This window comes from Nicotiana tomentosiformis, chromosome 6 (assembly GCF_000390325.3).
Source record: "Nicotiana tomentosiformis chromosome 6, ASM39032v3, whole genome shotgun sequence".
Lineage (NCBI taxonomy): Eukaryota > Viridiplantae > Streptophyta > Magnoliopsida > Solanales > Solanaceae > Nicotiana > Nicotiana tomentosiformis.
Window position 1 is genome coordinate 60,450,733 of NC_090817.1, and position 72,089 is coordinate 60,522,821.

The window sequence follows — 72,089 nt, forward strand, 5'->3', positions numbered from 1 at the left end:
CAATCTCGTTTGGATTTGGAGATGACTTTTTTTAACAAGTTGCATAGAGTCTTGTTGAATACCTCGGCTAGACCATTGGCGGCAGCATTGTACATAGAAGAGTTATGTTGCTTGAAGCCAAAGAGATCACAAATCTTGTTCATCAATCTATTGTCAAATGTCTTTCCATTATCTGTTATTATGCAACTAGGAACACCAAAGCGATAGATTATGTTTACTCAGATGAAACTTGTAATATTTTCCTTCTTTACTTCCTTAAGAGCCACAGCTTCAGCCCATTTTGAGAAGTAGTCAGTTGCAGCCATGATGTATAGGTGCCCACTAGAGGACTTTGGCAGTAGTCCAACAACATCCAATCTCCAAGCGTCAAACGTCCAGGATGCAACAGTTAAGTGCAACACTTCAGGAGGCTGATGAATAAAATTCGCATAGAATTGGCAAGACTTGCATCTTCGAGCGTAGTCCAAGCAATATTTTACCATCATTGGCGAATAATATCCCATCCTTTTTATATGAAAGTGGAGCTTTGGTCCAGACTGGTGTGACTCACATACACTAGAATGTGCTTCTTGCAAAGCTTAGAGTGCTTCATCTTCCCCTAAGCATCGCAAGAGTACTCCCTCGAATGACCTTCTATATAGAGTATCTTTGTAGTAAAGGAAGCGAGGTGCACGACGATGGATTTTAGTCCTTCTCCTCAGATTTTCTGAAAGTATCCCATAGCTTAAGTAGTCGATGATGGGCTGTCTCCATTCTTCCTTCTCAGCTTCAGAAATGACCACAAGATGCTCGAGTTCATTTTCTTCACTTTCACCCTCATTTGGTGGCGGCACTACCCATTTTTGGCAGATAGTAACTTGCGCTTGATTAGGTAGGGTTAGCGATGAAGCTAGGGCACTAAAGCATCATCCTTCTTGTTTTCTTTTCTAAGCACATGTTGAATAATCACATCACCAATCCATCCCATCAATTTCTTAGCATAATTATGATAAGGGCGTAGTTCAGGTTTCTTGACCTCGTAACTACCTAAAAGTTGATTGACCACTAACTGGGAGTCACTATAGACTTGCAATTGCAATTGCTTCATATCAACAGCCATTTCAAGCCCAAGTATTAATGCTTGATACTCAGCAACATTGTTGGAACAAATTTGTGTCAACGTAAAAGAGTAGGGCTGAACTTCGCCTTGAGAGGTGACAAATACTACGCCAGCACCAGCTCCTTCGCGATGTGCGGAACCATCAAAGTACATCTTCCATGGAGGTTGAACTTTAACGACCATTGCGTCCTTATCGGGTAGTTCGTCAATTAGCTCCCAGTCATCGGGTATCGGATGATCTGCCAAGAAGTCTGCCAATGCTTGTCCTTTTATAGCCTTTTGAGGGATGTACAAAATCTCAAATTGTTGAAATTGGAGGTACCATCTCGCTTGTCGATCACTAAGAACAGGTTTTGACATCACGAACTTGATGGAATTTGCTTTAGAAACAAGACGAACAACATAAGCTTGGAAGTAGTGCTTCAACATTTGAATTGAGAAGACTAGCGCCAAACACAACTTTTCAATTGGCGAATAATTCAGCTCGTTTGGTGTCATCATCCTGCTCAAGTAGTAAAGAGAGTTTTCTTTTCCCCCTCACTATTTTCTTGGGCCAAAAGTTCTCCAACAGACCTTTCTTGTGCTGAAATATATAGTATCAATGGCTTTCCAGGTATAGGGGCTGCCAAAACTGGTGTAACACCCCGGAATTTTTTTTTGAAGTACTTAAGTATAAAGCCCGGGAAAAGTTTTGCAAAGAAAATAATGTTTCATGGTGCCGGACTAAGCTTACGTGTTTGAGGATTGTAGAAATTCTTCGCGGCGAGCTTGCTCGCCGCAGCTCGGATTTTTTGGGTTGAACAATGCACAGAAAAGTAAAGGAAACTTTTTGGCAGAAAAGTGCGTTTATGCGGTCCATTATGCGACCGCATAATGGCCGCAGAAGTGAGAATGAGAGGGCCATTCTGGAAGCAGCTATGCGGTCGACTATGCGACCGCATAACTGTTATGCGGTGCATTATGCGACCGCATAACTGTTATGCGGACCGCATAGTGACCGCATACACACACAAATTTTTGATCATTTTTGTCAGCAATTATGCGACCGATATGCGGTCTGCATATCCATTATACGGTCGCATATGCGACCGTAGAACCGTTCCGGAGCTCCATTTTTGGTTTATTAAAACCCGACCCTACTTCATTAAATACACGCAAAGGGTCATTTTTGAGCAAATATTCTGATGTTTTAGAGAGAAGGGGGAGTGTTTTAGAGAGAGAGAGAGAGAGAGAAAACCCTAGGCTAATTATTCATCAAGTCTTGCTCAAATCTTGGAAGATTAACAAGGAAAACCCACAAGTTCTTCATCTAAGAGGTAAGGTTCCATACCCTAGTTTTCAATTTCGAATTTGGGTAGAAGATGATTGATTAGGAGTATGATTCTTGGGTATGAGAATATTATCTATACATGCATGTACCAAAAAGATTTGTGGGAAGATTGTTGAGCTTAAATAAGTAAGGATTGGGTTGTGTAGTGAAGGAAATCTTGTAAAAGAACCTTGTGGTTAAATTTGCATACCTAGTGTTTGATAAAATGCTCAAAAGAGCTTAGAGCATGAATATCTTCCTAATTGTTGTTAAATTTTGTTATGTCTCAAAATAGATTGGGATTGCTAGAATTTCTGAAATATTATAATAATTTAAGGAAAGCTCAATTGAGGTATGTTGGCTAAACTTTCTCTCTTAGAATAGATATCCATAATGTTTCTGTAAGATCAAGTATGATTGGCTCAAGATCCCTAACTTTTATATTCCGGGTTATTCCTTATAAACTTGTTTATTCCGAATGAGCCTTATGTCGAAAGATAGATGTTCAAAGTATGGTTTGCATATTGAAATGTTGTGGCTTTGAGTCATGTTTTAGATGAGAACTAGTACGCTAATTGTGTGAAAAAATCTCAATATTCTTAAGATTCGAAATTGCTCATATGTGTACCTAAAGTCTGGATTGAAAATGTATTATTGTTGATAACCTATAAAGGTGGTTGAAAATAAAATAAGTGAATTGGGATATAAAGTGTGGCCAATGTGCAAGAGTGAAAGTTATACTTGTGGCCAATGGTGCCAATAAAATGAAATAATGTGAGAAAGGTTATGAAATGAGCCTCGACTCAAATGTTTTAAAATGACTTCGAAAATAGAATTGCCTAAAATCTTTCGTACTCAAGTCATGCCATAAGTGGCTATTTTAACAAATACTATGCTTTGTGAGTATTTCCAATGTGTTTTGCGTTCTTACATATTCGTGAGTGGAAATTGTGTATTATCCTTTTGGGGGGAAAGTATTTGAAGAATAAATGATATGTTACTTGTTGATGATTTTAACTTGCGCATCAATTACCAATTATATTACTCCATTTCTCGGAAAGAAATCTATTGTGCTTAAATTGTTCATTTCTAATGAACTTAAAATTGTGATTTCTGGAATATTATATGTATGTTGATATTTATGATAATGATACATGAGAGGGAAAAAATAAAAGTGTGAAATATCAAATATGGCCATCGTGCCTTGAATAAAGAATCTTGTGAATGGCCAAAAGAGCCAAGAAAATATTGTCGTTGTGAATGACTAAAAATACTAGTGGAGATTTATACAATGTGAAAGACGATGAGGTAAATATATTTACACCTATGTTATTTTTGTGAATTAGGATGAGATTGATGTGATAAAATTATTCCTCTTAATTGAAATTGAGATTTTGGTTGATGTCTTCAAATAAGACAGCCTAGCCGATCGGGTCGTGATCGGACTCCGTGCTAAACTTACGGTGGTATTGGTAATGATAGTAATTATGGCTGATGTCTCTAATGATATGGCCTAGCCGGTCGGGTCGTGATCGGATTCCGTACTAAATTTACGGTGGTATTGATATTGACAATAATTATGGTCGATTCTCTAATGAGATAGCCTAGCCGATCGGGTCGTGATCGGACTCCGTACTAAATTTACGGTGGTATTGATATTGACAGTAATTGTGATTGATTCTCTAATGAGATAGCCTAGCCGATCGGGTCGTGATCGGACTCCGTGCTAAAAGTACGGTGGCATTGGTATTGTGAACACTGGTATTGTGAACATTGGTATTGTGAACACTGGTATTGTGAACATTGGTATTGTGAACACTGGTATTGTGAACATTGGTATTGTGAACACCGGTATTGTGAACATTGGTATTGTGAAAAATGGTATATCGGTGCTAATGTATCTCCCAACCAAAAATTATATATGAAGTCCGTATTTTGAAAATTATTATGTTTTAACTGAACATTTGGATATTGTTTATTGTGACTTGTTGTTTCTATGTGTTGCCTTTTCTTATATGGGCATTCTATTTTGAAAAAGGATTTTTAGCTATACATACTAGTGCTATTCGACAGTACTAACGTCTCTTTGGCCGGGGGCGCTGCATCTTTAATGGATGCAAGTGGTTCTACAGCAAGTGTCATTGATCAGTGATAGCAGTACACTCTTTTCAGTTGATTTGGTGAGCCCCACTTTATTTCGAGGTCAGGTATTTGTTTCTCATGTACTGTGTTTTGAGGTATAGCCGGGGCCTTGTTGCCGGTATTTCCATATTACTCTTCTATTATACTTAGAGGCTCCGTAGACAGGTTGTGGGTTGTGGTTGATAGTAGGAACTGAACTAGATATGTTGCTGTTTGGAAATCATATTTTTCATTAATTCTATAAGCTCGTAATATTTTTGAAATTATGAAGGAAGCTGCTAATGGGAATGAAAAAGGAAGTTGTTAATGAAATCTTTTCAGTGTTTGATTAATGGAGTACATCTCCTATTATTTCATGAATGAGTTTGGGTAGAATAAAATCTAACAGGCTTGCTCAGTCGGGTTTACTCGGTTGAGTACCGGTCGCGCTCCCCGAGTTTGGGGCGTGACAACTGGAGGCTTCATCAAGTAAGTTTTGATGTTTTCAAAGGCATTACTACAAGCTTGGTCCCACTTAAAAGGAATGCCTTTCTTCATGAGGCGACTAAATGGTTGGCACCTCCCAGCTAGATTTGAGATGAATCTCCTAAGGTATGCTAGCTTTCCTTGCAGACTTTTCAATTCATGAATATCGCGAGGCTCGGGCATCTTCAAAATGGCATCCACTTTGGCTCGATCAATCTCGATCCCTCGATGTTGGACAATGAAACCAAGGAACTTTCCATAAGTAATTCCAAAGGCACATTTCAATGGATTCATCCTAAGTTGGTACCTCTGGAGCAACTCAAACACCATTCTCAAGTCTTTCAAGTGGTCGCTCTTCTCCCTTGATTTTACCACCAAATCGTCAACATAGCATTCGACATTCTTGTGGAGAAGATCATCAAAAATACTCTACATAGCCCTTTGGCTAGTAGCATCGGCATTCTTCAAGCCAAAAGGCATTACCTTATAGCAATAAATACCCTTGGGGGTACGGAATGTAGTAAGCTTTTCATCTTTTGGTGCCATTCGAATTTGGTTATATCCCGATGAACCATCCATAAATGACATTGCCTCGTACCCAATAGTAGCATCGATCATCAGCTCTGGAATAGGAAGCGGGAATTCATCTTTGGGGCATGCATTGTTGAGATCTCTGAAGTCAACGCACACCCGAATCTGGCCATTCTTCTTACGTACAGGGACAATACTTGAGACCCATGTTGGGTATTTAACTTCGCGAATAAAGCCAGCTTCAATGAGTTTGTTAACCTCACTTTCGATCAAGGTTACCAAGTCCGTCCTAAAGCGCCTTTGGGCTTGCTTAACAGGACGAGCGCCATTCTTGGCTGCAAGGTGATGAACTGCTACTTTAGAGTCCAAGCCAGGCATCTCTTTGTAACTCCAAGCAAATACATCCTTCAACTCCTTGAGTAACTCGATATAAGTGCTTTCTTCAGTAATTGCTAGTAAAGCACGTAGGTATGTGGGCCTAGGTTCTTCATCTGTGCCAAGGTTCACTTCTTTTAAGGCATCAATCGTTTCCTTCACCCCTTCTTCAAGTTCCAGGGGAGCATCTTTCACATCTTCATCTTCTTGAGGGTCCCCATCATTGAAGGATATGTGATAACACGGTGAAACATTCTCCAATTTCTCGTCATTCTCCATTAGAGATGAAACACCATGCTCGCCTTGTGCAGTGACATGATATGAAGAACCCACACTTTCTTTGTCTTCATCACGTTCTTTAGTGTAGACCACAGTGTATGGCTTCACCTTTAGTACCTCATCACACTAAACCAAGACTTTTGTTTGTCGCCTCATTCAAGAAGGAACCAGACTTTGGAAATCCTTAAATATCTTCTGAATTTTAGGCAAAGCGGGTGTTCTTGTATTTCGATAATTTCTCCGGAACTTATTCCCTTTCTTTAATGAACCCAATCTCTCAAACAAAAGTCTTCGCAGTTGATTCTCCAAGTCGATCAAAGACAGAAGGCTTGTTAGAAACGGCAGACTCATCTTCTACAGTGATATAATTGCTGCTCGCCCTTCTTATGGAGATGCGCACTGGTGACAGTTGCTTATATCCCAAACCTTCACCTGGTTGCCTCGTTGCAGCTTCTGATTGGAGCTTCCCTAACTTTGATGGCTCATTGGGATTGTATCCAGCTTTTTCAAATAGCATGTAGGCGTTAGGATCAAAACCTTCATTTGTTCGCTTTGTACGGAGTGCCCCATTCTGCAAACGATTTTGGGCCACAAACCCTGCAAGTGGCTTTGAGGACAACTTTACTGCCTCAATTCGTTTTACCGGAAGGGTTAACTCCTTCAGCATATTAGTTTGGAGATTAGATGATTCACCTTCATCTTTCTTCCTTTTAGGGACATATTAGAGCGCAAGAGTTACTTTCCTGCCATAAGACACAATATCCCCTTTATAAAGTTTATTCGAGTTAGGTTGTACCTCCTCAGTAACAGCTTTCGCTTTATCAGCAGTCACCTCAGCTCTTTTAGTTGTGGGCTCGTCATTCTTGCTTTTCATGACATCATCAGCTTTTAGATCCTTCACAATGCGGTTCTTCAAGTAGAACTTTGCATCGGCGAAGTATGACTCAGCCTCGGTGAATGGCTCATCATCAGCAACTATCTTTTTCTCGACTTCACCCTCATAGTATTTTAAACATTGATGGTAGGTAGATAGATAGAACTACTTTATTCTCATGTATCCAAGGCCTTCCAAGCAATACGTTGTATGAAGTCTTTGCATCGATCACATGCAGCCATGCACTTGATTGCATATCTTCGATGGTGATTCCCAACCTGATTGCACCTATGGCTCTTTTCCCCCTTAGTTGAATCATTGGATCATCACACGACTTTCCAAGAGTTCGTTTATGGGGATACCAAGTTCTTTCATAGTGCGAATTGGCAAGATGTTCACTGAGGATCCTCTATCAACCAAAATTTAGTTTACCCTTTCATCACGCATATAGCCAACCAGGTACAACGGGCAGTTATGAAGAGTGTCACCTAGTAGAAGATCGTCATTTGTGAATGTAACTTTTTCTTCACACGTGTTAACTTCTTGAGAAATAGACTCGATGAGCTTTTTGAAGATGGTGCCAACGGTAGTTCATCACTCCTTTCTTCCCCTTTATTAGCATTGCAACAAGAGGCCTCAATATCGTCACGGGAAATCTTCATGTGAAACCAACATGGCAAGAAATCCTCCAAGGTCACTGGATGTCGTGGCTTTTGAGGGTGGCGCACCTACACTTTTTCTTTCTTCAAACGCCTAACTGAATTCTGTTTCACTGGTATTTTTACCATCATCTTCCTTGTTGGTTGTTCTATTGATTCTTTTCGTGGGCTCCTTTTGTGGCGCCTACGACGAGTCACCAACGTCCAACCTTCATCATCATCAGGTTGATCAACTTCAACTTTGTTGTTCTCCAGTAATCCTTAATTTTTACTTTCTTTAAAACCACATAATTCATCCGGATTGAATGAGCCAAAGGTGATAGAGACTTGGTTTCTTGCTTTCTCATCTTCAATCACAATATTCTTTTCACGAGCCAAGTCCATAACTTTGTCCTTGAAGACAAAGCACTTCTCTAGAGGGTGGCTCACAAGTCGATGGTATTTGCAGTAATTTGGGTCATTCGTTTTACCAGCTTCATTTGGCCGCTTCATCTCCAGAAGCTCAATGAGATTTAACTCGAGGAGTTCTTCAAAAATTGCTGGCACATCAGAATCCATAAATGGGTACTCCTTCTCTTACATTTCTTTTAGAGTCAACTTTCCACTTGGTTTATCTTGAAAAGAAGTGGATTTCGTACTCTGCTTCTTGCTCGCCTTCGTTGTGAACTTCACAGGTGGTGTGTTGACATTCATAGCTTCTTTATTTTCAGATTTGGGTGCAAACTTGCTCCATTTCCCGACTTCTTGCTTGTCGTTCCCTTTGCGAGGCTCATAGATAGGCAGCCTTTCATTTCTAGCGGAGGCCATACTTAACTCCATGTCATGGACATAAGTCGCAAGTTCTTCAATTGTGCTAGGCTTGATACCTTGCAAGATATAGCGGAGTCCCCAATTTATGCCTTTGATGCACATCTCAATGCCAGAAGCTTCACTAAGCCTGTCTTTGCAATTGAGGCTTGCATTCCTCAAATGATTGATAAAGTTGATAACTGGTTCACCCTTCCGTTGACGAGTATTTGTAAGTTCCACCATGCTCACAATGCGCCTTGTGCTATAAAAGCGATTGAGGAACTCTTGCTCTAGTTGATCCCAGCTATTAATAGATCCCGCCTCGAGTCTGTATACCAGTCAAAAATATTTCCTTTTAGTGAGCGGACGAACTGCTTGACGAGGTAATCTCCATAAGTCCTAGCATTCTTGCATGTCTCAACGAAGTGTGCCACATGTTGCTTTGGGTTACCTTTTCCATCAAACTGTTGAAACTTTGGAGGTTGATAGCCAGCAGGCATCTTCAACATATTGATCCTTGCAGTATATGGCTTTGCGTATGTGAGAGAGGACTTGGTAACAACTTCGTACTTGCTTTTAATAGTTCCTTCAATGAACTCATTCAGTTGATCGATTGGAATCATCCCTTCAGATGAGACAGGGATAGCCTTAGCGGATGCAACTTGTCTCGGGGGAGAATTACTCTCTGGAACCTCTGGAGCTTACCAGGTGCATGGGTGGATTCTTCTTCCATCAAGATTCCCGCCCTATCTGTTAACTTGTCAATTCTAGCATCTTGATTTTGCATGCACTTGGTCAAGCATGCGATTGCTTCCGTCAAGTTTGCCAACTGCTCCTCCACAGATGAAGTGTTTGTCACCATGGCTGGCATGATTGTCGTGGACGATGGAGAATAGCATGGATTGTCACACAGATTAATCTTCGATTGGTTCACGCTATGTGGTGTAAGTGGGGAGGATCCATCATTTGAAGTATCAGCATTTTCCTTCACAACAGAGTACTTGGATCCGAAGAGGTCAAGCAGAGCAAGAGTTTTCTTGATCTTTTCAGCAACATCGCTTCCTCCTTCGGGTGCGTTTGTGGAATACCTTGCTCCTTTTGAGGATGAAGATCCGAAAACAGGGGTTGATGCGAATGGCACTTAGGGTGCTTGTTGTCCTAACGAGCTTGCTTTGCTCCTCGTAACTGGTCCAAAGCTTCCAAAGGTAACAGCGAGAATGCTTTCCACATCAACATAGAACCTGGAATTAGCAGCCTTGGTGGAAATTAAACTGGAGTTGATTTTCTTTGAAGCCATTTCAATGTTCTTGAATTTTGGTGATTGAAAAGTTGAGATGAGAGGTAGAGATTGTCCCACTGGGCATGCCAGAATTTATAGACAACAAATTTGCGTCGAGAAAATAATCGAGATCGAAAGATATTGCAACAATCGTAGTATTTGATTTCAAATTATATGAGTGTACAATCTCTATGAATCCTCTGATTCTTCTTTCCAATAGTAAATAAATCTAAGGGCCTTTGAGCTTGATCTTGAATATGTAGGTGTTGCCACGAATGATGATTTTGAATTCAACTAGCACGAACTTTGATTTGAACTCGTATTCCTTGAATCTTGATTTGTTTTTCGTTCTTGAGCTTGAACTTGATTTGTTCTTCGTTCTTGAGCTTGAACTTGAACTTGTGGAGGAATTTGCAGCGTTTGATCCACGAGTTCTTTCTTGCTTCTTGTTATAACTTCTGGTTATTTTTTTTGGGTATGAAGACCCCTATTTATAGTTGTGGGAGGGAAGAATTATAATAAGAACAAACTCTTTCTGACCAATCAAATTGAAGTGTGACAAGGCCGCATTTGATTGGCCAGAACATGTCACTTGCACACGTGGCGCAGTTTCATTGACCTTTTAATGTGATTGGCATGCCTTGTCATTTTGACATGTAGCATGATCATATTGGCTCTTCCGTTTGACTTGGCGTGCCACGTCATTTGACACGTGGCACCAAATTGGGCCTCTAGGAAGATGGCATCTTGGGCCTAATGAATTGGGCTCATTACTTGTAGCCCAATTAAATGGGTTAGCCCAATGGATTAAGACTTATTTATTTAACTCATATAAATTGGACATATAGAATTGATCCAATTATATTAGCCCATAATATTTATTTGGATCAAAATATATTTAATTTGTAGGATATGGCCATGGCACGACGCAGGACATGACGGGACATGGCAGGACGCAGGACATGGCAGGGCGTGGCTATGGCCCGACGCAGGACGTGTCGGACGTGGCAGGACATGGCCATGGCACGACGCAGGACATGACAGGACATGGCCACGGCAGGACGCAGGACATGGCAGGACGCAGGACATGGCAGGGCGTGGCCATGGCTCGGCGTCGGACATGGCCATGGCTCGGCATCGGACGTGGAAGGACATGGCCATGGCACGACGCAGGGCGTGGCCATGGCACGGCATCGGACGTCTCATGGCACGGCGTCGGACGTCGCAGGACATGGACATGGCAGGACGCAGGACATGGCAGGACGTGGCCACGGCAGGACGCAGGACATGGCAGGACGCAGGACATGGCAGGGCGTGGCCATGGCTCGGCGTCGGACGTGGCCATGGCTCGGCGTCGGACGTGGAAGGACATGGCCATGGCACGACGCAGGGCGTGTCCATGGCACGGCATCGGACGTCTCATGGCACGGCGTCGGATGTGGCAGGACATGGCCATGGCACAACGCAGGACATGACAGGACATGGCCACGGCAGGACGCAGGACATGGCAGGGCGTGGCCATGGCACGACGTCGCACCACGTCGCACCATATCTAGTGCTAGCCAATGTTTAACAAGATGTCAAGCACAATGATGTTGGTGGTTGGTGGTCGTGGCTGGCGGTGGTGGAAAATTGCGGTGGTTCGAGCGGTAGTGATCGGCGATGGTTGGTGGTTTGCAGCGGTGGTTTGATATCGGAATCACTTATGGTGGTTGTCACAATGGAGGTGCGTCATGGTTATTGGTGGTTGGTCATCTATATATTTTTATAATAATATTATGTATTTTACTTCCAGGAAGGATCAGATAAAATATCTAAGTAATTATAGTCTTAGGGCTTAATTAATACTCTTGTGGTCCCAAATAGTCGTAATTAACGACACAAAAACAGCCGGAAGAAGCCTATATAAGTGTCAATCATTCATTTACCATTTAACTGATTCATTGTATTTACAGATTTATTTATTTACCTTTTTGTACACCAATGTTGTTGGGATAGTTTTTGATTGAAAGGGCAAAAGGGTAAATTTGTAAATTAACTTTCAACTTGAAGTATTCCCACTTTTAGTATAGTATGATGATGTGGTTATTGGCTTACCTAGCAGGTTGGGTTAGGTGTCATCACGACTAGTGAATTTTGGATCGTGACAGTTGAAAACTACAGTGTTCCAATCATCTACTATCATCTTGTTCATGGTAGTATAGGTCTTATATTTCTATTTATGTAACTTTCAAACAGATGATGTATTTTTTTCTTGCCAACGTTGTAATTCAAAATCTTATTTGCTCATTCTTGTACCACCAGTTATTGAGATTAGTTGAGTTAGTTTTCACATACTTATTTATTTTATTGACGTTATCCAGTTTATATGATAATTTGTGTTAATCGGCTTACCTATCGATTTTGATTAGGTGTCATCACAACTTGATCGGATTGAGTCATGACATATTTATATTGGCAGTATTATTTTGTCCTTTCGTTTTTCTAGTGTCTTTCTTTCTTATTTTCTTTTTATGTTGGCAAAATTCCTTTTTTTCTCGAATTTAATTACACATGATTTTAACATGTTACAAATTTGTTGGTGGTGCTTATGCATTTTTTATTTCAATGGTAGATGTGATAAACCATATATTAGCGGTACTCAGTAAAAAAAAAAAATATACTGCTCATATATGAACAATATGCGTAATATATTTTGTTTAGTTACATGTACTATATTGTATATATAAATTCATAGATTTGGTATGTAATATGTATAAATAGTATATATCATATATAAAAAAATATTGACATTATATAAAATTGTCACAATATAATATACTAGAATATATTAAAGGCATAGTTACTAAAAAAAATAGAATTGTCCAGAATAAAAATAAATATTTAAAAGATATTTATTAGAATTCCTTGGTGGCAGCCTCATTAAAGAGGGGAGAATTTGTGAGATATTTTTCTTTTTATAATCTTTGAGATATTTCGGCAAGTAAAAGTAACAAGAAATGAGGTAAATCTAAAATGTCATGAAACTAAGCCTGAACTAATGACCCAACCTTACAAGTATTACGTTAGAAAATGCTAAATTAGCACACCATTGCTCTCAATGTCGAATTTATGTTCTCTTTAGAGTCTCAGAGACTTTTAGAAATGATCACTTTCAACGTAGATAGAAAATAGCACAAATAAAAGATTAAATTAGGGAAGATTGTTTGAGGTCAACATGCATTATGATGACTGATTGAGTTAAAAGTAACAAGAAATGAGGTAAATCTAAAATGACATGATACTAAGCCTGAACGGAAGACTCAACCTTACAAGTATTCCGTTAGAAAAGAGAAAATGTAGTAAAAAGTATATAGATTTAATGGATCCCTTAATTAATGGGGTGGGTTACTAATACTAAAATTGGGTTAGCTATTGTATTTTATTTTTTTCTTTTTAAAATGCATAACTCTTACTAATAGATATAGTGGCTAAAAATTCTTTTTTTTTAATTATGGTATCAGAGCCTCGTTTGTTTCTATTGGTTCTTGAAAGCTACCAATTTCCGCTTCTCCCTCTTGCATCGATTGATCTACATCAGATGATGAGCCCATGCGAAAACTAAGACCCATCAGTCCTTGTTGATGTGTTTTTTAATGTTGGACCTCTTATTATGTGATCCATGCTCTAGTTGCCCAGTCTTATGTGAGGGAATATCAAATTTCATATTAGTTAAGGAAGTGAAGTATAATTTCCTTATATTACTTGGTAATCTTCCCCTCACGACATAAACAATGGTATGTCGGAATAGATGTTATGCCTTTATGGCCCAACATATCCCAAAATTAGTTGTATTAGAAATATAAATATTAAGATGAATATATGATCATATAGATTAGACAAGATTAGAAATGATCACTTTCGACATAGATAGAAAATAGCACAAATAAAAGATTAAATTAGGGAAGATTTTCTGAGGTCAACATGCATTATGATGACCGATTGAGTTAAAAGTAATATGAATTGAGGTAAATCTAAAATGACATGAAACTAAGCCTGAACTAAAGACCCAACCTTACGATAAAAGTATTACGCTAGAAAAGGCTAAATTAGCCGGCCATTGCCCTCAATGTCGAATTTATGTGCTCTTAAGAGTCTCATAGACGAATTAAGGCTTTCAACTCCCAAATAAGAAATCTTTTGATGCTATACAAAAGAACACCAAATAATTCATAAATGACCACTTCTGAATGCAGAGTTCAAAGCTAATTACCATAAGAAAAACTTCCTACTTTTTTTCTTTTTCTTTTTGCAGCATAACTTTACACAGCAAGCTAAAAGATATTAGCTTGAGAAGAAGGAACTATAGTCCTCTTTGCATTCCTACACTGTTGATGACATAGGTGAGAATGGGGGAAAAAAGATGGATCTTCATTAGAATACTTGGTTTTTCATGAATGAGAATTTGGAGCTCACCCATTTGTTGCTAATGATAAAGTGTGAAATCAAGAATAAGTGCAGTCCAGTTTTATAAGTTCAATGATTCAGTGCTTTTATAGTTTGAAAGCAACAAAGAAATTGAATAAACACGTGGCGCCAAATACCAGAACCGACCATTCCAATAATTTGGTCATTTTTCAACGTTGTAGCTCACCAACCAACCACCATTGTACACTTGTTCTGAATTTAATCTCCACTTTACTTCCCAATACGCAACTACGAACTTTTGAAATCCTCTTAAAAACTTTTCTTCATCTACCAATTCCTTCTCTTTTAATAAGGACTCAAAAGACTATTACAATGTCAAGTTGATTTTCCTGAAATAGAATTCCACTTCCAAATTTTCACATATGGCTCCCTGTTTCCTCTACTATGCTTTGGCTTTGCTCTTGTTCTTTCTAATAGAGCTTTCTGGCTCTATAGTGTCTGGTCGGGTTCGCTTGGGTTCAAGATTGTTAGCTAAAGAGAACCAAGCATGGTTTTCTGACAATGGAACCTTTGCTTTTGGCTTCACACCAACAGCAGACTCTAATGATCACTATCAATTGGCAATTTGGTTTGCACAACTTCCAGGAGACAGAACCATAGTTTGGTCTCCTAATATGTAAGTGTAAACCAATGTTCAAATGTGATTAGCTTATCCATTACGAGTTGATAGTGTAAGATACTTTACACCGTATACAACTTAAATTCTTTACTTATTAGTAGGAATGTAGGATGAAAAATTTGCATGATTTAAATTGTAGCTTCTCTTTTCTCTTCATTAAGTGTTAGATTTGAAATTTTATGGTAAATAACAAGTTCTTGAAATGGCTCAAGTGGACATAAGTATGGAGTTGTAGATTAGAAATGTTATTCTGTTTCAAGACTAAGAAAAGCAGAAAATATTCCTCCACCTCTAGTTTTTAATCAAGCTTTTGCAGGTAATATAACTTTTTGGCCATTTTGTCTCAATCATCTAAATAGAAATTCCCCAGTCAGCAAAGATGCAATCTTGGAGTTTGACACCACAGGAAATCTCATGTTGATGGATGGAGACACCACAGTGTGGGCATCAAACACCTTGGAAGCAGGCGTCGAGTTGGCTGTCATGTCTGAAAATGGCAACTTCATTCTCTACAGCACCAACCTAAGCGTCGCATGGCAAAGCTTTGCATATCCATCTGATACTCTCCTACCTGGTCAACCCTTAACAGTTTCACTAGAATTAACATCAACAAAATCATCTTCTCATGGTGGTTACTATACTTTAAAAATGTTGCAGCAGCCTACTTCACTAAGCCTTGCATTGACCTATAATGTGCCTAAGTCATACACCTGGTCGCCTGAATCTTACAGCAACTTTTCTTATTGGTCAGGACCTGAAATATCAAATGTGACTGGAGATGTTATTGCAGTATTGAATAAAGCAGGAAGCTTTGGTATGGTTTATGGCTCATCTTTACATGGAGCAGTTTATGTATATAAAAATGATGGAGATTATGGAGGCCTATCGTCGGATGTTTATCAAAGGAATTCCAATGTGCTATCTGTTCTTCGTCGATTAACCCTCGAGGTTAATGGAAATATACGTTTGTATCGATGGGATAATGATGTGAATGGATCAAGGCAATGGGTTCCAGAGTGGGCAGCTGTGTCCAATCCATGTGATATTTCTGGAATTTGTGGCAATGGGATATGTAATTTAGACAGAAGCAAGACGAATGCTTCTTGCACATGTTTGCCAGGGACTGCTAAGGTGGGAAATGATGTCTCATGTTCAGGAAATTCTTCAGTGACAGGGAAATGCGGACCTCAGCATGAAAACTTGATGTCTCAGTTCAAGATTTCTACTGTTCAGAAAACAAATTATTATTTCTCAGAATCATCTGTCATAGGAAATTATAGTGATAAAGGGACTGTGTCCAAATGTGGTGATGCTTGCTTATCAAACTGTGATTGTGTTGCTTCTGTTTACGGCCTTAGTGAGGAGAAGGCTTATTGTTGGTTACTCAGGAGCTTGGAATTTGGTGGATTTGAGGATCCTGTTTCAACTTTATTTGTGAAGGTTGAGGCCAATGCCTCAGCATCTGGAGCAAGCGGTAGCAGAACACCTGGGGATTCATCAGACGAGTCAGAGAGTATGCACGAGAAGGTTTTGGTACTTCCTATAGTCCTGAGCATGGCAGTTCTTATTGGCCTGCTCGGTTGTTTGTTATATATTAATATCCATAGAAAAAGATCCTTAAAGAGGACACTTGAGGGTTCTTTGCTTTTGTCAGGAGCTCCAGTTAGTTTCAGCTACCGCGACCTGCTAGGTTGGACTACCAATTTTTCCCAGTTACTTGGAACAGGTAAAGATATGAACATTTTATTACTTCTGTGCTACTAAGCACTCAAACTATGTGAACCCAAACACAGATCACTGGTTTCTTTAAGGACATAATTAGTAACAGTACTGTGTTGACAGGTGGATTTGGCAGTGTATACAAGGGATGCCTAAAAGATGGAACATTAATTGCAGTAAAGAAACTTGATAAAGTTTCACCTCATGGGGAGAAGGAATTCATAACAGAGGTTAAAACCATTGGCTCTATGCATCATTTGAACTTGGTTCGTCTATGTGGATACTGTTCTGAGGGAACTCAAAGGTAAGTAACTTCTTCCATTGTAATTTGTGAAGTATAGCATGGGAAGTATGTATAGGTGTTGCATCGTAGTCAGGATTAGCTCAACTTTCACTAAACAATTTCATTCTTTGGCAGGCTGCTAGTTTATGAATTCATGAAAAATGGTTCATTGGACAAGTGGATATTTCATTCACTTAGTACAAGAGATAGACTACTAGATTGGTCATCACGTTTCCGCATAGCAGTTGGTACTGCACAAGGGATAGCCTATTTTCATGAGCAGTGTAGGGACAGAATAATACACTGTGACATCAAGCCAGAGAACATACTTCTGGATGAGAATTTCTGCCCTAAAGTATCTGATTTTGGACTAGCTAAGTTAATGGTGAGAGAGCACTCCCACGTTGTCACTATGGTCCGAGGAACCAGAGGTTATTTAGCTCCCGAATGGATCAGCAATCGGCCTATTACTGTAAAAGCTGATGTTTACAGCTATGGTATGCTTCTTCTAGAGATCATTGGTGGCCGGAGAAATCTTGATATGACTTGTGATGCAGACGACTTCTTTTATCCCGGATGGGCTTACAAGGTATGCACTTCACTTGACACAATCTTTAATTTGACTCATATTGTTGCCTCGTTTCTGGCACATGTAGTCTTCACTGTTTTTCTCTTTCTTCTTTCCAGGAGATGACTAGTGGAACACCCGTAAAAGTTGTAGACAGGCGACTTAAAGGAGCAGTAGAAGAAAAAGAGGTAATGAGAGCATTGATAGTTGCTTTCTGGTGTATTCAGGATGAGGTTTCAAACAGGCCTTCCATGGGAGAAGTGGTGAAGATGTTGGAAGGATCGGTTGACATTATTATGCCACCAATGCCACAGACAGTTTTGGAGTTAATAGAGGAAGGCTTAGATCATGTATACAAGTCAATGAAGAGGGAGCTGAATCAGTATAGTTCCTTCTCCGTCGCTACTCATCCATCATCTTATGCTACATGCAGTCACTCCACTATCTCACCTAGATAGCTCAAGGTGAAATGGAGCTCATCTCAAAGTGTTGTTATGATTATGCAATTGCATATTCTTTGATTGTTCATTCCCCTTCTCCCCCATTCCTGGCTCAACCCCTCCCAAAAAAAAATCCCAAGGAAAAAAAGAGAGGGACAAAACCACTTTTGTATCATGTGTTTCAACAGCATCATGCACTTTGCAGGAACTCACTGATTGCTTCTCTTTATTCTTTAGTTTCACTCCATTCCTCTGCTCTCTTATTATTTCTTCTGTATAAATCCTTTTGTATGTGGAAAAACAGTGGAATGAAGGAATTAGAGGGAGATTTTTGTGTCAAAACACCTATAGTGATGTTCGAAAAGGTGGAAAGAATTTTCATTCATAGAACTGGAAGATGGTACATTCATGATCCTGTACCAGCATGCCTAGTTAAAAGTTTACAAAATGAATAAAACTGGTAAGCTAAGCTAGTAAGTTGCAGTTGCTTAGATCACTACCTACCAAACTTCCCCAGTTGCAACTGCCTACAGCAAGCTATATACTAACATTTAGAGAAAATTCCGAGCTCTTTCACTGTTGAATAGTCGAGGTGCGCGAGCTGACCTGGGCACCACCATTGTCAAAAAGAAAAAGTGTCCCGCTCAGTTTTTAGTCCTGATTCCTAATCTTGTTCTACATCAATTCCCATGCCAAAACTAGATAAACGTTGAGTTTAGTGATTCTCTCAATGGGCTAATTTGGGTTGCAATTAGGCAACATATGTGAAGTTTGATGCGCCACAAAACGTATTGCAGATATACAGTTGGCTTCAATGTGCTTTCGCTAAGTGATAATGAGACCAATACTCCTTGACGAGCTGCCCAAAGAGCGACCCTTCATTCTTCATCAGCTTCATAGGTTCATCATACTCCACTAGTTTTCCTGTATAAGCAACCATAAGTAAGTCTTCAGGATAACATTGTGGGATTAACATTATAACTAAACTTCTAAGCATGGAAGTATTGAAAAGTAAACAGATAGGTCTTACCATCACTAATGGCCAGAACCATCGTACAATCCATTACAGTGGGTATTCTATGGGCAACTGTAATTACAGTGCAGTTGGCAAATTCTGTCCTGATAGTTTTCTGCAATACCATATCAGTGGCATTGTCAATTGATGCAGTCGCTTCATCAAGAACCAATATCTTGCTTTTCCTCAAAAGAGCACGCCCCAAACAGAACAGCTGTCGCTGCCCCATGCTCCAGTTCGACCCATCTTCCACAACTGAAACGAGTCCATGGTCAGGAAGAATCTACTTGTATAGAAGAATCAGACATGTTCAGAAGATTACCCAAGGAATCAAGCCCCTTCTCTTTTTCCTTAACTGCCTCACGTAGCTGACATTTCCCAAGAACCTTTCCCAATGAAGATAAAAATGACAATAAGTCATCAGAAAAATGCTATGCTATTTATCACCTGAATGCTAAAAATAATGGCTTAATGTATAGTAAGTAAAAGCTTATTACCTCCCAAATTTCCTGGTCAGTATGCTGACATAGGGGATCTAAATTGCATCTCACTGTTCCATTGAACAAAGTAGGATCCTGAGGTATAACCCCGAAATGGGACCTTAAATCATGAAGACCAATTTTACAAATGTCTACTCCATCAACCACAATCCTTCCACCTGCAGGCTCCACTAGTAGAAATAGTGCGCTGATTAGTGTACTCTTGCCACTGCCAGTCCGGCCAACAATACCAACTTTGTCACCTCCTTCAAATGTACAGCTGATCCCTCTAAGAACAAGTGTGGATTCCTCCCTATATCTTATCTGCTTTGAGGCATACTCAGTAGTATGTTCAACATCCCAAAAGAATGGAAATTAGATTAGATTAAGTTTTACCTGCAAATCTTGAATTTCAACTTTACCCCTCGAAGGCCAATCAACTGGGGGACGGTTCTCTTTTAAAATTTCAGGAGCTTCACTTGGTATGCGCATATACTGGTTAAGTCTTTCCACAGAAATGATATAGTTCACCAAAGTGCACTGATATTGAATGGAAGAAACAAGGGTCAAGTTTAGGGAAAGACCATAAGACAAAGCCATCCCAATAAATCCTGCAATAGCATTAACAGGTAGTCATTAGAAAATTTTGTTTTACATAACGATCAAAGGTAACGAGGAACCAGAAGTACCAGCTTTTTAAATCCAATTCCAAGCATAACATGAATTGGTAACGTACCAGAGCTGAAAGTCCCGGGAGGAAGTAAAACCATGCAAAGTGCTGAGGAAGCAAGAACAGTTGCACTTAAAGTTTCCAGCCGTTGAATCACCCACTCATTTGCTGAGAAGTTGTGGAAGAAGGGACTGGCATTCATATCAATTAGTTCAAAAGTTTTCACAAAAAATCTGTCTTCCTCTTTAAATGCCCTTATAGTCACAGCTCCAGCAATGGATTCTGCAAGATGGTTGGCCACAAATGATTTGGTAGTTCCGTTGATCCGCATCAACTCTTTGGATGATGCAAAGTAGTATCTCTGTGGAAAAATAGAATACAAAATATCATTATTTATCAGTTCGGCTGGAAGCACAGGATTAAACTTTCTAATTCTCCCTAATCCTTGGCAGAGAATCTCTGACCTATTAGAAACTGAAGTATCATGAAACTATTAAGTTTGTGTCCATAGTTATTGAAAAAGATATTAAGATATTTGTTAGGATTTTGACCTGAATTTCTGTCATATTAGGACTCTCTTTCTTGAACAAAGGAAAAAAACATCCACAATATAGTCATTAAAGAATTTTGTTTAAGGGAGATTATTCTCTCAATAGTTTTTATATTTTTATACTAGTTTTTATATGTAGGTCATTAACCAAACACCATTATAATATCCTATTTTTTAGTATATTTTCTTTATTGTCTGATTATCGTCCGCTAACTTTGTATTGTTAGCTTCCGCATGCACCATATTATTTCGATCCCAACAAGTGGTATCAGAGCCAATGGTTGAAGCAAGGTTGAAGACAAGTTCAAGGCGGGTTCAGATCAAGCAACAATCAATTTGACATATCCCAAAACAATATGTCTGAAATACTACATATGGAGACTTTCAACCCTCTATTTTCAACATTCCTAGTACTGCATCTTTAAAACCAACATTTTTAACCGGTGCTTGCTTTTAATGCACGGAGTTACAATTTTAACTTATACCCGTGTTTAATCATGGCAAGCAGGAATGATGAAGATTATGTAAAGAAGGCAAATCAAGCTTTGTAAAAACAATTCAGGTCAAGAGGAGAATTGTTAGAATTTTGCGCTGAATTTCTATCCTATTAAGACTCTCTTTCTTGAACATAGGAAAAAAGACTCCTAAAAGTATTAAGTTTCCTTCATATGCCTATCCTTTATTTGGAAGAGAAGTTTTACACTTTTATAAATTGAGGATTTCTGCTTCTCACAACAACAATAGCATCCACAATGTAGTCATTAAAGAATCTTGTTTAAGGGAGATTATTACCTCAATAGTTTTTATATTTTTATACTAGTTTTTATATGTAGGTCAATTGTTCAAACCCCATTATAATATCCTATTCTTTAGTATATTTTCTTTACTGTCTGATTTATCGTCCACCAGCTTTGTATTGTTAGCTTCCGTGTGCATCATGTTATTTCGATCCTAACAATATTGACAAAGAGACGTGAAATTCAAATCTGACATTGAAAGACTTAAATGTTTGGATTTGCACTGACATCTTAATTCTACCATAATTAAAATTACTTTTCTTGGTGGAAAACAAAAAAAAATTCTTGGTGGAACAGAATTCTTGGCCGAAAATGTCTCTTCCATATTTGACCTCGAAGAGAAGTTTTGCATTTCGATAAATTGAGGCTTCTCCTCACGTAACTAATCCTTTTCTTGGAAGGACATCTATAAATTGAGAATCCCTGCTTCTCACAACAGCAATAATATCCACAATGTAGTCATTAAGAAAATCACGTTTAGGGGGAGATTCATATTTTAATATTTTCTTTTATATTAGTATTAGTTTTTTTTAAATTTCCTCTCTTATAAATGTAGGTCAATTAACCAAGTCGCTTTACATGATAGTCTCATTTGATATGCCTCATTTATCGTCATGAAAGTTATTTTTGTTAGCTTTCGCATGCGCCAGGTTATTTCAATGCCAACAAGTGGTATCAAAGCCAATGGTTGAATCGAGGTTGAAGACAAGTTCAAGCGAGTTCAAATCAAGCAACAACCAATTTGACGATAATGGATTTTTTTATCAAAAAAGAAAAGTTCGGAGTACCACATGTATTGATAAAACTTTCATCCATATTTTCAGCATTCGTGCTGCTGCATCTTTAAAAGCAAAATATCATTTTTAATCCATGCTTATGGACTCCAATATTTTTAACACGTGCTCTCTTTTAACGCACAAAGCTCCAATTTAACCCGTTTCTATTTTCAATCATGGCAAGCAGCAGTGATGAAGGTTATGTGAAAAAGAATGATAAAATTTTGTTAGAAAAATTCAGGCCAAATAGGAGAATTGTTAGGATTTGTCCTAAATTCTACCGTAATTAAAATTAATTTTGTTGTTGGAAAAGAAAAAGATTTTCTTGGTGGAACAAAATTCTTGATGGAAGAGGCCTCTTCCATATTTGACTAATCCTTTTCTTGGAAGAGAAGTTTTTTTTTTTTTTTTAATAAATTGAGGTTTCTTATCACATGATAATAACACAACCCCTGCAATGTAGCCTTTTAGAGAGTTTTGTTTAGGGGAGACTATTATCTCAAAAACTTTATTTTTTCTTTTTATATTAGTGATAAATCATATGTAGGTCGGTTGACCAAACCATAATAAATTATTATGCCTAGTTTAATATATTTTTCATTTCGTCTAATTTATTGTCGCCTAAGGTTTACCTTGTTAGCTTCCGCATGACGCCTTGTTATTTCGATCCTAACACTTAAGAACCTTAAAAAGTGTATTGAGTGTGTGATTAAAGGATACAGAGAGCATAAATGAAAATATAACTATTACCTGTAAGCGAACGGCCACATAAACCATCGGGATGGAAACAAACAAAACTTGCCAAGTAACAACAGCTAGTACTGCAAGATTAGAATAAAAGTTTGTGGTAGCTGCAACAGCAAAAATCAAGTTGAATGGGATGTCAAGATCAACAATACTCAAATCTGATGAGACCTGCAATAATGGGATGGGGAAAGTGAAAATGTAGCAAAATTAGTTAGGTCCTTGAACATACTTATTATCATTTATTTTCTTGATGGTCACGTTTGAGATATTTACCCTGCTCAGTATCCTTCCCAAAGGTGTAGAGTCATAAAATGACATAGGTGCGCGGAAAAGAGAATTTAGTAGCCGAGAGAACAAGGATTTTGATGATTGCAAACCCAAAACAACTGTCAATAGAGATCTAGAGAGCAAACACAGTGTGGATGCAACTCCAATTAGCAAGTAAACTGAAATCAGTCTCAAAGTGCTAACTTCAGAATTTTCAACATTTGCGGCCATCCAGGAGTTCTGTAAAATCTGGCCGACCACAAATGCAAGTTGCGAGAGAACAGCCATGGCAAAGAACAAGTATCCCTTATTCTGATTTAAATACTGAACATAAGGCTTAAATCCACTGTCTCCAACTTCCCGCTCCTCTTGCTTGATCAACTGATCACCTCCTGACGTTTCGGGTTGTTTAGCAGTATCCTTATTGTGAATTTCTCTTGTACAAGTTTCACTTCTTGGTGAAGAAAAAACCTCTGCAACCCTTTCTGAACCAGCAGTCTCTTTGTGCGCACTAACCAAGTCTTGAAATTCTTTGCTCAATGCCAATAACTGATGATATGAAGCTGAGCGTAAAATTTCTCCATCTGACATTAACTGCAGATCAAAGTAGATATATATTTGATACACGCATGGTCATTATACACATAATTTCAGAAGATTGATTTAACTAGAGGAGAGACACACTAGAAGCAGAATATATAACAGACAATGACAAAAAACAAATTGGAGAGAGAACTTCATGTAGAAAAGCTAACCAGAACCACATCGAATGCAGGAAGAAAATCAACTTGATGCGTCACAAGTAAGACAGTCTTCCCAGAGAGAGCTTCCATGATGTATTCCTGCAAAGGATGAATTGAGCTTGAAAAATGGCAAGAAATGATAAGAATCACATCATTGAAGAAAGCGATGCTCACATTGAATAGGCTTGCAGCGGTATGTGCATCTATAGCACTGAACGGGTCATCCAACAGATATATATCAGCATCATGATACAGTGCACGAGCAAGTTGAATTCTCTGCTTTTGTCCACCGCTAAGATTGACTCCTCTTCCTCCTATTTCCGTGAGATCACCATAAGGTAGTAACTCAAGATCTTTTAACAGTGAACACTTCTCCAAAGTTTGCTGGTACCTCAGGCTATCCAATGGAGAACCAAACAAAATATTCTCTCGTATTGTTCCTGTCTGAATCCATGCTGATTGAGAGACGTAGGCAGTTGTTCCATATACTTGAACCTGCAGATAATAGAAAGTATTAAGGATCAGCCATAGACACTAAATTTTTCTCAAACTTTGAGTGAAATAAACCAAATTATCATTATGCCTGAAAATGAAAACTTTAATCCTGCTACTTATTACCTAACCAACTAGGAAAGAAGGAACCAGCCACTACAACTTACTGTTCCTTGTATACTCGGAACCTCTCCCAGAATTGTTGCCAGAAGAGTTGACTTTCCTGACCCAACTTCCCCACATATAGCAACCTTCTCACCCGGTTTAACCTCCAAATTAATATTTCTGAGTGTTGGTCGCGATGGATTCTCTTCCCATGAGAGATTAGCTGATTTGATGAGTACAGAATGATCTGTGCTTCTGATGTGTTTTTGTCTCAAATTTGCCATTTCCAGCTCAGATGCCTCAAGGAACCTGATAATCCTCTCAAAGGCAACCTTTGCTTGAATTACCATACCAATAACATCCGGAATTGTTCTAACAGGATCGTGAACCAGGCGCAAAGTCGCCACAAATGTAAAAACGTTGCTTGCGTTTAGCTGAATGCCAAAGAAATAACAAGTCCCAAAAGTAGCAGCAGAGACCAAAACAGGAGATGACCAAAAAAGGAAGCTATTGTATGATCTACGCAACTGAACTGCTGATAACCACTTTTCTTCTACTTGCCTCAAATTCTGGATAACATTTTTGAAATGGGCTTCCCATGCATATAATCTTAGAACCTTCATACTAACAAGAGCCTCTGAAATAGCTTTTAGCCTATCGTCTTGTGCAACCATCAACTTGGACTGGAACTTATGCTGTAACTTTGCAAGGGGAGTATTGCACAGCACAGTTAGTATAATCACTACCAAGGATGCAACAGTTGCAAGCTCAACGGTGCAAAAGAGAATTATAAGTGCAAAGCAGAGCTGGACACTTGTTGTCCAGGTCTGATGCATCCAAAAAGGAAACTCTCCAATCCGATAAGCATCCACAGTAACATAGTTCATAATCTCACCACTGGAGTGTATCAGCTTGGCTGAATTAGATAATCTAATTTGCTTCCTATAAATGGCCGCTGTAAGTAAAGATCTCACTTTTAGACCAATTAGTCTGCTCCTGAAGTACCACTGTCTTTGTGACAATGACTCCAAGCTCTTTGAAGTAAAAAGCAGAATGGCCAAGAAAAGTCCCTCATTTTTGAAACTTGCATTTCCTTCAGCAACCTTGATGAAGGCATTGAGAAGCAAAGGACCTGCTGAAAGAGTACTTATTTTCAGCAGTGCAAATAATCCTGAGACAATAATCTCTTTCCGGTGACATAAGACAATTGTCTTGAAAACTGATGGCTGGGAAGAGGGATCAACTTGTTTCTGTTTGTTCAATAGCTCCTCAAACAATAAGTAACATGATTCTGCACGATCTGCCTCACGTAATCCGGGTATGTCCTCATCCTCGAGAGTTTTCTCCTTCCCCTTCTTCATCAGAGGATTCAGCCACCAAAATGACATTTTACTAAAGATTCCAGCCTTAGCAAATGGAGTGAGGGAGCTAACAGAATTAGTTTTACCGATCCCATTGACAGCATTATTTAAGGGAGCATAAAGATCATTTCGAATGACATCTTCCTGCTTTAGCCCTTTATAGGTGCATAACAACAATAAACATGCTCCTAGGGAAGACAATACATCCAAAGCTATCTTCACTGATGCCCTTTTGTCAGGAATGAGAAAAAAAAGATAAACCGCTAGAAATCCCAGCAAACATGAAAGAAAGAACTGACAAAAGCCTCATAGGGGTTTTTGAAAAATGTTTTCCTCCAAGGCTTGTGGTACAACTTACTAATAACCATGTCATTCCGTGAAACAAGATTAGTAACCACCAGTGCAGAGGTAATGAACTTTGGGTTTTCATCTCCTTGTCTTCTAAAATCCAAATGCCAAAAGACAAATATATCAATCCTAGGAAGCCGTTAAAAATAGCAGAAATCAACTGCAAACGCGAAAACCCATGAAAGCGAGCAGGAATTTTGGTTGCTCTTAGGGATGCCTTATAAAACAGAGTAAATAGGAAGATGAGCAGAAGTATAACATCAAAACAAATGATCGACATATGATTGATACAGGATGAAGGATCTGTCATTGACCCAAAATCAGCACGGCAAAGCTTTACATTATCGTCCGAGCAACCAGGTGCCCCACAAAATACAGTCCAAAGGTCCTCCATTTCCTTGTCCAATTTCTTTTCCCTGCAAAATTTACTTTGAGTTTTATAAATTCATTTGAAAAGAAAATTTTCACCCCTTATGTCAAGTATGTCTATCAAAATCATTTATGCTAATGAAGAGACAATCTTGTTACAACTTACTAACCAATATAATACTCCATAAAGATTACAATAGTACTAACATTGTAGGAAGGAGGAGAAATGATAAAACTTTTTTATTTATGTATTTGAACTGGTAAAGGAAGGTAAGGAAACTTTTCAACTATTTCGCTAATTGAAAGACCATACCTAAACACCTTAGTCTATCTTTTATACGTGTCAATAAAACTGATCACTGTGAAAGAGCATCACTCTACCTCCGACGCTGATACTATAAGCTTAAGGTAAGTATGAGAAAGAAGCTGAAAACAAGAAAGACTCCATGAAAATGGGGAGAGTTTAATGAGTTTAGCTTTAATGCACTAATAGTGTAATAGTTTTATTACACTATCAAGTCATATTAGAGATAATTGCAGGTAACTAATAATACCAAGTTACCTGAAAAATAAGGTAACAAACCTGCTACAACTGGTTATAACATGTAAAATTTTTGTACATCAGTTAAATTCGTGTTTAATTACGTGATGCTTACAGGCTTATAAATGGATGTATTCGCCCGTGGCTAAACAACGGTCATAAAATACTCGGTATAGATTAATAAAATTCAAGCGCGAGATCCAAAATGCAATTAAGAAACAGCATAAATTATAGCAAACCACAACATTCTGGAGCATTATAAGGAAAAGAAATGAATAAAAACTAGCCAACTTCGATATCATGCAAGGAGTCAAGGACATAGTTACAGAATAAATAAATCCCACAGGACAAGACCTAAAAAAAAAAAAGTACTAACCAGGAGGACACAAACACGCCGTCTCTCAAAAGTATAGCCAAACAAATACAATCTACTCTTTAAGAGCAAGAACGAGTGCCAGTATCTTTGTTCGTCATGGTATGTTATATAAACAATGTAGTAGGAGTATTATTTTTTGATGATCGACAAAGTGATGGTTAAGGTTTCCTTTGCCAATTGTTCGCCACTGTTATGATTTGTTTGTCCAAGATGCTGTGAGTTCCTGTGTATGTGGTAGTTACTATTGTGTAGGTAAAGTTAGAGGTTAGCGGAGAAGTCGCATAATGTTATCGCTCATATCTCGGACGAATATTCTCCTTTCTGTCGTCGCGCGTCCTATTATGTTTTTGTATTTTGCCCATTTTCTTCGATCCATCGATCTTGTCTATTACCGTACAGAGACGTAGGTGTTTTGTGTCCACCTGATTGACAACCATCAAATACGGATCTTGGATTTAAAGTTATAGGTTTACCTTTTAAAACATATCCATATTGTTTAAGTAAAATTAAATTTATAGAGTTATATTAATACATACATCATCTCCTAACTTGCACAAAAATTCCTTTTATACACTTTTTTCTCGGGCATCCTTTTACACACCTTAGGTATACTGGTGCACGTACAACCATGAGGTTGCCGTGACGCAACACCAACAACATTGTCAACAATGGTTGGAATATTGCTCTTGGGTTGGATCCATCCAAAAGGAGTGCTCATTAGTTCATTAGTCATTAGATAGTTCTTCTTCTAAAAACCTACTATTAACATTGGAAAATATACCTTTTCCATAAAAAATAGACGCCTAAGGTTTGATATTTGTTTAGATGAGCTAAATTGATTTTGATGATTAACAAACATTTGCAATAGAATTAGGTTGCTTGAAGACTATTGATCTGAAGCTGAAGGACGTCTCCTAGTACAAGTTGGTTTGGAAAAAATAATTTCGGCTAATCATGAAAAGATTCTGTTCATGGTCTAAAAGAAAAATAGTGGGAGAAGGAATTTATGTTCAATATAGGAAGATTAGTTACAGTAAGATTTGTATGGGAAGGAAGATGCGTGAAGGAGTCGGTTAAGGAAATTAAAACAGAATCCTTTTAGGAATTGTTTACCTCAAGAAGGTGAGCAAATTACTTTAGGTTTTGGAAATAAACTTAGAAAAGAATTTCGACCAACCCTAATCCTATAAAAGTGCGATATAAACAGAGTGGCTCGATCTGAGATGATATATACAAGCACACCATGTAACCGGACAATCTCCCTGATGTAGATACTGGCCAAGTGCTCCGAAGTGTAGGAAGGAATGAATTGCACACTTGGTCAGTCTGTCCACAATGATCCAAACTGCGTCAAATCTCCTCAAAATTCGCGGTAACCCCACCACAAAATCTATACTGATACGCTCCCACTTCCACTCCGGTATATCTAACCTCTGAAGCAAACTACCTGGGCTTTAATGCTCATACTTGACCTACTGACAATTCAGACATCGAGAAACATTCTCAATAATGTCCTTCTTCATCCTCCACCACGAATAATGCTGCTTTAAGTCACTATACATCTTCGTAGCACCCGGATGAATAGAATTACCACGAACTCTGAGCCTCCCCAAGAATTAACTCTCTCAAGTCATCCACATTAGGAATACATATCTAACCCCGAAGCCTCAATACCCCATCATTACCAATAGTCATCTCCTTAGTACCACCTCGCTGCACCGTGTCTTTAAAGACAAATAGGTGGGGATCATCATACTGGCGAGCCTTAATGCGCTCAAACAAGGACGACTGTGATACAACACAAGCAAAAACTCTGCTCGGCTCAGAAATATACAATCTCGCAAATTTGTTGGCCAAAGCCTGAACATCCATAGTCAAAGGCCTCTCTACTGCTGGGATAAATGCCAAGCTCCACATACTATCCGCCTTTCTACTCAAAGCTTATGCTACCACATTTGCCTTCCCCGAATGATAAAAGAATAATGATATCATAATCCTTCAACAGCTCCAACCACCTCCGCTGCCTCAAATTAAAATCTTTCTGCTTAAATAGATGCTGAAGACTCCGATGATCCGTATACACCTCACAAGACACGCCATATAAGTAATGCCTCCAAATCTTGAGTGCGTGAACAATAGCTGCTAGCTCCAAATCATGCACCAGATAGTTCTTCTAATTGGGCTTCAACTAGCGTGATGCGTAGGCAAGCCTACAGTCCTGCATCAGCACATAATCAAGACTAACAAACGAATCATAACGATAAACAGTATACATCCCCGATCGTGAAAGAAATACCAAAACAGGAGTTGTAGTTAAATCAGTCTTGAGCTTCTGAAAGTACTCCTCACACTCATCCAACCATCTAAAAATAGCGCCTTTATGAGTCAACTTAGTCACAATAGATGAAAATCCCTCTACGAAGCGACGATAATACCCAGCCAAACCTAAGAAACTCTTGACCTGTGTATCAGTACAAGGTTTGGGACAACTCTGAACTGCCTCAATCTTCTTTGGATCCACCTTGATCCCTTCACTAGACACCATGTGGCCCAAGAATGCTACCGAGTCCAACCAAAACTCTTTGCATATAACTTCTTCTCCCTCAGAATCTAGAGCACAATCCTCAAATGCTGCTCATACTCCTCAGCACTACGGGAATATACAAAGATATCATCAATGAACTTAATGACAAAGGAATCCAAATAAAGCTGGAACACACAGTTCATCAAATGCATGAAAGCTGTTGGGGCATTAGTCAAACCAAAAGACATTACCAAAAACTTATAGTGCTCATAACGAGTCCTGAAGGCCATCTTAGGAATGCCCGAAGCTGTGATCTTCAACTGATGGTTCCCTAATCTCAAGTCAATCTTCAAAAATACCCTAACATCCTGAAGTTGATCAAATAATCATCAACATAATGCAATGGATACTTGTTCTTGACAGTCACCCTGTTCAATTTCCTGTAGTCAATGCACATCGTCATCGAGCCATCCTTCTTCTAAACAAATAACACGGGTGCACCCCAAGGTGATACACTAGGCCTTGAACCCCGTATCCAATAACTCTTGTAATTTTTCCTTTAATTCCTTCAGCTCCGCTGAAGCCATGCTATACAGTGGAATAGATATGGGCTGAGTGCCCTACATCAAATCAATATTCCTATCAGGTGGCATGCCCGGTAGGTCTGCGGGTTAAACATCCGAAAACTACCTCACTACTGAAACTGACTCAATAGTAGGAGTATCAACACTAACATCCTGAACAAAGGTCAGATACGCCAAATACCCCTTCTCCACCATCCGTTGAGCCTTCAAAAATGAAATCACTCTACTAGAAGTACAACCCTCAGAACCTCTCCGTTCCAACCTTGGCAATGCTGGCATAGCCAACATCACAGTCTTAGCATGATAATCAAGAATAACATGATACGGAGATAACCAATCCAAACCTAAAATCACATCGAATTCCACCATACTAAGTGTTGCACCATATTTTGCACAAGTCAAAACAAAATTCAACTAGTAGTTCCTCTGAGGTTGATAAAAAAGAGTCACCACCTAATATTTAAGGTATACTAGGGTACTTATAAGTCCGTGAAAATTATTATCCTAATAGTTTGCTAACCAGTGATATTTGGGTAAGAGTTCTAGTTATTCTAAGGGGAAAGTATTAGACATCCCTTAAAATCTACCTGAGGTAGCTCCTTAAAATTAGGCTAGGTTCCGAAGAAGGAAATATCTATATCTTAGTTGATTATTGGTTAAAGTTGTTTATTGGACTTTGCAAAAGTTTTGAATATTATTCGAAAAAGAACTCATCTTTTGAGAAAAGGTTGTGTATCTCCTTCAAAATGGTGATACTCATTTGTGAATCTTTATAACTTGTAGAATAAGAGATTGCTTCAAAATATGCTATTTATTGAAAACGGGTATACCTTGTTTTGTTTCAGAAAAACTACTCTAGTAGAAGCCCTCGTGTTTTCAAAATCGTTGGTGTTATTCCTTTCGAACCCGGTTGTGTATGATTGCCCTTTGCTTTTGAAACAGTTCATGTATTCTACGTGATCAATTTGGAGATTTTTCAAAGAGGATTCGTTTCCATTTTTTAATTTTTTCGAATATGTCAAAACCTAAATTCACCGAAAACTCATTAGCGGAAAACATAAATAGGAAAGCTGTTTGTTTATTAAATACTTAGTCTCAAAATTTTAAGATTCAAAATGTTGAAATGGTTGAACCAGATGAACCCTATGATCGAAGTTACCTTTCACTTATAAGTCTTGGTTTGCCTAATTTTCCTAAACAATCATAATGTCGAAAGACATCCAATAATAAGGTTAGTCCTTTAAATACATATACATAGAAACAACAAATAATAACATCAATCATTTTAAAATAAAGGGAAGGAAGAGACTCTCGATATTGGGCTTGCAAGTAGCTAGGCCCAGCTGGATTCAAAGCAGCGGTAGACTCCAACAGGTGAGGAAGCAGCCCCGTTTCCCTAAGCTTAGGCCTGAGTTCCAAATGGACTCAACAAGCCCAATCGGTCATGCACATAAAAGAAAAAAAATAATAATTAGCACATGCCAACATAAAGATGAAGTAAAATAAAATTATAATAAGCAATAATAAAAGATCTAAGGAGTACGGTAAAGTCAATTTTCATTTGTGTTAATCCTTGGAAGATTAGCCAAGGTCAATAACTAATGGGCTTAGGGTGAACCATGTTTATTTATGAAGCTCCCCTATAGACCCCTGATACTTCAGAGTTCACCAGGGTCTCATGGACTCCGAGTAATGCTTGTGCCAGGGATGGGTGCCTCAACCACCAAGTCAGGCTCACACTCAATACCCTTGAACATTGACCATTGTCACGACCCAAAATCCTTCCTTAGGAGTCGTGATGGCACCAAGTCTCTAAGACTAGGTAAACCTAACACTTACTGAATTAACAACAGATTTTAACCAATCAACTATTAAACATGAACCAGAAATTTCTATACAAAGGCAACAATCCAAAGTAGATACACAACATCCCAAAACCGGTAGTACAAGTCATAAGCTCCACTGAGTTCACTAGAAAATCTCTAAGTACAACTGTTCCGGAATAGAAATAAATAGTACAAAGTAAAACTTGAGAAGGTGACTCTGATGCCTGCTAATGCGAAGGCAGGTATACCTTGAAGTCTCCACAGAAATACTTGATCAACTATCTAATGACCAACACGCTCTGAGGTACCTGGATCTGCACAAAATATGCAACAACCGTAGCATGAGCACACCACAACGGTACCTAGTAAGTATCAAGACTAACCTCGGTAGAGTAGTGACGAGGAACAGTCAAGACACCTACTAGACATAATAACCTGTACAAGTATGAATATAAAACTAACATGGAACAATATCAATATAAACAAGGTAAGAATAATAATTCGACACTTGCAATAAAAACTAGAAGCAACAATTAGCAACAAGGAGCAAACAAGTAATAACGCCATAAAGTAAGCAGAATACAGTTAAAGTCCAGTGAAACCAAGTAAGAAAAAATAAGTAAAAACCCAATAAACAACCGCTTTCACACATGGTGTATAAAAGAATTACCCCGAGGTACTACACCTCATACTGAAAAATCACGGGTCCCAAATCACGAATCCTAATCACTTGGCATCTTGTGCCCATATTACCAATCACAACCGCACGGACAACTCACGTGCCAATACCATTAATACCTCATATCTGCATGGACAACTTACGTGCTAACAGTAATAATTTCTCATATCCGCAAGGGCAACTCACGTGCTAACGGTGTCACTCACGCACAGAAGGCATGTATACAAGAATATATGTAAATGATCAACAAACATCAAGGTTCGTATTCTTCGACTGATATGAGTGACAGATTATGGTGTATGCTTGTGCAAGTGTACTATCACAGCTCGAGCCAACAAGTAAGATCAGAGACACCGAATGGCACATTGGAAGCAACACAACAAAAACCGTAATATGCTTGACTCACACAAGATTGTCACCACCACACAAATATAATCAATGACAATGCCCCCAGGCCATCATAAATCATCCCTAACATAGCTCCCCTTGTCTCGCCGCGTGCGCAATAATAAAGTAAATGCCCGCCTTATCTCGCCACACACGCATAACAAATATCCCACCTTGTCTCGCCACATGCGCAAACCCAATATATATAGCTCGCATTGTCATGCCGCATGTGCAAATATCAATAGTAACAATAGCATAAAATTTACGTGGAAACACCCCGACAATCCTCTCAACAATACCACATGTGCCAAAAGCATAACAACATAATATAACAATCCGCACCACATGTGCCCATATACCACCACGTTTCCACAACAACAATTCCAATACGACAACCACACATAGTCCATGGCTCAATAACACCGAGTACAACAAGAACAACAATAACACAAGGGTACGAGAAGTAAATCAACACAAGAATTACAACAATACAATAAAATAGAAGAATAAGCTCAACAATGAAACACATAACAAGTAATAATAACTTCAAGTAAGAGTAGTTCAACAATAAAAGAGATAACGTGTAACATCAACTTCAAATAAGGATAATCAATTACAGAAGAGATGGCATGTAGCAATAACTTCAATTATGAATAATGGACTACGGAAGAGATAACATGTAATAATAACTTAAACAAACGTTCGTCCTCGAACGTGCCAAGAGTCTTTCCCAAGCCATCAAATCACGGTATATACTCAGTATACATATACCCACATGTGATCCTACATCACCCCAATCCATATAAGCCCGACAACACCATCTCAAACGAAGATTATTCCTTTCCACTCATGCAAATAAGCCTTGGAACTAAATATTTTTACACCCATAAAGGACATGATTCTCACATAAACATACTGTATAAGCCTCAAATAGCTGTAACAACTCATGTATACATCCACAAGACACAACCAAAAAATATAACACATCACCTATATGCCCATAACATCAACTCTGACCACAACAACTGCCAAACATCAAGCCCGATACCGGCAAACTGACTCATATTGACTAGATCCTTGTTCCAGACCTTCACAATATTGACAATGAAGCAAGAAACATGTGGAACTCATAACTACTCACCGGATCACAAGCCACATCAAATGCCACTCGGGTACATACTTCACAATTCAATCCCCAACAAGCATAAGTCGCATACAACTGAATGTGAAAAGAGAAACACATGAGAGAACTATCAAACAAGTCCAACATGCACAACTCTCCACAAATACCCTACTACGGATTCAATCCACAAGGAAGGAATAAGTCACACGCAACAACCACAATGAATCTTAACCTAACATAACCCCACCGCGGCGCATAGCCCGGTACAAACACACCTATCCACAAAGAACACCAGGTCCCTATCCTCCACTCGGAATCACGAGTGAGATAAACATATCAACAACTAAAACAATCTACTAAATCAATCCCTTAGAACCAAAACTACAACATGAAGCAAACTTCTCATACCTGTAGAACACCCAAACCACAAGTATGGCCAAACCACCCAGAAATCATGTCAAAACCTACTATATAAACTAACAAGAATTCCACCCAAGTCTTATGACCCTTAATAGCAACTAAACCAGTACGATAAACATGAGCTATCACAATAGGATCCCCCAGCTGGAATGAACACATGAACAAAGTACAATAATCACAAAACACAACTATATCTGAAGCAAGGTAGGATGAATCTTACCAATGAATGGGACCGGATAGAAATAACATAAATGCATCTCTATAATCAACCAAAACCATACTTGTACTGACATCATCTGGTGTATCAGCCTCCATCCAACCAGGAAAAGCATAATAATGGGCTTGGTCTCCCCCTCTAGGACAACCTCTAGCCGTGCAGGTATAGAAGCAACTAGAGCAGAACTCATAGCCTGAATACCCTGCTGTGACATATCTGTCCGGAGTCTGGAACAATTTCTCACCATGTGGCTGGTATCCCCACACTCAAAGCAACCTCTCCGCTGGCGTGGCTGTGGAAGCTGTCCGGTATGGGTACTCTGGGACCCCTTGATATCTGAAGCACTACGGGAAGCCTAAAGTGCAAACTGAACTGGTTGACCTACAAAACCTCTACCATGACGCACCCTGCCTCCAAAATAGGGATCGGTATATACTCCCGATTTATGAGGCCTCTTAGCCTCCCTGTCCTCTCTCTCTCCTAGGCGTGCATACCCTCCAACTTACGAGTGATATCTACAACCTACTGAAATGAAACATCCATTTCTAACTCTCGAGCCATGCTGAATCAGATACTATAGCTGAGCACCCTCAATGAACCTGTATATTCGCTGTCTACCGTAAAAACCAAAGTAGGTGCGTGATGGGACAACTCACTAAATCTGATGGCGTAGTTTGATACTATCATAGTTCCCTGACGCAACTGCTCAAACTCTGTGCGCCATACATCTTGGAGGGTCTAGGGAACGAACTCCCTAAAGAACATCTGTGAAAACTGAGTCCAAGTGGATGGCGCTGCATCAGCTGGACTACCCTCCTCATAAGCCTTCCACCACTAATATGTTGCTTCTGACAGCTGAAATTAAGTAAAAGCAACTCCATTCGTCTCCACAATACCCATGGTGCGGAGAATACGGTGGTACTTCTTTAGAAAACCCTGCGCATCCTCGCTAGCTAGGCCACTGTAAGTAAAATGATGATACTTATTGAACTTCTCGAGCCTAATCTGCTCCTCCTCTGATGCCCCTGGCCTAACCTCAAGCCGTACCTGAATAATAGACTGTGCTGGCATAACACCCGAAACATGACCAATATTGACCCACTGCTCTGGGGTACGGGCGGTAGGGGTTTGTGCTCCTCCCCTGGTCTGTGAAGCATCTGGTGCAGCTAGAATCAATCCCGCCTGAGCCAATGTACCAAACATGCTCAGGAACTGCGCTAACGTCTTCTAAAGTCCGGGGGTAGTAACAGGCGCCTCCGGTGCCTGTCCCCTAACCGGAGCTACTACTGGCTCCTGAACTGCTGCTCTGGTAGGTGCTCCTCCTCAGCCTCTGCCTCTACCCCGGCCCCCAGTAACACCGGCTCTAGGGTCAGTGTCATCAGTAACTGCAGCTCGTGTCCTCACCATCTGTGAGGGAATAGAATAACAAAGGCTCAAACATCGAAATCAATAAACTAGCATGATATGAATGAATGAAGTGACATTTCTTAATAGTTCTGTAGCCTCTCAAAGATAAGTACAAATGCCTCCGTACCAATCCGCAAGACTCTACTAAACTTGCTTATGACTCATAGCACCTATGAACCTAGGGCTCTGATACCAACTTGTTACGACCCAAAATCCCTCCTTAGGAGTCGTGATGGCACCTAGTCTCTAAGACTAGGTAAGCCTAACACTTACTGAATTAATAATAGATTTTAACTAATCAACTATTAAACATTAACCAAAAATTTCTATACAAAGGCATCAATCCAAAGTAGATACACCACATCCTAACACTGGTAGTACAAGTCATAAGCTCTACTGAGTTCACTAGAAAATCTCTAAGTACAACTATTCCAGAGTAGAAATAAACAGTGCAAAGTAAACTTCAGAAGGTGACTCCGAGGCCTGCGAACGCGATGACAGGTATACCTTGAAGTCTCCACAGCAATACTCGATAAGCTATCTAATGACCAACACACTCCGAGGTACCTGGATCTGTACAAAATGTGCAACAAGCGTAGCATGAGTATACCACAACGATACCTAGTAAGTATCAAGACTAACTTCGGTAGAATAGTGACGAGGAACAGTCAAGACACGTACTAAACATAATAACCTGTACAAGTATGAATATAAAACTAACAGGGAACAATATCAATATAAGGCTAAACAAGGTAAGAATAATAATACAACACTTGCAATAAAAACTAGAAGAAACAATTAGCAACAAGGAGAAAACAGGTAATAACGCTGTAAAAGTAAGCAGAATACAGTTAAAGTTCAGTGACACCAAGTAAGGAAAAATAAGTAACAACCCAATAAACAATCGCTTTCACACAAGGTTTATACAAGAATTAGCCCGAGATACCACACCTCATACTCACAAATCACGGGTCCAAAATTACGAACCCTAATCACTTGGAATCTTGTGCCCACATTACTAATCACAACCGCACGGACAACTCATGTGCTGCACGGACAACTCACGTTCCAATACCATTAGTACCTCATATCTACACGGACAACTCACGTACTAACAGTAACAATATCTCATATCCGCACGGGCAACTCATGTGCTAACGATGCAACTCACGCATAGAAGGCAAGTATACAAGAATACATGTAAATGATCAACAAACATCAAGGTTTGTATTCTTTGGTTGATATGAGTGACATATTACGGTGTATGCTTGTGCAAGTGTACTATCACAGCTCAAATCAATAAGTAAGATCAGAGACACTGAATGACACATTGGAAACAACACAACAAAACCCGTAATATGCATGACTCACACAAGATAGTCACCATCACACAAATATAATCAATGACAATGCCCCCAAGCCATCACAAATCATTCCAGACATAGCCTCCCTTGTCTCGCCGCGTGTGTAACAATAAAGTAAATACTCGCCTTGTCTCGCCACACGCGCATAACAAATATCCCACCTTGTCTCGCCACATGCGCAAACCCAATATATATAGCCCGCCTTGTCACACCGCATGTGTAAATATCAATAGTAACAATAGCACGGACAACTCACGTGCGAACACCCCGACAATCCTCTCAACAATACCACATGTGCCAAAAATATAACAACATAATGTAACAACCCACACCACATATGCCCATATACCACCACGTTTCTACAACTACAATTCCAATACCACAACCACACATAGTCCATGGCTCAACAATACTGAGTACAACAAGAACAAAAATAACATGAGGGTACGATAAGTAAATCAACACAAGAATTATAACAATACAATGAAACAGAAGAATAAGCTCACCAATGAAATACATAACAAGTAATAATAACTTCAAGTAAGAGTAGTTCAACAATAAGGGATATAGCATGTAGCATCGACTTCAAATAAGGATAATCAACTACGTAAGAGATAACAATTTGATAACTTCAATTATGGATAATCGACTACGGAAGAGATAACATGTAATAATAACTTCAAATAAGGATAATCAACTATGGAAGAGATAACATGTAACAATAACTTCAATTAAGAATAATTCAACTATGGAAGAGGTAACAAGATAATAAAAAGGCAACAATTACAATTTAAGCATGTATAAGTATATTTAGAAATAAAAGATACTTCAAATAAGGCATATAAAAGTAAATTTAACAATGGAGGACATAACATCATAGAGCAACTTCAATTTGGTGTGCACAAGAACCCTAAGAGTCTAAACTGATAAAATTTCCACATATAAAGCCGTGTACATACTCGTCACCTCGAGTACACATTTTTCACATAGTTTAAATAGTGCAAACAAACCAATCCCTACGGGGTAGTTCCCCCACACAAAGTTAGACAAGATACTTACTTCAAAATCCCTCAATCAATACTCTAAAATAGTTTTTCCTTTACAATTCACCTCCGCTCGGTTCAAATCTAACCAAAATCGACTTAATAACATCAAATAATGCAAGAGAAATCAATTCAAATAAATAAAGCTATGATCTTTGCACAATTCCTCAAAAGTGAACAAAATTCAACCCCGAGCCCGCCCGGTCGAAACCCAGGTCCAAGGTTAGATTCCGACTACCTATAACCCCACGAGTTTATACATGTGTTTTGTTTCATAATCCAAGTCCAAATCGACTCTCAAAACTCAAATTCCCATTTTCCAAAACATAGACAAAGTTTCTCAAAATTTTCACTTTGATTCTCAGAAAATTGATGTTAAAACTCATGTAAAATAGTTAAAAATTGATCACAATCAGTTACCCAATGATTTTAGGTGAAAATCCCTCTTCAAAATCGCCTCCTACCGAGCCTAGGGTTCAAAGATATGAAAATGAGACTATAATCTCGTCCCTCAGCTCTTATGTCCAGTCGCAGGTATCACAAATGCGACCTGGGGGCCGCAAATATGAAGAATGATTCACAAAAGCGATACTCCTCACAATCCTTCTTATGTTGAAAATGCGACATTAAGTTGGCAAATGCGAACCCTGGACACTTCGCAAAAGCGACCTTCCTGATCGCAAATGCGAACAAGCTTACCCAGGCCTCCCATTGCAAATACGAACTCTGGATTCGCAAATGCGAACCTAGCCATTCTCGCAAATGCGACCTCCAAGCTCGCAAATGCAAGTGTCGCAGATGCGAACAAATTCTCACATTTGCGAAACCTGCAGCACCTGTTCAAAACCAGCAAACTAAAACTCTTTCAAACACTCTGGAACGCATCCGAAAGTCACCCGAGCCCTCGGGGCTCCAGAACAAAACATCAATACCAGTATGAAAACAAAATATGAACTCACTCATGTAATGAAATCATCAAAATAACATCTGAAACCATGAATCCAACCTCGAAAACACATGAAATCAACATGAAACTCAAGAACTTCTAAAAATACAATCGTACGTCTGATTCCTATCAAATCAACTTGGATTGACGTCAAACTTTGCAGACAAGTTACAAATGACAAAACGGACCTATTCCAAGTCTCGAAACAGAAATCCAAACATGATAGCTATGAAATCAACCTACGGTCAAACTTCTAAACCTCAAGTTGCCAATTTTCGGCAATACAACAAAATCAACCTACAGGCCTCCGAATTCGATTCCGGGCATATGCCCATGTCCAAAATTACGATACGAACCTATCGGAATAATCAAAATACCGTTCCGGGTTCGTTTCCACAAAAGTCAAACCTCAGTCGATATTTTCAACTTAAGCTTCTAAAGTAAGAATCACTCATCCAAATACATCCCGAAACATCCGAAAATCAAATCCGACCATGCACGTAAGTCATGTTACACAATATGAAGCTACTCAAGGCCCTGAACCGCTGAGCGGATTGCTAAATCTGAAAACGACCGGTCGGATCGTACGCTTATTACTCTTCCTCAATGGTTTGAGCACAAACAATTGTTAACTCAACAGTTCAACCAATGTAGAACATGAATGGGGCAAATACAAAAGGTTCATCATAAAACCTTTCAAAGGTTCAGTTACACAGAAACACCAACATGAGATCAGACAACCATATTAAGTATTGCAGCCATCATCAGAGTGCCAAACCATAAGCAGCTAAGGACTAACATAATATTGACCATGAAGCATTCTTATTAGAACACATAATATAAGAACAATTCATTACAAGTGGACTATTAAAGTACTAATAGTATTAGAAGACCCTAGTGTGGCTCTAAACCACCACAACATGTACAAAGCATTCATGAGAATCACTACTGTTACACAATCAATCCAAGGTCTCAAAGTACAGATGGTCGGTTATGTGCTGCTAGTAGATAAACTCCATTATTTATAATTTGCAAATTCAGGAATGTCATGTTAAGTAGTCTAAAGCATCAGTAGTGGACAAAGATGGGCATATGAACTTGTTTTATTAATTCCACTAAGAGTTCAACACTTTAGAACCTTCTTAAGTACGTCCAAATCACTAGAATAGTTTATAGACATCCTAACAATTTTCAGAGCAAGTATACACATAACTAGGACCTTACTTCGTTAAACATTTGTGCTAATAACCTCACTCAGAATTCCCAAAGAGTATACCAGTCAACTAGGTTAACATGGGCATTAACATGAATAGGAGGGCCAATTTTAATTCTCATTTAGGCCTAATGGGTATGGTATTTAATCATGATAATGCACAATCTATCAGGTTTTAAACTACCAGAACCAAACAATACTCAGATCGTGAGTGAGGGCTATCTAAACAGTGCTATCAAATAGTCATGAAATAACAAGTAAAGACATTCATTTTACAGTTGGCCAAAGTAGGGCAAGAAGATCACAACAAGTTACCCTTTGGACATGTAAGCAAGTTCACTGGCAAGTAATGCCAACAAAGTTCACTATATGATTCTTTTTATTTCATGTTATCATAATAGACATACATGGATCATTTTATCCTAACTGTGCAGAACATCACAATATTATAAACGAGCTGTCAATTAGAGTCATATCACTAAGTAAACAGATTAACACGATAGCATGAGTAAGACCAACAATGAGAATCATTCATTTAACTAAACCAATGCAACATACATCATAGCCATGAAGATCAAGAAAGCATAGTGCTGTAGGTAAAAAGATCTCATCTGGATAAACAGGATATCGACAAAATTATGGAACATGATTCAGTCAACTTAGTCAACATGACAGTATAAATATGATTATTATACAATCAACAAGGATAAACCACATATAATTACTACCATAGGGTTTAGTTCAACTAACATGAAGGCTCAACAAGATTGCCTATAAGAATAACAATAATGTAAAATCATTTCAATTAGCTAAGTCATGAGAAACAAAGTTCGACAACCATCATAGATTTAACAATAACACTGAGATAACATAACTATCAGAAAATATCATTAACTCAAAGACAAGAATGACATAAAAAGCAGAAACATAGAAAAGAGAGTCACATATTACTGACATATATCATGAACAAAAAATAATTAACAAAGAGAGCACTAAAATAAAGAGCTACATATCTAATAGAAGAATGAAAGAGGGAGGTCAGTGGTCACTGACCTTCTTCGGAGCAGCAAACCAAGTGAGGATGATTTTTGGCCATTTAAGAACCCAACCTCGCAACCAGCGTATAGTAATAAAACTCAAACAAAAGAAAAGAGGAAAAAATTAGTGAAGAACCTGTGAATTCTTAAACTAATGATAAATTCTTAGTTTTTTTAGGTTAGTTCAATGTGTTCTTTCATTGTTTTTCTGTGTGTTTGGTGAGAGCATTAAAGAGCTATATTTATAGTAGCATTGAAGCTTTAGAGATTTGTTACAGAGATAATGGGAAGTGACGATCGAAGGATGATGAAAGAGAAATGGTAAAAATGGAAGAGATCGGAGGAAAATCAGAGTCGTTTTTACCTTGGCACGAAGATGGTGGAAGAAGTCGACCGTTGAAGAGCAAAGGGCCATCAGTTAAAGACCAAGTTCAGAGGTCATTGTGTTTGACCTCTAGACAAAGAACCACTATGATTTGGTTAAGATTCATACATAGCCTGTATGCATTGATTCAAATGAGCAAGGGAAGAAATGATGAGATTCTTGTTTTCATCTTTTGGTCTAGGGTTTCGGGGGTTTGGGATTCAAATTGGGGTGACTAAAAGGGAAAAATACGGCAGGATTCCTGGTTGGGGAAAATGATTTTGGTATTAACTTAAGTGACCTTGCACAAATTTGTGAAACGGCTCCTCTTCCGTCATTCCCTAGTCAAAATGAGAGACGGAAGGGGAGCCGTTGGATGATTTTGATCAACGACTTCAGATTTTTGGAGGTAAGAAAATAGATAAAAGGTTTAATATGGAAAAATGAGGACCATTGGATCCTTTTGATCCAACGGTTGAGATAAAGCATTGAAGAATTTAAAAATAAGAGAAAAGCTGGGATTAATTGTGGACCGTTGATGCCTTTAATCAACGGTCCAGATTGCTTGTGTTTCTTATGAGAGGGGTGACGTGGCGTGTGGTGACTAGTTGAAAAGGAATGGCATGGATTGCCAACTAGGACGAGGATGGGGGTTGCCAGACCGGGTTATGAGGGATTGGGCCTATGCTTGGGCTAAATTTGAGCTAGCTAGGGATTTAAATCATAGCCACATGAATTAAAACTATACAACTGCAATTGTAGCCTATTTTAGTCTTTAACCCCTTTTATGATTAAATTAATTAGACTTAATTAATTCTAATAAAATATAATTATCAAATGTATTTTTAATTAATGAAATTAGTCAGTTTTTAAATAATTATACATATAATACTCGTCCAATAAATTATGAAAACTAATTGTTTGGTTAATTAAAATAATAGAGGCAACATAATTATGAATTAATCGTAATACATGTTAATAAAGTCATGAAAGTTAGGTAAATTAATTAAAGCAATTGTAATCGTATAATCTTTAAATATTTTAGAGTAAATTACTATTGATTATAGAATTAATATTACTAATTGTTATTATATGTATAATATCATTAATACTTTGAGAGAATAAGTATTATTAATTTAAAAATACTCCACTATATTTATTACTGATTAATAAGTGTAAACATTTTAATTTAAAAGGGGAAGGTCAAAATTGATCGTTAACAGCTGCTCTCTTTAATCGGAGACGATAAAAGATTTTGCAGGTAAAACAATTGACTTAATGACCAATTTTGTCCCGACTCTAGACATATATTGCAGGGATGATGTATGGAATCGTGAAAGACCATGACTTATGAGATTACGATCGAATTCTAGCTTTGAATTTCCTACATAACTCGGGCTTAAAGAGGATCAGGCCATATGTAGTTCTGGAATGATGATTCAGAGGGATTTGTGCTTGCAGGATTTTCCCCAGTATTGTGTTATGACGATACCGCAAGACGAAAAGATTTTGGAACCTATTGACTTCTGAATTGCAGCTTGATTATGAGACTTGAAAGATTTGACAATTTTGGAGTTCTACTGATCGAATTGAGTTGGAGGCTGGATCCTTGGCTTACTTATGAGTCTGTTGTCCCTCAAAGCAGTGTAACCTGGTTTGCTGCATAGAGAAAATTTCATGTTGTAACGTTTGAACATGCAAAAAGAAAAATACACACATACCCATATATTGTAATGCGAATATGTTAGAATATAATGTAAATATGCATGAATAACAATGCATGGCTACCGGCTAGCCGTTATTTGTGGTCTTTGGGCGATGGGATGTTTGAATATGAAGCCTCCGAGCTCTGGAGAATTATTTGGGATGCCGGGGTTTGGGTTTTTGAATTTGATTTCGATGTTAGTCGGGCTCTATACTATTACAAAGTTGTCAGAGCGTTCGAATCTCCATGTTTTGGGAGTATTCGACTTTGAATTTCCTCGCGATGGGAATATTCGACTTTGAATTTTAATCTCCACGCGATGGGAGTATTTGACTTTGAATTTAAATCTCCACGCGATGGGAGTATTTGAATTTGAATTTGAACTTCAGTGCGATAAGAGTATTTGAATTTGAATTTGACTGTAATGTAAAATCGCCTGTAAGCTGCACAAATAAAAAGTCAAAACATTCAAGGTAAAAATAAGAAAATAAATGAGCATGCCTAAGAGATACTCTTGACTGCAGAACTAATTTGAGGCCGCTGATCGGCAGAACGTGTTACGAAATTGAATAGTCTATCCTTTGATTGGCGAAGTTGGCAGTGAGGTTTGCAATGATCTCTCTAGAATATCTGATTTGGCGGAGCGACGGTGCGATCTGTACAAGGTGCTCTATTTGGAAGCGTAGGTGATGCGATATGTACAAGGTGCTCTGATTGGCATAGCAAGCAGTTTGTTATGTACAAGGTTCTCCGGTTGACAGGGTAGACGGTTTGATATATACAAGGTGCTCTGATTGGTAGAGAAGATGGTTTGATATGTACAAGGTGCTTCGATTGATAGAGTTGACAGTTCTGAGGTATCTGCAAAGAATTAAACCTTAGTTCTTAACTATATGAGAAGGAAACAAACTGAATAATAAAGGAGAGCAGAGGGCTCATGATGTTGTAGTGGGTCTGGCATTGATTCTGGTGTGATCTGGCACCCTTCGATTCCTGTCAATGCTGCGAATGCGCCTCCTCAAGGAAAGATTCTTAGTAGAGGAGGGGCATTGATTGATGTTGATTGTGGACCTGGCCTTGCCCCTAATATGGTTGATGGAAAAAGTATAATTTCTTAAAATATGTTTTGAAAATCATTTATGTATATGGAAAACGCCGTCTTTCCAGATTATGACATGTTTAGACTTTTCCTCCGATGCGAGTATTATTTCTGTATAACTCTACCTTGCTGATGGTGCTTTTCCAGATGTGCTCCTGATGACGTAACTTTTTTGCTGATGTGATCACTTTCCTAATTTAAAAAATTACAAAGGCTTTTCCTAAGGTGATGACCAAAACTTTAGGTTGCCTACGTATCCAAACGGAATCAGGTTTGAGCGTAGTTCGATTAAAATATATGCAAGATGATAGAGTTTTGAAATGATATGTCCGAGTCCGACTCGGACTACCTATGTATCCAAATGGAATCAGTCCAAGAACTAGTTCACTTACAATAGATGATTGAATCCAATGTGGATTGCCTATGTTTTCCCGCAAAGAAATCAAGTCGCGACGTAGGGACCTTTCCAATTTGGCGTGAACTTCCTCTTTGCTTCTTCTTGATGAGGAAATATCTTCTTGAAAACCAGTTGCCCCAATGTGAACTGACGAGGTTTCACTTTCCTGCTGAATGCATCAGCCGTCCTATTTTGATACAGCTAACCATGGAAAACTGCATCCATCTTCTTTTCATCAATGAGCGTGAGTTGTTCTTGCTTGATGCGTATCCATTCTGCATCATCCAACTTGACTTCCTAGATAATTCTCAAAGATGGTATCTCGACCTCTGCGGGTATTACATCTTCAGTGCCATATACCAATATGTATGGTGTTGCCCCGGTAGATGTCCTCATGGTGGTGCGGTAACCAAGTAGGGAAAATGATAATTTCTCATGCCATTGCCTGTGATTGTCCATTATCTTTCGCAAGATCCTCTTGATGTCTTTGTTGGCTTTTTCAACCGCTCCATTCATTTGCGGCCTATATGCTGTGGAATTACGATGGACAATTTTGAACTTCTCACAAATTTCCCTCATGAGATCGTTGTTGAGATTGGATGCATTGTCAGTTATGATTTACTCTAGAATCCCAAACTAGCAAACTATGTTGTTACTGGCGAAATATGCACCACCTTCTTTGTAACAGCCATGTATGTGGAATCTTTGACCCATTTGATGAAGTAATCGATGGCTACCAAGATGAAACGATGTCTATTTGGTGCGGCTGGTTCTATAGGTCTAATTACATCCATTCCCCAAGCGGCGAACGACCAAGGAGAACCAATTACATTTAGCTCATTTGGTGGAACCCGGATGGAATCCCTATAAATCTGACACAGGTGACATATCTGCACGTAGCTAATGCTGTCTCTTTCCATGGTCATCCAAAAATATCCAGCTCTCAAAATCTTCCTGGCTAGAGTGAAACCGTTCATGTGAGGCCCACATGTTCCTGCATGTATTTCTTCCAACAACCTCGTTGCTTCAACATCATCTACACATCTTAATAGACCCATTCCCGGGGTCCTCCTATACAGGACTTCCCCATTAAGGAAAAGGTGATTTGCTAGTCTTCCCAATGCTCGCTTCTGACCATTAGTGGCACTCTATGGTTATGTACTTGCCTAGAGGAACCTCTTGATGTCATAGTACCAAGGCTTGCCATCTGGCTCTTCATCTGCATGGAAACAATATGCATGTTGGTCTTAGATCTTTGTCTCGATAGGGTCGATGTATTTCTTGTCCAGATGTTAAATCATGGATGACAGTGTCGCAAGAGCATCGACAAACTCATTCTGAATTTTGGGAACATTCTTGAACTCGATCTTGGTGAATTTATTACACAATTCCTTCACACAATGCAAGTACGAAAGGATCTTGACATTCTTGGTGGTCCATTCGCTATGAACTTGGTGGATCAGCAAATCAGAATCTCCTATGACCAAAAGTTCTTTGATGTTCATGTTGATCGCCATCCTAATCCCAAAGAGGCATGCCTCGTACTCTACCATGTTATTTGTACATGAGAAACTTATCTTAGATGAAGTCAGATAGTATTGTCCCAATTCGGAGATTAGGACTGCACCGATTCCTACTCCTTTGAAATTTGCAGCCCCATCGAAAAACATCCTCCACCCTGGGTTCGACTCTCAAATCTCCTCCCCGGCGAATAATACTTCTTCATCTAGGAAGTACGTGGTAAGTGGCTCTTAATATTTGTCCACCAGGTTTTCTACGAGATGATCGGCCAATGCTTGTCCTTTGATAGCTTTTTACGTCACATACACGATGTGGAGCTCACTTAGAAGAATCTGCCATTTGGCTAACTTTCCCGTAGGCATCGGCTTCTGAAAGATGTACTTGAGTGAGTCGAGTTTGGATATCAGGTATGTGGCTTATGCCGATAAGTAATGTCTTAACTTCTGAGCGATCCAAGTCAAAGCACAACATGTTCGCTCTAACAAGGTGTATTTGGCTTCATATGGTGTGAACTTCTTGCTCAGGTAATAAATAGCTTGCTCCTTCTTTCCAGTCTCACCGTGTTGTCCCAACACACATCCAAATGCATTATCCAAGACGGACAACTATAGTAGCAACGACTTCTGAGGTTCAGGAGGAACCAACACTGGTGGACTAGACAAATACTCCTTGATTCTGTTGAAAACTTTCTGACATTCTTCTATCCACTTCGTAGCGGCATCTTTCTTCAATAACTTGAAATTCTTTTCGCAGATTACTGTTGACTAGGCTATGAACCTGCTGATGTAATTCAATCTTCTGAGGAAGCTCATTATGTTCTTACTTTTGGGAGGAGGCATGTCTTGAAAAGCCTTGATCTTCGAGCAGTCCAACTCTATCCCCTTTTATGATGATGATGAAACCTTACCGTCTTTTTGCGGGAACTCCAAATGCACACTTCATAGGATTTAGCTTCAAATTATACCTTCGCAACCATTCAAAGAACTTCCTCAAATCTCTCAAATAAACCTTACCTTTACATGATTTGATGATGACTTCATCCACATATACTTCAATCTCCTTGTGGATAATGTCATGAAAAAGGGTCGTCATAGCCCTCATGTAGGTGGAACCGGCATTCTTATGACCAAATGGCATGACCCTGTAGCAATAAAAAACCCATGGTGTGGTGAATGCTGTTTTCTCTGCATCTTCTTCGTCCATCGAAATTTGGTGATATCCCATGAAACAATCCACAAATGATTGCAAATCATGCTTTGCACAGTTGTCAATAAGGATATGGATATTTAGCAGAGGAAAGTCGTCCTTGGGACTGGCTTTGTTGAGATCTCGATAATCCACGCGTATCCTAATATTCCTGTCCTTCTTTGGCACCGGTACGATATTTGTCAACCAGGTAGGGTAATTGGTGACCCTTACCACATTTTCTCCTATCTCCTTGGTAACTTCTTCCTTGATCCTTAAACTCAAATCAGGCTTGAATTTCCCGGGTTTCTATTTGACTGGTGGCTTGGCGGGATCGATGGACAATCAGTGCGAGATGATATCGGTACTTAATCCAGGCATGTCGTCATACGACCAGGAGAACACATCGATGTATTGTCATAGGAGCTCTACCAATACTTGTTTTTGTTCTGTCTTTATGTGGATGCTGATTCGAGTCTATTTTACATCTTCTTCACTTCCCAGATTGATCACCTTTGTCTTTTCGAGGTTGGGCTTCTTCTGGTTTTCTAGCCGTTCAATTTATCTCGGTAGATTCTCGGGCATCATACTCTCACCATACTCTTCGTAGTCCAAATCATTTTACTCGAGAGTTTCGTTATATGTCATAATTGTGGAATGTAGATTTTTATTAATTTGATTGCTGATAAGAAAAATCGAGTATAAATAAAGACAGATAAATTTGCAATGATTTTCAGGAAAGTAATTCTTTTATTTCATTAAAAGGAACATCTCTGCGTTCAAAGAGGCGATTTAACAAAAAAGCATAGGCATGGTTCCGACCTCAGTTGACCATGCAGTTTTCAAAAATTACTATAATTCCACACTACCAAGACTCCCAGCGAACCATAGATGGAATGACTGTCCACTTCTGCAAGGTCTCTCCTGGTTCGGCATCCCGAATGGTCGGTGTCTTGATATCATCTTTGCCGCAACATTCTTTGATCATCGCCATGAACAATTTTCCCATCCCGTCGATGATATCCTCTTCTTGTGGTAAGCTCTGAACTAGGCCCGGAGCATGCTCTAGTATGAAAACTTTCTTCCCAAGATTACCATTGTAGATTCTTCCGGCTGCAGGTTGGTATCCCCAGACAGCGGTACCTTTTTTCCCCTCTGGTTGAATTGGCTTAGTTATCCCATCTGATCGGGCTCCCAGCCCGGACCCTAGTCTTTACCCATACTTCATCATTTCTCGAATCGTCATTCTTGACCCATAAGGTGACTTCATGTTGTGATAATGTTCATTCTTCCCCATTTCTTTTGCTTGCATGATCTCAACTCTACGTAAGCTGATTGGCTCCATTCCATATGTATCACAATTTCTTGGCAATCCCATTCAAATTTCATGCACTGATGGAGAGTGTACGGTATTGTCCATGCCATGTGTATCCAAGGCCGTTACACCCCATATTTTCGTACGTAAGAGTACGTCGTAAGACAATTGATGCAAGCTTAGAAATGAGATCATTTTTGAAAGTACATAAGGTAAGTTAATCATGTTACCTTGGAGGTTACAAATCTTTAAGATCATGCATAACAAGTACCAAGAGGGTTGAAAGACTTAGAAGCTAAACAAACTGAAGAAAATAAGTTTCGTTAAAAGTCGAAAGTTGGGAATATTATAACATATACTCTTGGGATAAGAATAAGGTGTTTAATATGATGAGGAGGTTATGTTATGAGTTATTTTAGTCTTATGATAGTCGTGTATTACGTTTTAAATTCAAGCGAGTTGTGGAACAAAAGTTGGCAAAGGTCATCATAAGTTATCTTCATAAATGTACTGAAAATTAGGTCAAATGTAGTTGCGATTTTCTCCCAATATACTTGGAATTTGTTGCACCCTGTGCATCCCAAGGTGACGTATAATGAATATGAGACTTGTTAATCATGATTTAAATGAGTGTAAAGTCATAGTATGACTATATATGATGTTTAGATATGAAATATAAAGTTTGGGAAGAATCAAATTTAAGTTGCGAAAAAATCGACTAAGGATTTGCCTTGTAATGAAACATTTTGAGCAATACATTTGATGTGTTATAAGAGGTTTTTTTGGGATATATTATATACAAAATTGAAGGTCTTGGAATGTAGGTTCCAACACTCTTAACCATTCATTCATACGACATCCGGATAAAGAGATATGAGAGTCTGAAGAAGGACCATTGCTAGGGTGCCAAGCTAGCACCTCTTTGACTTTTCAAAAGTTGATATATATAGGTTTTAAGTCGTCTTTTTCTTCATTTTTCATAAAACACGAACAGATAACCCCCATAAACCTATCCTTAAGCTCTCTATAAGGTTTTCAAAGAAGATTAACATCCCGAGTACGAAATCAAGAAGCGATAACATTAGAACGATCCCTATGACGTATGTATAATTATACCGCCTCTCTTTTTCTTTGTAGTTTGAGTTTTAGAAGGTACTTCATGGTTAGGAAAATGCCTTATTTCTGTATTTATGATTTTAAATATAAGGAAGGTCGATAAATTTATTTTTTAATAGTTAGAACTCACGGGACGGTGATCGGAAGCCGTGAGTTCGATTTATTCCACTTTTAGTGGACTGTTTTGTAGTCCACTCGTGTTGGCCTCTTGTGCTGCTGATTTATGGAGTTTGTAAGGATAAAGGGTGTGGATAAACGCCACATGTGGTAGGGTAGTGGGCTGGTTGCTCGTTGTTACAGTTTCAGGCTACTTGATAATTTGTTGATTGGGTGTGTTATAGTATATTTGGGGGTTTTGTTGTATTAAAGGTCCTGAATTGTATTTAGGTTGTTTTCTCGCTTGTTGATACCCAATTTTACCTTATATTTTATAAATATTATATATACTTTCAAAATATCATTTCTTACATCCTAATTATTCAAATATTTATTTAACTATCCTTTTTAAAGTTTTAGGGTGATTTAATCATTTAAATTTGTTATTTCTACCCACATGCATGTTTTATAATATTTTACTTCATTCTTTTAATTACAATTGCATTTTTATGCTAATTACACATTTTTGCAATAATAGCCTACACTTTGCAATTAATTTCATTTATCATTTTATTTTGTGTCAAAATAATTTTTACATATTTTATAATCTTCAATCATTATTTTAAATTATTAGGTTTCATAAATAGTATTTTTATATTTATTTAACTATTTTATTAAATTATTTTCCCTTAATTTCTTGTATTTAAAATCCAGCCCAATCCTAAGCTAATTTTCGGATCAATTAATGCCCCAAATACCCCAAACCTTAGCCTAATATCACCTGGCCCAAACCAAACGACCCCTTTATTCCGACCCGATCGGGACCCATTTTCTCGACCCGCCCCACAATTTTTTAATCTTGGCCGTTGATCTCAAATGATCAATGGCCCAAAATAAAACCCTCATTCTCCTTATATCCTTCACCCCAAACCCTAGAGACCATTTCCCCCACCCAGCCGCCTCTGCATTCTCTCGTCTCTTTACTCTCACACTAAAACCCTAGCCGACCATGGAGATCCTTTCTTATTATTTCCTTATACGCGTTCATACGCGGGCTATACTTACCTTTCCTGCTACTATCACTCATTTATGGTAACTTTCGTTACCATTGCACTTATGGCAAGCTCGATTCTCATAAATCTAGTTTGGATTCTTTGGTTCTGGGTGCGATTGTGGTTCTATACACTGGAGAAGAGAAAAATCTCTCTTGTATATGGTATATCTCCGTTGATTCCATTGTGATTGGGGCTTGTGAACGATTTGCTCTGAGTTCGATTCAACTAGGGTTTGGATTCTGATTCTTCTTTTACTGGTTCTATTATTGATTACATGTGATATTTTCCTTCCTTATTTTGTGCTTAATTGACTGTCTTCTATGTTTGTTCGTTCAACTTCTACCACTATATAAGCCCCCTTCCCCGTTCCTTGTTGATATATCAAGGATTATTGTTGATTCATTTTTATTCTCTCACTCTCACTTATTCTATACTATTCTGAAACTTGAGCTCTTGGCCGGCTGAATGCCAAGGCCACCGAAATCCTCTCTATCTACCCCTCTAGTGCTAGCACTGCTCGGGGCTCATTCGAATCTCCTATGAACTCTGACGCACTAGGGTTTGGAGTTTTTGTTGTTGTTCTTACTTTGCTAATGATTCTCCTCCATTTGTTGTTAAATCGACAAATTGGTAAGTGTTCAATCCCTCACAATTATATTTCTTCCGTGTTTGTGTTCATGAATCTGAACATCTGTATTATGTGAACCTTTCTAAGCCAATATGATACTGTGCTGGCCTCGCTTTGAACTTCATCTGCAATCCTTCATCAGAACTTGTATAAGTTTGCCTATGTGCATTTAGTGTAGTCAATTTGGAAATTCTAGGTTGTTATACTTGTTTGAGACTGTCATGTTTATGTATGGTTAAATTTCTACATTGACTGTCTAATATTGAACCCTTTTCTCATGTCTTACTTTGAACACTTGCACTGAAACTCCTGTGGAATTAATGCCTGCCCAGAATTTGCTTTAATGAGTCCTTTTTTGCTGAACCCTTTATATGTAATCTACTATTACCCTGCAAATCCATTCCTGATCATCCCATATTGCAACACTGTTTTAATATCTAGCCAAACATATTTCTCTGCTATTTGTAACTCTGACGATTGTATTCCTCGAATTATTAATCATGTACCCTCCAGTATTGCCTAAACTTCTAGTTAAATCTCAATGAATTTAGCTTCTTCTATTACACATGGTCAATTGGCATAAGTCTTGAAATCTGCCTGTCTCATTTACCTTAAATTGTTATGTCTTTCTTACCTACCATGAGTTCTTGGATTTTGAGTCTTTGGGTTACACCCAGTGTTAAGTTGTTTGTCGACTGTTGTAAGACCATGGCTACCAGTCTGTTTGTTATATTGTTTAGGTTCTCATGATAGAAGCTTGCATGTGAAATTGCTATTCTCTTAATTACAACTTTGTCTGTCTTCTATGAATAAAGTTCCTAAGTCCAAAGTCCCTTTGACTAATTCTAGATCATGCCTTAAGCGTGATTTCTGAAACTTGGCATTATATGTGTTCACTCTGTTAATTAAATAGACATGCCTCTTAAGTCTTCCTAGTGTGTGATTGTGATCAGCATGCCACACCCTTTCCCTTTGTTGAATAATTGCTCACTCATGAACTTATGTTGTTTTCTGTATAAAATTTGCCCTGTTGAAAATAAGCCCTGCTGATTCTCCTAGTTCTCATTTTATTGACTTAATTAATCCTATCACTTTTGCTTCTGAAATGCTAGTGTGTTTCATGTGAATCCTACAAGCTGTCATATAATCCTACCTCTATGAGGCATTGCTTCAGGGCTGTTTAATTGATTTCCATGTATGCTCCATTAACTTATTTTGTTAAGTGGTCAATCTATAATTGTTGGGCTTGGTATGAGTTCATGTATGGCCTTGGGCTGTGCAAGTGGACACACTCTCACACGTTTGGATCCGGGCCTACTATTCGTATCAAAGAAATCCTGTTGAAGGCCCATACAATATTGGGTTACTTTCGTTTGGGCTTGTTCCCAAGCTTGCAGTTGTTTCTTTATGTAATATTTGTACTTGTACTCATTATTTGGGCCTGAATAATTTGTAAACAAATAATTGGGGTGTTAGTAAAATTGGGGGAACATGTATATTCTATTTTTGCATAAAGGGTAGAAAACATGCCTATAGGGTCTACATGCTTTGTTCGCTATTTTGTTTGACATGCTCTATTTCTATACACTAGTAGAAGTCATTCCTATAGGAATCACACACCTCACTTAATTTGTCTAAATACTTGTACACTATTCAAAGCATGTTGGTTTGAGTAATTGTTGTACCCGTTTCCATGCCTATTGAACGCTTTAGACAACATGTTTATAGGAATCAAACGCCTTGCTTAGTCATTAGACAACATGCCTATATGATACAATAATGCACGCCTTCGATAATGCTCTTCTAGATACCATGACTATAGGATGTTAAATAATTAATCAACTGCTTTTATTACGCTGCTCCTTTAGATATCATGACTATAGGATTTTAATTAACTAATCAATTACTTTGTTACTTTGTTGCATTGACACACCTAGACAACATGCCTATAGGGATAAAGTATATAAAATCAATTTCAACTGTTAACTACTAGAAATCCTGCCTATAGGATACTACACCTGCCTAAGAAATGTGTCTATAAAATCAGCACTGGTAATTTAGAATTCTGGGATCGTTTCACTGCCTCATTAAGCAAACAATTAGAGATCATGCCTATAGGACTTGCAATGATTTCAATCTGCCTATGCGTTAGTCTAAAAGTTGCAGTACTACCTGTATAATACTAGAAATTAGAATCACATAGAAGCTATGTCTATAGGACTTAACGACTCAAATACGTCTTAATTCTGAAACTGTCTACTGCATAACCTAAAATCTGTTTGCGTGCCTTTGTTGCTATGTGTGGAGGCTAACATGAGCCGCTCGTTGTTATTATGTGCAGCCCTATTTGTTTTGAATGTGCGATTAGTTTTTATCATTTTGAGCAACCTAAGTAAAGTCTAGAACCACCTAAATAGTAGGTCCAAAGCCTCCTGGACCAAAGGCATGGGACAGGTAGTGCACGCATAGGATGCGACCTAGAATTGAATTAGAGCACCTTTAAGTAACAACTATAACATAGTAATCGGGTAGCAGGAGATGATAGTTTGTGCCCCCTAAATAATATGAGAAAACCCCACCCTAAGGGAGTTGTGAAGTATTATTTATGTTGCAGGGGGTGATCCTTTAAGCTAAAAAACTTAGGACCCCCCTTACTTTTTATGTTTGCTATTCACACTTAGTTATTAAATATAGACCAATCAAGTTGTACCTCTAAAGACTTGTATTGATTCGTTTAATTACTGTCCGATTTCTTGCGCGTGTTCATAAATGCGACCTCTAAACTTCGTGTCTTCCTTTATTTATATGATCCCTTTTATGACCACTTAGGACAGTTGTGGACCTCGAAGAGTGCCTAATACTTTCTCTTCGAGGTAATTTGAGCCCTTACCCGATCTTTGGTGACGCAGACTAGTCAAACCATAGTTGTTTGCCAACAGGTGCCCTAACACACCTTAAAAGTCGTTAGGTGGAGACTCTTCTCTTTTAACACCCATTTAAAAGAGTTGTCACATGTCGAAGCCCGCTTTCTCAAGAAAATGGGGCACGACAGCATGGCGACTCATCTGGGGAAACTAAGGCTCTTACCATAATGAAGTTGTCTTATGTGAATTATTTCCTATGACATGCACATCCCTTCCCCTATTTTCCTTATTTGTTTAAATTACTATAACATGAACATCCCCTCCTTGTTTCCCTTTATTGCTATGAAATGTATGATATCTCTCTGTTTTCTTCATCTTGTCTAAGACGCTATATTTTGACTCTCCCATCCCTATTTCTCTATTTTAACGTTCTCGCACACTTTCATGAGTTAAACTGATTTCTCTTTTTTTGTCTTTCTTTTCTTTTCTCTTTTGTTCCTACTCCTGTTCATCTTTATCATATTGTCTGCTATTTTTATGCACTTTTATCATACAAATACTTGGCAACGTGTTACTATTTTTGCATAAAGCATGTTCCCCATCATACTCTACTCATCTATTATCAACATAGCGGCGCTTGATGAGTGTCCGCACTTTCTTGATGTCATGACCCAAACCGTAGGGCCGCGACGGGCACTTGGTGCCTTACTCAATCGAGTACCAATGTAACATATCTTTCTTATCATACCATCATAAGTAAGTGGGCCAGAAGGGCCATCATGAGATAACCAGAATAAAACATAAGGGAATACTCGACATAGGATGACTCAACATGGTATACAAACTCATACATGTGACATACAGGCCTATACGACCAAAATGATTATTTGTACACTCAAAACATAGGCCAACAAGGCCATACAATCATCCATATACATTACATATGTCTACAAGCTTCTAAGAGTACATAAATGTCATAAAAGCTGGGTCAGGGCCCCGCCATACCAATCTATACATGTCCAAAGCATACTAACCAAATAGGCAACTCCGAAGCAATTAGAGTGCACCAACACCTTTCACTGAGCTGATAGCCTATTAGGAGGACTTTCAACCTGTCTATCGGGACCTGCGGGCATGAAACGCAGCGTCCCTAGGCCAAAGAGACGTCAGTACAAATAAAGTACCGAGTATGTAAGGCATGAAAAGCAGTATATAAAAGACATGAAAGAAACATGGAGTAAAGAACTCAACCTGTAAGTATGAATAGCTCTGCGAATCAGGAAACATTTACAATGTCATGCATATGCATATAAATATCATATCATGCATAATTATATGCGTACATAACGTCATCAAGCCTCTGAGGGCATCCTATCATATCATCTCAACCTCTATGGGCGAAATCATCAACGTATGCCAGCTGATCAGGTGGTGGTGCATATATAACGCCGTAACCTTTCCCCATACCCCATATACATATAATATACGCGTATATAACACCATCTAGTCTTGGGTCAATGTACAAGTATAAATGAATGCAATGCATAATGAAGTAAGTCAATAAGATGTCTCGGAATGTCATAAGATCATTATGCCTTCAGATAAACTTTATCAACTTACGTATTTTATGAGACCATGAACTGGCGATATAATAATAGGACACAAGGGGAATCAAGAATATAGGCACCCCTAATACTTCTATAAATAGAGTCATTTTTAAAAGTTGTGTGTTTGCTCGTTTTATTTTTATCATATGGATCATGCCAAAAGGAAAGAATGGATAGTCTTAACATACCTTAACTCCGTTGAGTCCTTAATACCTTCCAAGCAATTCTTCAAATAACTCAACTCAATCTACCATAGCATAAGGAGATTCAAAATCAGTGCTGAGTAACGGCTAAGTCCGCAACTTAAACTAGTAGCTCATTTATGTAAATTTGGGCAACATCTCCCTTGTAACCTTACTTTACCAATTCCATCAACCAACACGAACCCATACAACCTCACCTATATAATTTCAGAAACACAACACAAATCAAGCTACATACAACAACAAGTGCATAAACATCACCAACAAAACTACTATTTAACACGACAAACGGCAAGCTCGGATTGAAGACCTTTTGAACCCTTTAACCCCAAATTCATTCATTCATTAACTTAAAAACATGTCCATCATGATATTAAGTACAATGGGAGGACTCCTAACCTCCTATTCATCTACTAATTCACCCTCAAATAGCCCAACAATCTAACAACAACACCAACAAGTACAACTTTCCATTGTTATGTTGTCATTTCTCTTCATACTCACAGTACCAACAACAGGTTTGACATGTAGACAATATTTTATTATAAAAAAATCATAAAAGATTCATTTTCAAGGGTTTCCAATCATATATAGTTCATGGAAACAACCTTTCCAAAACAGTCCATTAAAAATAATAACATCTCAATCTATTTCAAGTCTCCTCTTGTAGTATTTTGCTCAAATAATGCGACCAACACACAAACAACTTCAAGCACATGTAGTAGGATGTTATAATCACCTTAACCAGTAGAAACAACACGAAATTTCAGCCATGCACAGCCCACAATTATCCTCAATGAAACCACAACACTATAGGTGTTGTATTCTCTTCTTGAATCAACTTTTGGTGTTCAAGTTGGTGTGTAAACACTTGTAGTTCGCCTTGAAAATATAATAAATATGAAAGAGGGACTGATTATTAAAGCAAAAAAAATGTATTTATGCAAAAATACAATGTATTTTAGTGAATTTATACAGAATACAATATATTTGTATCATTGTATATGACCAAATAATAAAGAAGAGAAGAAAGTTTGCCGGAGATGGCGTTTTTCGGCCAAGCAAAATATTGTATACATTGTATTAAAACTAAAAATGGAGACGAACAAAAACCCCGGCCCTCGAATCTTCTCCGGCGTAAAAAATATTGCAGTATCCGTGTAGAGGAATCCATTGCAATATCCGGCGTAGAGGAAAGCCGTAGCGGCCCTCTTGTTTCAAAGTTGTTGAATCAGCCATTGAAGAGGAAATTTGAAGTTTTCTGCTGAAAACCTAACAATGGTGAATGTTTAAAAAAAAGTGAAGAGAAAAAGAAAAGCTTGAACCAACCAAAAAATAAAAAACTTTAACACTTACCATGATTTTTTGGAGCAAAAACGTTGAAAGTGAGAGAGAATCGTGCTTCAAAAATCGCGAATACAATCTTGTTGTGAGAGAGAGACTGTGGAGAGAGAAAGAAGAAATTTTTTTATAACTGAAAGAATGAGAGAGAGAAATGGTACATAGCGTATTTAATGCCTTAATGGTAGTGTATACTTCAGGGTTTACAAGAACCTCAAAGGGGTTAAGAGCAGTGCTTGTACCGAGGAGGTCATTGAATGAGAACCATATGATCTTGGCTTTTAGCTGACCAAGAATAACAGAAGCAAAGAATAGTGATGAAACTCAAGAAGATCCAAATATTCAACAGTAAACTTTTAAATTCAAAAGAGTGAAAGCAAGCGGTGAGTATGAGAGTGAGTGAGATGAGCGATTCAATGTCCTATTTAAAGGGGAAAGGGGATGGATTTATATAGTATAATGAGCAGATAAAATATATGGAAAAGGAATCAATCACATGCAATAGAATATAGGGTAAATCGATTGAAACCCTAATTCACACAAATCAGTAAAAATATAGTTACCGAAGAATTCAAGGTGTTGGTACTAAGCCTCTCTTACCCTCTTTCACTATCACATATTTCAGATTGAACTTCTGGTTTTCTGTTTATTATTGTCAATCCCCTACTGGATAGTCTTTTAAACTATGCAATTTCATTCTTGTAACAACCTTCTTGTTCATTCTGAGTTATAACGCTCCGTTTTATGATCCAAGACTTTGAGTAGGTTCATTTGATATTTTATGACTTGTGCGTGTGGTAGGTTTTGATTTCTGAGAGGTTTGGAAGTGTTTTGGAAGAAGAGTTCTTGTTTTGGAAGTTTTAAGTTGTTAGAGTTGACCAATATTTGAATTTTGTATAAATGACTCTGGATAGGAGATTGATGGTTGTGTTAGTTGCGTATGGTAAGTTTTGACTTGTACGTATGTTTGGTTCGGGTCTCGGGTGATTCAAAGTCATTTTGACGCATCTAGTCGAAAGTTAAAAATTTGAGTTATGAACGTTTGAAATTCTTGAGTTTTGATGCTCGATTCTCGATATTTGATAATGTTTTGGCATTTTGAGCTTACGAGCAAGTTTGTGTTAGGTTTATATACTTGTTTGGATATTTGGATGGGATTTTGAGGGGCTCAGGTGAGTTTCATAATTGTAACACCCCGGAAAATTTTGAAGTACTTAAGTATAAAGCCCGGTAAAATTTGCAAAGAAAATAATATTTCATGGTGCCGGACTAGGCTTACGTGTTTGAGGATTGTAGAAATTCTCGTCGCGGCACGGACTTTTTGGGTTGAACAATGTATGGAAAGTAAAGGAAAATTTTTGGCGGAAAAGTGTATTTCTGCGGTCCATTATGCGACCGTAGAACCACTTTGCGGACCGCATAATGGTCGCAGAGTGAGGCAGTTAATTGGGTAAGTTGGAAGCAACTATGCGGTCGACTATGCGACCGCATACACAGTCAGTTCTTTTGGCTATTTTGTAACCAATTATGCGACCGATATGCGGTCCGCATATCGGTTATGCGATCGCATACCTTGTTTCGGAGCTCCATTTTTGGGTTTTTAAAGCCCGACCCTATTTCGTTAAATACACTCTTTGGGCCATTTTTGAGACATAATCTGATATTCTAGAGTGAGAGAGAGTGCCCTAGAGTGAGAAGGTGTTCTTCAATAATTTTTCTTCAATTCTTGCTCAAGTTTTGGAAGATTAAGAAGGGAAGCTCACTAGGTCTTCATCCTAGAGATTGAAGTTGCTAAGAATTCCGGAACATTTAGAGTGTAAGGAAGCTCAAGTGAGGTATGTTGGCTAAATTCTTCTCTTAGAATTGAATCCCACGATATTCATGTAAATTATGTAAGTCCCGAGTGATTCATTATGAAACTGGCTATTCCGAGTAAGATTGGGTTGAAAGATATATGTTCAACAAGCATCCCAAATGCTTTATTCATGTTATGTTACCAATTGAGGATGTGTTAAAATATGGGTTGTGCATTAATAATGTTTCGACTTTAAGTCAAGTTCAAATGAAGGCTATTATGCCAAATTTTGTGAAATATCTCTATGTGCCTTAGACTCTAAATTGCTCACATGTGTACTATACACCTTGATTTGAATTGTATTTGTTGTTGTTGTTGATGATAATGATATTTGAAATTGATAAGGTGAGCATGAAATACTGAATATGGCCAACGTGCCAAGAATGATATTATAATTATGGCCATTAGTGCCAATGAAATGAAAAGATGTGAAAGTAATATGAAATGCGATGATTGATATAAAAAGGTTGATGTCTCAAATAAGACAGCCTAGCCGGTCAGGTCGTGATCGGACACCATGCCGCATACATGGTGGTGATTGTGCTGGAAATTATAATTGAAATTGTGATTGTGGTCGATGTCCCTAATGGATAGCCTAGCCAATCGGGTCATGATCGGACTCCGTGCTAAACTTACGGTGGTATTGGTATTGATAGTAATTGTGGTTGATTCTCTAATGAGATAGCCTAGCCGATCGGGTCGTTATTGGACTCCGTGCTAAACCTACGGTGGTATTAGTATTGATAGTAATTATGGTTGATTCTCTAATGAGATAGCCTAGCCGATCGGGTCGTGATCGGACTCCGTGCTTAAAGTACGGTGGCATTGGTATTGTGAACATCGATATTGTGAACACTGGTATTGTGACCATCAGTATTGTGAATATTGGTATTGTGAACATCGATATTGTGAACATTGGTATTGTGATCATCGGTATTGTGAACACTGGTATTGTGAACATTGGTATTGCGAATAATGGTATTGTGAATAATGGAAATCGATACTAAAAATCTCCCAATGTGAGATATGGAAATTAATTGAAACACTGTCTTAATCCTAAATTGAGGTTTGATGTTGATTAAAGCTTCCATTAACATTATGATAATTTTGTTTGTATTATTTGTCATTCTATTGAGAGGGTGTTTAGTTATACATGCTAGTGCTATTCGACAGTACTAACGTCCCTTTTGCCGGGGCGCTGCATCTTTAAATGGATGCAGGTGGTTCCACAGCAGGAGATATTGATCAGTGATAGCAGTACACCTTCTACCCAGCTGACTTGGTGAGCCCTACTTCATCCCGGGGTCATGCATCTTTCGTACTTTGTGTATTCGGTTTGAGGTATAGCTGGGGCCTTGTTGCCGGCATGATCATTGTACTCTTCTTCATCTATAGAGGCTCCGTAGACATAGTGTGGATTGTGTATTGGTGCTGGGAAAGACAAAATATGTTATGTTGTGGTTGAAATATTTGTCCATTTGAGACTTTAAAAAAAGATGAAACTATTGGAAATGAATTGGTATTGTAGACATGAACACCTTTTTGTCTAATTAAGGAAAATATGCATTATCTCCATTCGTGGATGAGTTTGGGTAGAATAAAATATAACAGGCTTGCTCGGTCGGGTTCACTCGGTTGAGCGCCGGTCGCACTCCTCAGTTTCGGGGCGTGACAATAATAGTTTCAGACAATTTTGGGAAGTTCTTCACTGCTAATACTGCTGTTGTCGCAATTGCGAACAATAGTTAACTATTACGAGGTTCGCATTCGCGCATGTCATCTCGCATTTGCATGTTTTTGGGAAGGGGCGATTCATAATTGCGAAGCTTGGATCACATTTGCAATGTCCGCATTGCGAACAATTGTTCGCTTTTGCGAGCTGTGCAATTGCGAACAAGAGTTCACAATTGCGATATCTGCAACTGGGTTATATGGGAAAGATTCCGAGATTAGCTCATTTTATTTTTCATTTTTGAGACCTATATTTGGTTAGGGGGATATTCTTCCCAATTTATAAGGTTAGTAACTTTAGCTTGTTTTTAATTAATTTCCATTATTCTCCATATATTTTCATTAAATCTATGATTTTAAATAGTAGAGATATTATTTTAGGATACTAACCTAAGGTTGTTTATTTTAGAAATTTAGACCTCGATTTAAGGTTAGATCTCAACACTAATTATATATTTGGATTCATGGGGTATGGAACATTGAGATTTGGTCTTAATTTCAGATTTAGACCATGTGGGCCCGGGTTAACATTTTTTTGACTTTTGGGATTTCTTCCAAGATCGAACCTTTATTGATTGTGGATGTTTCCTTTAGTATCATTTGACTTTCTTAGATGATATTTGACTAGGTTGATTGTTTTTTAGGAGTATTTCTAAGGAAACCGATATTGGATTGTTGAATTTGTTCCGGAATGAGATAAGTTCTTGCCTAGATTTGGTTTGAGGGATCTTTTCCTAATAAATAACATTATTTGCTACATGTGGTGGAAGGGGGGGAGCATATGCGTGGTAACAAGTGTATATGCATATTCCAGAGTTATTCATGCTCGGGGTAGATTTTATGCTTCTTGTTCCTTGTTGAATTTTGTGAGCTTCTTGACTGATGTTTCATTTGCTCATAAAACTATATAAGTACAAGTTTCCATGCTAGAACCCAGGTGCACTGCTTGCCGGTGAGGTTCAGCTGGTTGTAGCGGTTAGAGCAGAGACCAAATCGACCGCGACTGTCGAGGAGCAGAAGCGGTTGGCTTGATGGACTAGAGTTCATCTTCCTAACTTTTGTGGTGAGCAGTCAGAGTACCCACGTGATTTCATTGATCGTTGCAGGGATAGGCTGCAAAATATAGGGGTAGTGGAGTCCAATGGGGTGGACTTCACCATAAATCAACTATAGGGAAAGGCCCATAGATGGTGGCAGTCTTATCTTTAGAGCAGGCCAATAGGTTCACCTCCCTTGACTTGGGATAAGTTCACTCACCTCTTCTTGGAGAGGTATATCCTATCATCACAGAGGGAGGAGTTATAGGGTCAGTTCGAGTTGCTCCAGTAGGGTATGATGTCCCTGACCGACTATGAGGCGATATTCTATGAGTTATCTCGTCATGTAGCTATCATACTCCCCACAGATGTAGATAAAGTACAGAGGTTTATTGCAGGCTTGCACTATGCGATTCAGGTTTCGATGTCCCGAGAGCCAGAGATGGGGACTCCTTACAATCAGGTTATAAAGATAGCTTGGAGGATCGAGAGTATCCGTGACCAGGACAGAGAGTTCACATCGAGGGATATGGGCCTCGGCATTCTGGTGGATTCAGCGACGCCCCATTTGGGGGGCAGAGGTCAGTTCATAAGGGGCCAACCTAGCAAGCCCATATATTCAGCACCACAGCCTGATCAGGGTGCTCCAGCGCAGCCTTACTTCAGTACTTTTCTAGAGAGCACCTACCATCCGCCAGCTATTCGGGGTTCCTCCAGTAGGCACTAAAGTTATCCGGGCTAGACCCATGGTCAACAGTTTTGCATGCTAAAAGGTTGCTTCGAGTGCCTGTAGCTTGGTCACGTGAGGAGGTTTTGCCCTAGGCTTTGGGGCAAGGTAGTACAATAGGGCCATCAGCCCATGATTAATGCACCAGTTGCCCCATCGCCCGTCCGACCGGCCAGAGGTGGAGGGCAGGTGGGTAGGGGTCGCCCTAGAGATGAAGACCAGTTGGATGGCACTCCGGCTAGATTCTATGCCTTTCCAACCGGACAAGATGTAGTAGCCTCTAACACTGTCATCTCAAGTATTATTTCTTTTTGCCATGAGGATGCTTCGGTACTATTTGATCCAGGGTCTGCCTCTTCCTACGTCTCTTCTCTTTTTGCCTCTTATTTGGATGTATCTCGTGAGTCCTTGGGAGTTCCTATGTATGTGTGGATACTAGTGGGTGATTCTCCTTTTGTGGGTCGGGTTTACCGGTCTTGTGTAGTGATTTTCTGTGGATATGAGACCAGAGAAGATCTTCTATTGCTTGATATGATTGACTTCGAGGTTATCCTAGGAATGACTAGTTGTCTCCATACCATGCCATTCTTGATAGTACTGCCAAGATTGTTACCTTGGCGATACCAGAGTTTCCTAGGTTAGAGTGGAGAGGTTCTTCTATTAGTACATCCAGTCGGGTTATCTCTTTCTTGAAGTCTCGACATATGGCCGAGAAGGGTTGTTTAGCCTATCTGGACTTTGATCGAGATATTGATGTGGAGACTTCCACGATAGATTTAGAGCCTGTGGTGCAGGACTTTTTCTGATGTATTTCCTGTTGATCTACCAGGTATGCCACTAGATTGTGATATCGATTTCGGTATTGATTTGGCACCAGGAACCTAGTCTATATCTATTCCGCCTTATCGTATGGCTCCAGCGGAGTTGAAAGAGTTGAAGGAGCAGCTTCAGGAGTTTCACGAGAAGGGATTCATCAAGTAAAGTGTGTCGCCTTGGGTGCACCAGTATTATTCAGGAAGAAGAAGGTTGGGAGTATGCATTGTGCATTGACTACCACCAGCCGAACAAAGTTACCATCAAGAATAAGTATCCATTGCCGCACATCGATGATTTGCTCGATCAGCTTCAAGGTTCTTGAGTGTTTTCGAAGATCAACTTGATATCAGGGTATCATCACCTGAGAATTCGTGCTTCGGATATTCCGAAGATGGCTTTTCGGACTAGATATGGGCACTTTGAGTTTCTAGTGATGTCTTATGACTTGAATAATGTCCCAGCGACTAGATATGGACTAGATTTGATGAATCAGGTATTCAGGCCGTATCTTGACTCATTTGTCATTGTCTTCATTGATAACATATTGATCTACTCGTATAGCATGGAGGAGCACGAGCAGCATTTGAGGATAGTGCTTCAGACTCTAAGGGAGCAAAAGCTATATGCTAAGTTCTCCAAGTGCGACTTCTTGTTAGATTCTGTGGCTTTCTTGGGCCATGTTGTGTAATGTGAGGGTATTAAGGTGGATCCCAGGAAGATTGAGGTAGTTCAGAGTTGGCCTCGTCCTACCACAACGACTGAGATCAGGAGCTTCTTGGGGCTAGCAGGTTATTATCGCCAGTTTGTGGAGGGCTTCTCGTCTATTGCAACTCCTTTGACTAGATTGACCCAGAAGGGTGCTTAGTTCAGATGGTCCGATGATTGCGAAGCGAACTTTTAGAAGCTCAAGAGCACATTGACTACAACACCAATGTTGGTTTTGCCCTCCGATTAAGGGATGTATACTGTGTATTACAATGCTTTACGTGTTGGTTTAGGTTGTGTATTGATGCAGGAGGGGCGAGTTACTGCATATGCTTCACGTTAGTTGAAGTCCCACGAGAAGAATTACCCTGTGCACAATTTGGAGTTGGATGCGATAGTTCATGATCTTAAGATCTGAAGGCATTATCTTTATGGAGTGTCATGTGAGGTTTACACCAATCTCCGTAGTTTGCAGCATCTATTTAAGCAAAGGGATCTTAATCTGAGGCAACACAGATGGATTGAGTTACTAAAGGATTATGATATTACCATCCTTTATCATCCGGGAAAGGAGAATATGGTCGTGGATGCCTTGACTAGAAAGGCCAAGAGTATGGGTAGTTTGGCATTCATTTCAGCAGAGGAGAGGCCATTGGCTTTGGACATTCAGTCCTTAGCTAACTGACTTGTGAGGTTGGATATTTTAGAGCCCAGTCGAGTTCTTGCATGTATGGTGGCTCATTCGTCTTTATTCGATCAGACCAAGGCTCGTCAGTATGATGATCCATAATTGTTGGTTCTTAGAGAGACAACACTTTGAGGTGATACCAAGGAGGTTACTATCAGAGATGATAGTGTTCTTCCACTCTAGGGTCGCTTATGTGTTCCTAATGTTGATGGCCTGAGGGGGCCGATTCTAGAGGAGGCACAAGGTTTACATTATTCCATTCATCCAAGTTCTACGAAGATGTATCGTGACCTGAGGTAGCATTATTGGTGGCAGTGGATAAAGAAGGACATTTTTGAGTATGTGGCGAGATGTCTGAATTACTAGCAGGTTACGTACGAGCACCAGAGGCTAGGTGGCTTACTTTAGTAGATGGTTATACCGGAGTGGAAGTGGGAGTGCATCATTATGCATTTTGTGGTTGGTTTGCTGCGGACATTGAGTAAATTTGATGCCGTTTGGGTTATTGTTGATAGACTGATCAAGTCCGCACACTTCATTCCGGTGATGACTACATACACTTCAGAGAGGTTGGCCCAGATTTATATTCAGGAGATTGTCCGATTACATGACGTGCCTATTTCCATTAATTTAGATAGAGGCACTCAGTTCACTTCGCATTTCTAGAGAGCATTACAGAGTGAGTTGGGTAACCGGGTAGAGCTCAGCTTAACCTTTCATTCGCAGACCGATGGGAAGTTGGAGCGAACATTTTAGATTTTGGAGGATATGCTCAGAGCATGTGTGATTGACTTCGAAGGAACGTGGGATCAATTCTTACCGTTGGTCAAGTTTGCTTATAACAACAGTTACCAGTCCAACATCGAGATGGCTCCATTTGAGGACGTGTATGGTCGACGATGTCTTTCCCCCATCGGTTGGTTTGAGCCTGGCGAGGCTAGATTATATGGTACTAATTTGGTAAAGGATGTCTTGGATAAGGTAAAATTAATTCAGGAGCGACTTTGCACCGCACACTCCAGGCAGAAGAGATACGCGGATCAGAAAGCACATGATTTGTCATTTATGGTAGGCGAGAAGGTACTTTTTAAGGTCTAGCCGATGAAGGGTATCATGAGGTTCGGAATGAGGGGCAAGTTAAGTTGGAGATTCATCGGTCCACTTGAGTTGTTGGAGCTAGTTGGTGTGGTTGCATACATGCTTGCTTTGCCTCTTATTCTATCGGGAGTTCATCCGGTATTCCACGTGTCTATGCTCCAGAGGTACCATGCCGACAGGTCCCATATGTTGGATTACTTCACAGTTCAGCTAGATGAGAGCATGGGTTATGAGGAGGATCTATTTTCCATTGTTTATAGGCAGGTACGCAAGTTTAGGTCCAAGAGGATTTCAGCAGTGAAGGTCTAGTGGAGGGGTCAACCAGTTGAGGAGGCGACTTGGGAGACCGAGGAGGACATGTTGAGTAGATATCCACACTTATTCGGCCGTATGGTGTTTAAGAGGTGGACGTATGGTGTTTAAAGTAGTTCAAGGATGAATATTTGTTTAAGAGGTGGAGAATGTAATGATCTGACCGGTCGTTTTGCTTTCTAGATCTATGCTCCCCTATTTAAGACTCCCTGTATGTGCTTTTCCTATTTTATGGCTTGAGGGGATTTTTTTTGGTTTTGGAAGGGTTCGTGTTGAATCCGGAACACTTAGTTCCATTTTACTGGCATATGGTGTCCAAGTATGACTTAAGTCAACATTTTGAGTAAATGACCCCGGAAGCGGGATTTGAAGGTTCTAATAGGTTCGTATGATGAAAGTGGACATGGGTGTATGTACAGATTGAGTTTTGAGTGGACCTAAAGCGTTTCAATGCTTATTCTTGGAAGTTGACGTCTTGAAGGTTTTAGAGTTTTCTAAGATTGATTTGATGTATACTTTGGTGTTATTGATATCCGTTTGGGATTTCAAGCCGTGAAAGAGGTTTATATAGCGATTGGTGACTTGTGTGTAAAATTTGGCGTCATTGCGAGTTGTCTAAGTTTGATTCGTCGCGTTTGGAGTAGGTTAGAAGAAGTTTGAAGTTTAGAAATTGATTAATTTGGTTTTATGGTGAGATTCTTGGCTTCAAAGTTATTTTATGTGTTCTGAAACTTCTAGTAGGTTTTGGTTATACTTATAGACTTGTTGGTATAATTGGACGGGGTCCCGGGTGGCTCGGGTGAGTCTCTGTCCACCCGGAGCAAGGTGGAAGTTGGTAGATTTTGTTGGTTTGCTGGGTACTGGTGTGCTTCGCGATCGCGAAGGAGGCTGGTGAAGGGGGTCAGATGTTTGCTCTTTGCAAACACGAGGAGGGCCCCTCGAACGCAATGGAGGTTGGTGAAGGGGGTAAGAGGTTTGCTCTTCGTAAACGCGAGGAGGGCCTCGCGAACGTGATGGATAACCTAGCTCCTCTTTGTGAATGCGGAGCTACCTTCGCGAATGCGAAGAGGGAAGATGACAGAGAAGACCTGGGAGACTTAATCCTTCGTGAACACGTCAATGGGATGGCAAACGCGGAGGGCAGGGGGAACGAGGCATAACAAACGCAATCTGGGTGACGCGAACGCGAAGAGTACTTTTGGGCAGCTGCAGATTTTGCCTTTGCGATTGCGAGGATGCTTCTGCAATCGCGAAGAGGAAGGGACTCGGCAGAATGTATTTTTATTTCGGGACTTAGGCTCATTTCTCTCACTTTTCACTTGGCTTGGGCGATTTTGGAGCTCTTTGGATGGGGGAGTTTAATCAAGCATTTTAAGGTAAGTAATTTCTATCAATTATGAGTTAAATACATGGATTAGGTAAGGAATTTAATATAGAAATTCGTGGAATTTTGCGATTTTGTTGAAAAACCTATGGTTTAGTAAAAATGGGACTTGACAACAAAATTGATTATGGAATTGGGTATAATTTATATATTTGAGTTCATAAGGTCATGGCTAACATTTATCTTCGAAAAGTTCTGGAAGTCGGGCACGTGCGCCCGAGGTTGACTTTTGTTGACTTTTTAAGTTGGGTTGGAAAATTACACTAATAGTTAAATTATGAGCTTTTGAGCATATATTGATTGATTTGTACGTCCTTTTGATTAATTTTGGGTTGCTCAGCATTGTTTTGAGGCGACTAGTGAGATTTGAGAGCCGAGTAGCGTGCTTGGAAGCAAGGTAAGTCTCTTGCCTAATCTTGTAAGAGGGAATTAACCCCATAGGTACTTCAATTGCTATGGTTTACGTGTTACGGGTGCTACGTACGTATGTGGTGACAAGTGTCTGTACCTAAGCTAGATTCATGTTATGACCAGGTAAACTTAGTCTTACATCATGCCTTAATTGTACTACTTGAATTAAACTTGCTTGTTGATTTCTTGCAATTAATTTGAGAATTGGACTAGAACTTATATTTGACCGTGCCTCTTTACCTTGAGTTTTGGCGGGATACTTGTTTGCAGTAAGAATTGTATTTTCTTTTGCATTCCTATTCCTCATGTTGTGTTTATGAGATCAGTAATTCGGGAAAGTTTCTCTATTCCTGTGGATCGGGCATACACCTCGACAGTGCTATGAAATATCATTATGGATCGGGCCGTACGACCTTGGTAGTATTTTTAGATGCATCTATGGATCAAGCCGTACGACCTCGGTAGTGTACACTATTATTATGGATCGGGCCGTACGACCTCGGCAAAATTCATGCGTAATATTCGATGGGAGTCAGAATACATATGAGTTTTTCCTTCTTGCCTTGAGACTTGACATTCTTGATTTTTCCTTGCTCGTTTGAGATAGCATATAGTATCTGAGAATTTCATATTGTTTTTATGTTGAAGGTGCATGTTAGTTACTGTTACTTATTTCCTTGCTACTTTTTTTGTTTCATGCCTGTCTATTTTCATGTACTTTAGTTATTGGACCACTAGTAACTATCGTTGTTGATCCCTCGTCACTAGTTCTTCGAGGTTAGACTAGATACCTACTGGATACGCATTGATTTACGTACTCATACTACACTTCTGCACTAATTATGTAGGTACTTCAAGAGGTCATCCGGGCGTGCATATGAACTATCCAGGGACTTAGTGGTGAGCTGCTCCCCATGCTTCGATCTGCAGCACCCGGAGTCTCCTTCTTGTTATGTTTATTATTTCTGTCTATTTTATCTCAGACACTAACTATAGTGGTTTGTATATTCTACTAGATTACTCGTGCACTTGTGACACCAGGTTTTGGGAATTTCTAGGGTATGTTCATGGTTGCACCGAAAGTATTATCACTTCACCTCATGTTTTATTTATACTCTGTGACATGGTAAGGAAGAACGTGTGTTTTCATGGTTCCTAAATTTAATTCCATTTACTTAAATGTAATTCCTAATTTTCAAAGTATAATGATGGATAATAAAGTTGGAGGTGTCTCGTTGGCTTGCCTAACGGTATCGTTGGGCGCCATCACGGCCTATGGTGGGAATTGGGTCGTGATAATACATATGTGAGACTAGATCTAGGATATTGAATCGCCTATCGCAACTTGTTCGTGATCATCGTTCCTTGATGAATTATGCGTATTCGTCCTCTTTTATGTTATGTTGTGAATTTTGCCACATTTGGTTGCTTGTCGGGTATTTTCTTATGAATTGGTATTATGTTGGATAGGGTTGCACGCTGCACCGGTATTATGTTGGGTCGTCTTGCACGCCATAACAGTATTATGTGGGATCGGGTTACACGTTGCAACGATATTATGTTGGATCAGGTTGCACGCCGCAATGGTATTATGTTCTTGTCGGGTTGCACGCCACAATGGTATTATGTTCAGATATGATTCCTTGTGCGTATTTCATGTATATTGTTTTTTTACTTCATGAAATTGGTTCATAAGTTTCCATATCTGTTAACTTGCTCATTAGTTCTCTTATCCTATGCTCTTACTATTATTTGTCATATCTCTTATCTTGTTTCCCGCTTATTATCTGCACATGCATTTTAAGTGAGTATTTTTTGACTTAAAATTTTACCACTACTTTACCGAGATTAGTCAATATATTTACTGAGTACATGAAGCCGGTTTTACTCATACTACACTTCTGCACCTTGCGTGCAAATACTTAGAGCTAAGCAGTTGCAGAGTTCGAGGGCGAGCATTGAAGACTACAACTTTCTAGCCATCTACTATCATTTTATTCATGGTAGTATAGGACTTGTAATTCTGTTTATGTAACTTCCAAACATATGATGTATTTCTTTTTGCTAATGTTGTAATTCAAAATCTTAGTTGCTCATGGCTTGTACCACCAGTTCTTGGGATTAGTTGAGTCAATTTCCGCATTCTTATTTATTCTACTGATCTTTGGTATTGAGAAGGTTTTATTTAGTTGTCTTACCTAGATGGTTGGGTGTCACGATCCAAAATCCCATCTTAAGGTCGTGATGGTGCCTAGTCGTACTTATGAAGCAAGCCAACTCACAAACCACAAAATATAGCCAGATCCTTTAATTAACAGAGTCATATTATAAATAAAGACGGAAATAGTTCCAAACAGTAACAATATTTCATATTGTCATAACATGGCCTAAACACGACCAATACAGCATAATCCCCAAGACATGGTGGCACAAATTCATGAGCAACGACGAAAATAGAACAAGTCTGTATACTTAACAAATCTGTTTGAAATAAAAAATCGACAGGAACTGAAAAAGGAACAGGGA

The 72,089-nt window shown here is 38.9% G+C and overlaps 3 protein-coding genes, 1 long non-coding RNA gene and 1 pseudogene across 5 annotated transcripts in view; 2 read left to right on the top strand and 3 right to left on the bottom strand.

The window, feature by feature from the left end:
* The window catches only part of LOC138894064 (uncharacterized), a 3,266-nt gene extending 2,784 nt beyond the window's left edge, over positions 1-482 (bottom strand). Inside the window, exons 1-2 of the mRNA XM_070178738.1 lie at positions 230-482; positions 74-172 (exon numbers count right to left, since the gene is read on the bottom strand). Coding sequence (XP_070034839.1) covers positions 74-172; positions 230-482 — 352 coding nt within the window. The remainder of the gene's footprint in view (positions 1-73; positions 173-229) is intronic.
* Positions 483-889: 407 nt separating this feature from the next.
* LOC104096955 (uncharacterized) lies at positions 890-1,597 on the bottom strand. Its single transcript, XM_009603413.2, has one exon. The coding sequence runs from the start codon at positions 1,595-1,597 to the stop codon at positions 890-892; it is 708 nt and encodes a 235-aa protein (XP_009601708.2).
* A 12,897-nt stretch (positions 1,598-14,494) lies between these two features.
* Positions 14,495-18,144, top strand: LOC104096948 (G-type lectin S-receptor-like serine/threonine-protein kinase At5g24080). Of its 2 annotated transcripts, none has more exons than XM_009603405.4 (5): positions 14,495-14,884; positions 15,247-16,613; positions 16,730-16,910; positions 17,025-17,478; positions 17,577-18,144. In XM_009603405.4, the coding sequence occupies exons 1-5, from the start codon at positions 14,631-14,633 to the stop codon at positions 17,913-17,915; spliced, it is 2,595 nt and encodes an 864-aa protein (XP_009601700.1). In that variant the 5' UTR covers positions 14,495-14,630; the 3' UTR covers positions 17,916-18,144. The 2 variants fall into 2 exon arrangements, with proteins under 2 accessions (XP_009601700.1, XP_009601701.1); XM_009603406.4 differs by having other exon boundaries at positions 14,750-14,884; positions 15,204-16,613.
* Positions 18,145-18,244: 100 nt separating this feature from the next.
* LOC104096947 (ABC transporter C family member 10-like) lies at positions 18,245-27,961 on the bottom strand (annotated as a pseudogene).
* LOC138893320 (uncharacterized) lies at positions 21,816-22,794 on the top strand. The gene is made up of 2 exons (XR_011408577.1): positions 21,816-22,058; positions 22,090-22,794. It is a non-coding gene; the product is annotated as an uncharacterized lncRNA (long non-coding RNA).
* Positions 27,962-72,089: the final 44,128 nt, after the last annotated feature.

Bases quoted from the DNA above. Each gene is read 5' to 3' on its own strand.
- LOC104096948 (XM_009603405.4), top strand. From the start codon at position 14,631: ATGGCTCCCTGTTTCCTCTACTATGCTTTGGCTTTGCTCTTGTTCTTT. The intron at 14,885-15,246 runs GTAAGTGTAAAC...TCATCTAAATAG, and splicing joins ATAGTTTGGTCTCCTAATAT to AAATTCCCCAGTCAGCAAAG. The intron at 17,479-17,576 runs GTATGCACTTCA...TCTTCTTTCCAG, and splicing joins ATCCCGGATGGGCTTACAAG to GAGATGACTAGTGGAACACC.
- LOC104096955 (XM_009603413.2), bottom strand. From the start codon at position 1,597: ATGACACCAAACGAGCTGAATTATTCGCCAATTGAAAAGTTGTGTTTG.